The 68,705-nt window shown below is 52.3% G+C and overlaps 5 protein-coding genes across 10 annotated transcripts in view; 2 read left to right on the forward strand and 3 right to left on the reverse strand.

Moving 5' to 3' along the window:
- Window positions 1-16,898: 16,898 nt before the first annotated feature.
- On the reverse strand, window positions 16,899-28,762 carry LOC135405330 (zinc finger protein 239-like). Its single transcript, XM_064640004.1, has 4 exons — window positions 28,668-28,762; window positions 26,976-27,054; window positions 24,153-26,781; window positions 16,899-18,245 (listed from the first exon to the last, which is right to left on the reverse strand). The coding sequence occupies exons 2-3, from the start codon at window positions 27,025-27,027 to the stop codon at window positions 25,691-25,693; spliced, it is 1,143 nt and encodes a 380-aa protein (XP_064496074.1). The 5' UTR covers window positions 27,028-27,054; window positions 28,668-28,762; the 3' UTR covers window positions 16,899-18,245; window positions 24,153-25,690.
- Window positions 28,763-33,549: 4,787 nt separating this feature from the next.
- Window positions 33,550-37,434, reverse strand: LOC135405582 (zinc finger protein 48-like). Its single transcript, XM_064640288.1, has 3 exons — window positions 36,959-37,434; window positions 35,957-36,040; window positions 33,550-35,768 (listed from the first exon to the last, which is right to left on the reverse strand). Exons 2-3 carry the CDS (start codon window positions 36,006-36,008, stop codon window positions 35,419-35,421), a joined length of 402 nt encoding a protein of 133 aa, XP_064496358.1. The 5' UTR covers window positions 36,009-36,040; window positions 36,959-37,434; the 3' UTR covers window positions 33,550-35,418.
- On the forward strand, window positions 37,067-44,534 carry LOC135405496 (oocyte zinc finger protein XlCOF19-like). Of its 3 annotated transcripts, XM_064640196.1 has the most exons (3): window positions 37,077-37,106; window positions 39,449-39,560; window positions 42,029-44,534. In XM_064640196.1, the coding sequence occupies exon 3, from the start codon at window positions 42,238-42,240 to the stop codon at window positions 43,141-43,143; it is 906 nt and encodes a 301-aa protein (XP_064496266.1). In that variant the 5' UTR covers window positions 37,077-37,106; window positions 39,449-39,560; window positions 42,029-42,237; the 3' UTR covers window positions 43,144-44,534. The 3 variants fall into 3 exon arrangements, with proteins under 3 accessions (XP_064496265.1, XP_064496266.1, XP_064496264.1); XM_064640195.1 differs by lacking the exon at window positions 39,449-39,560 and having other exon boundaries at window positions 37,067-37,106; XM_064640194.1 differs by lacking the exon at window positions 37,077-37,106 and having other exon boundaries at window positions 39,084-39,560.
- Window positions 44,535-47,450: 2,916 nt separating this feature from the next.
- Window positions 47,451-54,001, forward strand: LOC135405305 (class I histocompatibility antigen, F10 alpha chain-like). Of its 4 annotated transcripts, XM_064639976.1 has the most exons (8): window positions 47,451-47,906; window positions 49,404-49,667; window positions 49,876-50,151; window positions 50,356-50,628; window positions 51,448-51,606; window positions 51,701-51,736; window positions 51,850-51,903; window positions 52,313-54,001. In XM_064639976.1, the coding sequence occupies exons 1-8, from the start codon at window positions 47,831-47,833 to the stop codon at window positions 52,357-52,359; spliced, it is 1,185 nt and encodes a 394-aa protein (XP_064496046.1). In that variant the 5' UTR covers window positions 47,451-47,830; the 3' UTR covers window positions 52,360-54,001. The 4 variants fall into 4 exon arrangements, with proteins under 4 accessions (XP_064496046.1, XP_064496044.1, XP_064496047.1 ...); XM_064639974.1 differs by having other exon boundaries at window positions 51,850-54,001; XM_064639975.1 differs by having other exon boundaries at window positions 47,784-47,906; window positions 51,490-51,606; window positions 51,850-54,001.
- A 14,168-nt stretch (window positions 54,002-68,169) lies between these two features.
- LOC135405500 (zinc finger protein 572-like) overlaps window positions 68,170-68,705 on the reverse strand; it is a 3,953-nt gene continuing 3,417 nt past the window's right edge. The window contains exon 3 of the mRNA XM_064640202.1: window positions 68,170-68,705. This exon is cut by the window's right edge and continues 502 nt beyond it. Within this exon, the coding sequence (XP_064496272.1) occupies window positions 68,369-68,705 (337 nt within the window). The 3' untranslated portion in view covers window positions 68,170-68,368.

The raw sequence follows: 68,705 nt of genomic DNA on the forward strand, positions 1-68,705 counted from the left end.
CTGCTCTGCTTCTCTTTCTTGTTTTTACTATTTCTTGATGCAAATCCTGATTAAGTCCTCCCGCTGCCAGCCCTTCCAGACAGCACCGGCAGCCCTGTCCCCCCTTCCCCTGCTCCTCCCGCGCATATTCCATCCCGGCTGTCGGAGCCCTGGAGCTCCCGGGGGTGATGTGGGCCTGCCCCAGAAGCTGAGCCCTGAGTCAGGGCCCCTTCCCAGTGCTCCCAGTCTGCCCAGCCACCCTCGAGCACCTCAGGGAGGTTTTCAGATGGGGATGGCACACAAGTGCTGCTGCAGGGGTCTCGCCTCAGTTGGGTTTGGTTTGTGCTTCCCAAGATGGGCAAAACCGTTTGCTGGAGTTTTCTGTCAGAAATCTGTCCCCTCCTGTGCTTGGCCAAAGGGATTTGGGGCCTTTTTCCCTTTTGGGGGCAAATAAAACCAATGTGTTGAGTCCTGGCAGGACACAGCAGCCCTGCAGCCTGCAGAGCCCATGCTGGCCTGTGCCTGGCAGAGGAACAAAGCAGCTCAGGGACTAATGAATCAGTGGTTAATTAGCCTAAGAACTTGCTTCTAAGTAGGGGTTGAGGGGGGGGCTTCATGTTGGGCTTTGTTGTCCTGGTGCTGGGGCTTGGCTTCTACCAAGGTGAGGGGGGTCCCCAGAGCGTCTGTGCCCCCCCTGCACCCCCTTTTCTCCCCACAGAGCTCCTGAGCCACTGGCAGCCACAGCCCCTCCCTGTGGGCTTGGGCCCGGCCAGGACCCCCCCAGCAGTCCCCGTGCTGAATTTGAGGGTGTCACGGGTCCCCCCCATCCCTGCTTTTATTCCAACATCACCCGTCTGCTCCCAGCGATCCCAATAAAGCTTCCCAGTTCTCCATCTTCCTCCAAAAACAGTCCCAGTTAGTGGGGGGCAGTGGGGGCATCTTGGGGGGCAGAACTGGCCCCAGGATGGATCAGGAATGGGGAGCCCCCTGTGTCCCCCCCATGTCAACCTGCTCTAGGGGGATTCTGGGTGGCACCTGCACCCCAACACAGCACCCAGCTCACCCAGGACCCCCTCAAACCCTTATTTGGGGGGACCTTTAGGGGCACTGGTGGTGCTGGGACCCCTGACTGTGGGTGAGAAGCTCTCAGCTCGGGGGGGGGCAAGAAGAGGGGGGGAAGGGGGGAAAGGGGATAAAAGGGGTAGTGGGACCCCCACACTGAGTGGGAGGGGAGTGGGACCCCCCAAAAATGGAGTGGGAGAGGGGACCACAAGGATTGAAGGACAATGGGAAATGAGTGGGAGAGGTCAGAAGAGTGGGGAAAAGGGGAGGGTGGGACCCCCCAGAAGTGATCAGGAGGTGGCTGGGGACTGGGGGGCTGATGTGTAAGGGATGGGAGAGGAGGTACAGTGAGGACTGTGACCCCCAAAACTGATTGGCAGGGGGCTGGGGACTCAGGGGATGATGGGAAAGGGGGGGAATAGGCAGAAGAGGGGAAAAGCAGGGGTTGGCTGGTAGGATGGACAGTCCCATGGGGGTCTTTGGGCACAGGGAGGTTGGGAAAGGGGAGTCTGGGGTGGCTCTTTGAGCTCCCAGCCTCCTCTGGGGTGTTGCGGGCTGCTGGGGTTGGGGGGGGCACCTGTGGTGGAGGGGAGTGGAAGGCTTAAAGTTCATTAAAGAAGTCCTGCCCTTGAGTCCCGAGGTGCAGAAAGGACTCCCTGGCTTTCTAAACTCCTGCTCAGAGAGGAGCCTGGGGGCGGCTGGATCCAATCTCAGCCCTGGATTATGCCAAGGGTTGGAATTTAAGAAATTACAGAGCTGTGATTGAACCACTTTTATCCTGCAGGTTTTAATGATGGAAAATCAGATATATTGATATAAAATGAACTATTCATTATCACAGACAATCAGACAAAAGATTTTAATCAGAATAATTTACTACACAATACAAATACTAAAACTACCAGTAGTATAGCATAAGATAGGACAGTGCACTACACTAAAGCAATTGTTGAAGCAATTATACTAAAGCTGGCAAAAAAGCAATAGTTATTAATTAGAGATGGATGTGACTCACCCAGACCAACGCTTGTGGGGAGATCTCTGCTCTCACTCTCAAGGAGTGACCTTGGGGGGGTCCTCAACCAAGGGAGGAATCTCCAAACATACACCCCAAGAAGGGTTATGTTGGAAGAACCTGCCCCTGGGAAAGGGGACTGGAACTTTATTCTATAAAGTGATGGACTGACAGTCCTTGGACTCCAGGGGTTGCCTCACCATCAGGATGTTAATTCCGGGTTGAGCCCAGACTGGTTCCCAGCAGGAGCCCCTCTTAGCCCAGCACTGATACATTTGCAAATAGGGCATTGTTTGCTGTGGAGGAACAAGAATCGGGATGGCAACGCTTCCAGGCATGGAGGGACCTGTGTGGTGCTTGAAGAGATGACAGCCTACGGACTTTCACTATCCCCGTTCTGAACCCCATTTAATGTATTTCCCCATATATCTCTGTATTAATCCCCTTGAAATGTATTACCCAGAACTTGCCTGGACTTGCCCACAGTTTTTCCTGCCAAGAGTTGTTTACTCCCTTGCTCTCCCCTGCTTTCCCACTCATCCCACGCTGACTGGCTGAGAAGTGCCGCAGTGCGGAGTGAGCTCCCATTGGTTACTGAACTTCCCTCAGCCGAACCCTAGATAAGTCCCAGTCCTCCCTTAATAAAGTGGCCATTGCACCCCAACCTTCTATCTTGTCGGACCCTTCTGTGCAGTGTCATGTTCCTATCTCCATCCCCACCGGGCCGTGGCAGATGGCGCCCAGGACGTGAGGCAAGGTAGAAGGTCCTTTACATTAAAGGAACTCCCTTGTGCTCACCAAGGCTCAGGTGACCACCCCGCCGGTCCTCCTCGGATGGACAGCAGACTGCGGACCGTCGGGTCGCGCGGGTCTTCACACCGGACAGGTGAGCAGCCAGGGACACCCCTACTCCTACCCCCAACTCCAACGCCTAAAAGGGAAGAATCGCTATGGTGAGGACAGTTTTCCAGAAGTCGAGTTAACATCATCATGGGACTCCGGCTATCAACTTCCCAGAAATTTGTATACAGAAGGCTCAAGGTTTTTATCTTTGAGCACGGTCACCCCCTGGACAAAAAATCGGCTAAAGCACTCGGCATTGGTTAGATCATAAAGGTCGTGTGCTCTTGGAAGACACATCTGTAGATGACTGGCAAACGATTGGTTATGAAATTTGGTGAGCAAATGAAAGGGGGGACCGAAATGCAAAGGAAGCCTTAATTGCCTGAAGGCTTGTTCTGATGGTGCTACAGCACTAGATGATGAACACGAATGACAACCTCCATGAAAATACCACTAAATCTAGAAAGACCAATGCCAAACAACTATCTGCTAAGTCCTGAACCTCTGCAAAAGATGGACCCCGAAAGTCCCAAAATGGCGGGAGGGACAGAGAGGGCACAACGTCTCGTCAACCTTCACAAAATGGCATCGGGGATGAGGGAGGAAAAGCACGCAAAGGGTGAAGGCGGGAAAGAGCAGAGCGGGAAAAGAGTAGGCAGGTCCCTTCAGCACCACCTCCTAGGCCGCCCCCACCTCCACCTGCATACGTCACAGACTTCCCCTCTGACACGCCTTCACTCACACCCTCTCCCTCCAGCTCTGCCTCCTCACCAGACCCATCCGCCTTCCGGGGTAGAAGGGGAGAAAGGGGCAGGGTCAGGCCTAGTTCTGGGGCAAACTTCCGGCAACATGGCCACGCCCATGAGGCCTATTCCACCCAGGCTTATGACACTCATTACACTCAGGACATAGACACACACTACTCACATCATTCACTGCAAAGACACACTAAACATCTGAACATTTGGAAAGCCTTCAGGGATGAAGCGGCCCAAGCCAATGATGTGGAATTCCTGAAGGCTTTCCCCATTAACTTAGAGGAAGTCCGTGCCCCTGAATGGAGGCCCATATCCTATCCAATGTTAAAGGATATAAAAAAGGCCATCATACAGTGCGGCCTTGGAGCCCCATTCACCGTGGGACTCCCGGAGTCTTTTTTCCTGGCATAGCGATTAATCCCCTATGACATCAGGGCAGTAATCAATGGCTTGCTATCCACGGTGCAGTCCTCAGTTTTTGAAACTGAGTGGAAAAAACTAATTACTACATACATAAATGAAAAGATGGAGAGAAGAGGGATTCCAGTTAGACAGGCAATAGATATGTTATACGGAGAAGGAAACTATGTGAGCAGGGACGATCAATAGAGAATAGACTTAAAGTATCTAGATGTTACCGAAGAGCTGGCAGTTGAGGCCCTAAAGAGGGTGGTGGACGCTTATGTCCAAACACCACCGTTCACCCTCATCAATCAGGGTCCAAAAGAACCTTCTGTTGATTTTATAACAAGGCTAAAAGAGGCGATAACTCATCAAGTTCAAAAAAAGAGAGCCAGGATATCCTATTTAATAAATTAGTGTACAAGAAAGCTAATGAAGACTGCCAGAAGGCTCTAAAAATGTTAAAAAAACCTACCCTACTTGAAATGATAGAAGCATGCAAGAATGTAGGGTCAGGGTCACACAAGGCCCGCTTGCTTGCTGCCACCTTGACTGGGTCCCAATCTTGATTCAACTGCGGACAAAAAGGACACATGAAAAAACATTGCCCTAAGCTAACAACAGCATCCGATGCCCCAAGACACTTTGTAGGAGATGTGGGAAGGGCCGCCATTGGTCCTCTCATTGTAGATCCCTTACAAACGTTAACGGCGAACTCCTTCTCCAAGAAAATCACCCCATCTAAAGAGGAAGATTGAGGAGGAACAGCAAAGAGACTGGGAGAGATTCAAGGCCTGGAGGGACTTGTACGGAGCCTGAACGACTTAATAATTCATGGACTTTCACATTATTCCCCAGTTTATTACTATGTTCAATGCACCCCTACAGCTATTCCTATGTTAATCCCCTTGGTTTATATTGTTCAGGGCTTGTCTGGACTTGCCCTCACGTTTTCCCACCAAAAGTTGTTTACTCCCTTACTCTCCCCTAGTTTTCCCGCTCATCTCTCACTGATTGGCTGGCGGGTGCCGCAGTGCAGATTGAGCTCTCATTGGTCCCCTTTCCTAGATACTCCTAAGTTCTACCCATCTCTTCCATGTTCTCCAATCCTGTTCTACCCTGAGGTGTCAATCCCATGCTCCACCCCCATTATCAGACCTCCCCTTACCTAAACCTTCTATAAGTCCCTGTTCTCCTTAATAATTTGGCCATTGCACCCTGATCTTCTACTGTGTCAGAACCCTTTTGTGCAGTGTCACGTCCCTATTCCCTTTTCCCTCGGGCCATGGCAGATGGCCCCCAACTGCAAGGCACAGTAGAAGGTCTCTCACATTGAGAGAACTCCTGTGTGCTTGCTGGGGCTCAGGTGACACCAGGAGCGGTGTCCACCCTGCCAGTCCTCTTCAGCTGGACGGACAACTGTGGACCATTGGGTCGCACAAGTCAACGCACCGGAGAAGGTGAGCAGCTGGGGACATTCCACTTCCCACCCCGACACCCAAACCCATAAAAGGGAGGATTAATAACATCACAGACAATTGTTGAAGTCGTTCTAGTCACCATGGGACTCTCGTTGTCCACCTCCCAAAAGTTCGTCTACCGACAACTCAAAGACTTTATCATTGAACACGGTCACCCCCTGGATAAAAAATACGCTAAAGTGCTTGCCAAGTGGCTGGATCACAAGGGTCACATACTTGCAGAAAACACCTCTGTGGACCAGTGGCAGTTGATAGGCTATGATCTGTGGCGAGCTAATGATAGGGGGGACCGGACTGCAAAAGAAGCACTGATTACCTGGAGACTAGTTCTGATGGTGCTACAGCACCAGATGATGAACCTGGACGGTGGTCTCCACGAAACCCAAGAAATCACATACGAAACTGCTATCTGACAAAACAACAACTACCTTGGCACACAAACTTCACCGGTCACAAGACAGTGGGGGGGAGAGAGAAACTGCATCACGGCACAAACAAAATGGCATTGGGAAGGAGGGAGGCGAGACGCACAAGGAGCGAAGGAGGGAAAAGCTGCCACGGGAAACGCCAGTATGGGAAAGAAGGGGGCAGGTTCCCTCAGCACCACATCCTAGACCACCTCCGCCTGCATACATCAGGGACTCCTCCCCCAACACGCCCACACGTATGCCCAGTTCCGCCTCCTCCCTGGAAAGAACCCCCTCCAGGGACAGACGGGGAGTTAGGGGTGGGGCCAGGCCAAAGGTCAGGTCAAGTTTCTGAAAACATGGTCACACCCATAGGGCCCATTCCACTGAGCCCTACCCCACCTACCAGTCACAAGACACTGACTCAGACTATTCGCAGCACTCCCCTGAGAGGCAGGCAAATCATCCGAACATCTGGAAGTCTTTCAGGGAAGAGGCTGCTCAAGCCAGCAACGTGGACTTCCTTAAGGCCTTTCCAATTTATTTAGAGGAGGACAAGGCCCCGGAGTGGAGGCCTATCTCTTACCCAATGCTGAAGGACATTAAAAAAGCTATCATTCAGTAGGGGCTAGGAGCACCCTTCACAGTTAGCCTTTTGGAATCACTCTTTTCAGCATATAGACTAGTCCCATACGATATTTGTGCAGTTGTAAATGGACTATTTTCCACTGTACAATCATCCATCTTTGAGATGGAGAGGAAGAAATTAATCACTACTTATGTCAATGAAAAGATGGAGTGGAGGGGAATAGCGGTGAGACAGGCTATAGACATGCTTTATGGTGAAGGGCATTACTCAAGTAGGGACGATTAGTCCAGAATTGATTTGAAATATTTGGATGTATCAAAAGAATTGGCTATGGAAGCAGTTAAAAGGGTAGCAGATGCATATGTTCAGACTCCCTCATTTACGCCAATTAACAAAGGTCCAAAAGAACCTTTTGCGGACTTCATTACTAGATTAAAAGAGGCTATTAGCTGACAAGTCCAACAAAAGGAAAGTCAAGACATCCTCTTTAACAAATTGGTAATTGAAAAAACAAATGAGGATTGTCAAAAAGCTCTCAAAATGTTGAAAAACCCCTCACTACTTGAGATGATAGAGGCCTGTAAGAACATTGGTTCTGGGTCCCATAAAACATGCCTATTAGACGCCTCTCTCACCGGATCCCAGTCCTGTTTTAACTGTAGTCAAAAAGGTCATTTCAAAAAACATTGCCCGGAGTCGATGACAGAACCTAATGCCCCAAAGACACTTTGCAGGAGGTGTGGGAAGGGCCGCCATTGGTCCACCAGTTGTAGGTCCCTAACCAATACTAATGGCGAGCCTCTTCCCCCAAGGAAATCCCCAGGACTTAAAAGGAAAGTGACTTTTAGTTCACTACCAGACCTTCGTCCGTGCTCTTGTGAGCTCTTGGGAAACGGGGGGCAGAGCACTCAGGGGGGTGCGAAGACACAAGCATCCCCTCAGCTGCACTCCACCTGCGCCCGACACTGTGTCCAGCTACCCCGTAGTGTGGGAGCCCGCACCGGTTCTGGTCCCAGTTAGGCAGCAATACACCCTGTTGGAGTGGATTACTCTACCTGTCATTCACCCCTCAACCCATCTCAGTTCATACGAACAGTTGGCCAGAGTTAGGTCATCTGCAAACGTATACCCAGAACAAACGTACTTATTAGTCTCTCACTTCTTGGCAATGGAAAGGGGCGTGATGGTAGTTCCAACCCTCCTAACAGGTCTTGCCAATGACAATATTGTTGTGCTCCCACCCATGCAGCTAGAAGATCGGTTCCCTGTCACCAAGATGATCTCTACAGATGCCCTGACTTGTGTGATGTCTAAGGATGAGGAAGAGAGGAGTGAGGCACTGAAGGAGGCCAACTGGGCAACCTCCAACCTCTCTTGACGTCTTATTTATTTTTCAGCACTGAGACATCGGCAGAAAATTAAGGTGGAAGGGCTATTGGACACGTGACTATTCTGGCAGCGCGGGACTGGCCATCCGGCTGGCTGGCCCAGTCCACTGACACTTGTGTGAGTGGTGTAGGAGGTTTGCAGCATCCAGTCAGAAGCCTAGAAACACTGACATTAAGTGGGCCAGAGGGCAGGCCTGCATCCCTTCAACTGTATGTCCTTAATATTCCAATAACATTGTGGGGACAGGACGCCATGGAACAATGGCAGTTGAGCTTGAGGACAAAGGCAAATTTTTAGGAGGGGTCACTGAGCAGGTGCAGCTGCCCAGACTTAACTGGAAAACTGAAACCCCTGTTTGGGTGGATCAGTGGCCCCTACCCAAAATGAAGCTGCAAATTTTAAATGGACTAGTTAATCAAGAATTGGCTAAAGGACACTTGGAGCCTTCCACCAGTCCCTGGAACACTCCAGTGTTTATAATACAAAAATCCTCAGGTTCCTGGAGATTTCTCCAGGACCTGCGCAAAGGGAATGAAGTCCTAGAACCAATGGGAGCCCTCCAGCAGGGAATGCCTTCTCCATCCATGCTCCCTGCTGAATGGCCCCTAGTGGTAATTGATATAAAGGACTGTTTCTTTCATATCTACCTCAATCTGGCTGATTCGATCAAATTTGCATTCTCAGTCCCAGCCATCAACGCTTGTGAACCCCATTGCAGGTTCCAATGGAGAGTGCTTCCCTAGGGGATGAAAAATTCCCCGACACTATGCCAGATGTTTGTGGCAAAAGTGTTAGAACCCATTAGACAAAAATTTCCACAGTCAATCATCTTCCATTATAAGGATGAGGTACTGATCTGTGCCAAAACAGAATCGGCAGTCGAAAAGACTCTAAATTTGATGATTTTGGCTCTAAATTCCCGAGGATTGGAAGTATCCCCTGAAAAAGTGCAGAGGGAAGCACCCTGGAGTTACCTCGGACTCCAAATCACCTCTAAATCTATCAAACCTCAATTGGTTATGATTGATAAGGAAGTCTGAAATTTAAATGACCTCCAAAAACTATTGGGAGCGATCAATTGGATCCGACCAGTATTGGGGATCACAACTGGTGATTTGTACCCCCTATTCAAATTGCTAAAAGGAGATGCAGACTTGTCCTCCCCCAGAACTTTAACTCCTGACACAGAAAAAGCCCTTTCCACAGTCAAGAAGAAAATATCAGAGAGACAAATAGGCAGAAAGATGGAGGGACTGCCATCCTCTTTAATTATTATCAGAGAGCACAAACAGCCACTGGCCATATTAGGCCAATTCTCAATGGACACTAAAGACTTCTGTTTGTGGGAGTGGATATTCCTCCCACACCAATTCCCAAAAACAATTGTTACCCTAGCGGAAATGATTGGAAAATTGGTTTTCAAGGGATGCACCAGGTGTTTGGAACTCAGTGGAGAGGAGCCAAGTTGCATAGACCTCCCACTGACTTCTGAGCAGCTGGAACAACTGCTGCGGAATTCCATCGATTTCCAGATTGCCATCGGAGGCTACCCGGGAGAAATTAAATTTCACCTCCCAGCGTGCCAATTTTACAGAGGTTAATTCTGATCCCGGTGAAACTGAAAATTATGCAATCAGAAATGGCAATAAAAGGTGCCAAAATGTTGTTTACCGATGGGTCTGGGAGAACCAGGAACGCTGTAATCGTGTTGCAAGAAAACAGTAATTGGCAACAAGATATTTATAAAGCCCAAGGTTCTCCCCAGATTGTGGAGTTGTCAGCAGTTGTTCGCGCCTTCGAAATCTTCAAAGATGAAGCGATCAATATTGTATCAGATTCAGCTTATGTTGTGGGCGTTGTGAAAAGAATTGAAAACTCGTATTTGAAAGAAGTTTCAAATGAAAAGCTATTTGGTCTGCTAAAAAACTTGTTGTTTCTAATTCATGACAGAAATTTTGAATATTACATTGTCCACACAAGATCTCACACTACTCTATCAGGCCCTGTGGAGGAGGGAAACCAGACTGCTGATCATCTGGCAGGTATGGTTGTTACCCTAATTTGTACCAACGGGCTAAAATTTCCCACGAATTTTTTCACCAAAATGCACGGTCACTGCAAAAACAATTTGGCCTGAAATTAGCACAGGCAAAAGAGATTCTAAAAGTGTGCCCTGACTGTCAAATGGTTGCCCCGTTAGTTCCAGAGGGAACTAATCCTAGAGGATTGACGTTGTTAGAGATTTGGCAGTCGGATGTCACGCACATACCTGAATTCGGAAAATTGAAATATGTACATGTGTCCATTGACACATTTTTGAAGATGATTGTGGCCACTGCACATTCTGGTGAAAAAAGCAGAGACGTGAAGAGACATTTTTTATCAGCATTTGCCAGAATGGGAGTCCCGAAACAAATTAAAACGGACAACGGGCCTTCCTATGTTTCTGCAGATACAAAAAAGTTTTTTGAGGAATGGGGTGTACACCATACCACTGGGGTCCCACATAACCCCACAGGACAAGGTATAGTAGAAAGAGCCCACCAAAATATAAAAAATTTACTAAAGAAACAGAAAAGGGGGAGTACAGGTATGACCCCCCAAGAAAGATTGGAAAAAGTAATGTATGTTTTAAACTTTTTAAATTTGTTGGAGGAATCAGAAACTCACACAAACAGAAGTCCAACTGATAAGCACTTTAACTCAGGTACAACACAGGATGTAAAAAAAGCGAAGGTGATGTATAAAGATCCATTAACAGAGAATTGGACAGGCCCCTTTCCCCTTATCACATGGGGGAAAGGGTACACTTGTATTTCAGGAGACACAGGACCTAAGTGGGTCCCGGCAAGAAGAGCGCCAATCTTCAGGAACACAGATACAGCATGTGGACCGTCCGCACCTGCGCAGTCACCGCCATCATCATAAAAATGATTACCACCACTGCTACTTCATCACCGATCAGAGACTGGAAGAAACAGCCCGCTGAAAATCTGTGGGTAACGTTGGCCAAAGCCATGGGCACAGACACCTTGTGCCTAGCCTTGTCCAGTGCTGGAAATCCCTTCCAAACCTGCCTAGTAGGTATCCCTGTCACCCCAGGCAAGGTCTGGAACATGTTTGTACTTCAAAGCCGGATCTCAGGCTACCTCCCACTGAACTCAGCTACACTGCCACAAGCCATCCGGCACCAGGTGTTCACTCCCGATCCACCTCAGGAGACTGATCTCCTCGGCTCCCTCCCCACCAGTTACTGTGTTGTTTTCCATAGATACACGGAACCAAAATTATTTACACCCCATAATGTATCCGCCAGCAAGCCCATTTACCAGGGAACTTCCTTGCTGTGGTGCAACAAATCAATTGCCACTACTGTGGCTACAGAACACGTGCCAAGAAACATGAAGCTCCCTAAAGGGTTTTTCCTTCTGTGTGGGGATGGAGGTTGGCAGGGCATCCCTGCTTATCCAGAAGGAGGTCCCTGCACAGTAGGGAAGTTGGCACTTTTTAACCCGGCCAAATTTAGATTGTTGGATCAATTGTTTACCCCCAAAAGCCATGCTAAAAGATCCTTATCCTTTGCCATGGGCGCACCGCTCAGACTCCCCAAGCCAAAAAACCCCAGAACACCTGCCCCCAAACCAAAGACCACAAACCCTCCAAGCAAATATCCTTACCACACCACAGACAGATATTGCCACACCACCACCACCTCTGTTGTTCCCTACGGACTGTGATTCCAAAATTCATATCTGGTCCAGAATGAAAAACTTCTGGGTATTATTCCCGATTCCGGGTATAGGAACAGCCATGCAGAGTGAGTTCTCATTGGTCCCCTTGCCTAGATACTCCTAAATTCCACCCATCTTTTCTGTGTTCCCCAATCCTGTTCTACCCTGAGGTGTCAATCCCATGCTCCACCTCCGTTATCAGACCTCCCCCTACCCAAACCTTCTATAAGTCCCTGTTCTCCTTAATAAATTGGCCAATGCACCCTGACCTTTTACTGTGTCAGAACCCTTTTGTGCAGTGTCGCTTCCCTATTCCCTTTCCCTTCGGGGCGTGGCAGAGGGTGACTTTCAGCTCCCTGCCAGACCTTCGTCCATGTGCATGTGAGCATTTGGGAAATGGGGAGCGAAGTGCTCGGGGGGGCGACGATACAAGCATCCCCTCAGCTGCGCTCCATCCTGCGCGACCCATCTCGCCCATCTACCCCGTAGTTCAGGAGCATCCACCCATTCAGATCAAAGAACAGTGTGTACCCTTGGACTGGATTATACTAACAGTCACCTCTCCCTTGCTTCAACTCAGATCTTCTGAACAGCTTGCTAGAGTTCGCCCGGCCACCAAAGTATATACAGAACAAATATACTTAATTGTTTCACACTATGTGGTGATGGAAAAAGGAGTGGAAGTAATTCCCACCTTACTAACCAGGCTCACCTGTGATAACATAGCTGTTTGTTTGTCTGTTGCCTTTCTGCCTGTGCAGCTCGAGGATCGCTTCCCAGTAGGAATGATGATATCTACGGATGCTCTGATCAGGATCATGTCGGAAGATGAGGAAGCAAGAAGTGAGAGCTTGGCACAGGCAAACTGGGCAACTGCCGTGAAATCTTCCAGACCTTTTCTAACATGTCTCATTTACTTTTCAGAGCCGTGAAATCCCCAAAAGGTTAAGGTGGTGGGCTTGCTGGACACGGGGGCAGATGTAACAATCATCGCCTCCCAGGACTGGCCGTCCAACTGGCCAGCTCACTCCACGGACACGCGAGTCAGTGGAGTGGGTGGCTCCCAGCAGCCAGTCCGAAGTCAGGAAGTTGTCAATATATACGGACCGGAGGGCAGACCTGCATCTCTCTGACTTTATGTTCTTAATATACCAGTAACACTGTGGGGGCGGGATGCCATGGAACAATGGCATTTGGGTCTTGAGACAATTTTTTGGGGGGCCACTGAACAGATGCAGCTGCCCAGACTCACCTGGAAAATGGAAATTCCAGTTTGGGTAAATCAGTGGCCCTTGCCCAAACAAAAGCTGCAAATTTTAAATCAATTAGTAGATCAGGAATTGGCTAAAGGACGGCTGGAGCCTTCCACCAGTTCCTGGAACACTCCAGTGTTTGTCATACAAAAATCCTCAAGTTTCTGGAGATTTCTCCAGGACCTGCGCAAAGTTAACGAAGTCCTAGAACCTATGGGAACCCTCCAGCAGGGAATGCCATCTCCATCCATGCTCCCTGCTGAATAGCCCCTGGTGGTGACAGATATTAAGGACTGCTTCTTTCATATTTTTCTTAATCTGGTTGATTCAGCCAAATTTGCATTTTCGGTCCCGGCAATCAATGCTTGTGAACCCCATCGCAGGTTCCAGTGGAAGGTACTCCCTCAGGGGATGAGAAATTCACCAACACTGTCAGATGTTTGTTGCAAAAATTCTAGCTCCAATCAGGTGAAAATTTTCGCAATCAATCATCTTCCATTATATAGATGACGTTTTGATCTGTGCAAAAACAGAACTGGCAGTCGAAAAAACCTTAAATTCCACACTTTCGGCTCTGAATTTACACGGATTAGAAATATCCCCTGAGAAGGTGCAAAGAGAGGCACCCTGGAGATACCCTGGACTCCAAATTAATGCAAAATCTATCAGACCACAATCAGTTGCAATTGACAAAAAAATTCAAAACCTAAATGATCTCCAGAAACTGTTGGGAGCAATTCACTGGATGCGTCCTGTGCTGGGAGTCACAACCAGTGATTTACACCCCCTGTTTGAGTTATTAAAAGGAGATGCAGATCTGTCCTCCCCTAGATCCTTGACTTCGGAAGCAGAAGAAGCCCTTTCCATAGCTGAGGAAAAAATATCTAGACACCAAGCAAACAGGAAGATGGAAGGACTTCTTCTTTAGTAATCATCAGAGAGACCCAGCAGCCGCTGGCCATCTTCTTGGCTAATGACAGGGACTTCTACTTATGGGAATGGATATTCCTCCCACACTAGTTTCAAAAGACTATTGTGACTGTAGCAGAGATGATTGGCAAGCAAGATGATTTTCAAAGGGCGCATGAGAAGCTTAGAGCTCAATGGAAGTGAACCAGATCGTGTCTACCTCCCATTGACCTCTGAGCAGCTCGAACAACTGCTGCAAACCTCCATAGATTTCCAAATTGCCATCAGTGGATACCCAGGAGAGATAAAATTTCACCTCCCGGTGTGTCAATTTATCCAAAGATTAATACAAATCCCATTGAAATTAAAGATTGTTCAATCAGACGTTCCCATAAGGGGACTTTTCACCAATGGGTCCAGAAATAGGGTCATTGTTTGGCTGGGGAATGACCATTCGCAGCAAGACATCCACAAGGTACAAGGTTCACCACAAATTGTGGAGCTTTCAGCAGTTGTGCGTGCTTTTAAAATCTTCCAAAATGAAGCAATCAACATTGTGTCTGATCCGGCCTATGTTGTCGGCATTGTGAAAAGAACTGAAAACTCTTACCTGAAAGAAGTTTCAAACAGACGTTTGTTTGAATTACTAAATGAATTATTATCCTTGATCCACAGTAGAAGATTCGAATACTACATTGCACATACCCGCTCTCACACTGGACTACCAGGCCCTGTGGTGGAGGAGAATCAAATTGCTGATCAACTGGCAGGTATGGCTGCAATACCAAATTTGTATCAACAGGCAAAAATCTCTCATGAATTTTTTCACCAGAATGAGCGATCGCTACAGAAACAATTCGGTTTAAAGTTAAATCAAGCGAAAGAAATCTTAAAGGCATGCTCTGACTGTCAAACGGTTGCTCCCCTCACCTCAGAAGGAACCAATCCCAGAGGGCTGGAGCTGCGGGAAATTTGGCAATTGGATGTTACACATGTGCTAGAACTCGGGAGACTAAAATATGTACACGTGTCCATTGACACATTTTCAAAAATGATCGTGGCCACCGCACATTCCGGTGAAAAGAGTAAAGATGTTAAGAAACATTTCCTATCCGCATCTGTGAGAATGGGGGTCCCAAAGCAAATAAAGACGGATAATGGCCCTTCCTATACGTCTACAGAAACCAAAAAGTTTTTTAGTGATTGCGGTATTCACCATACCACAGGGATTCCTCAAAACTCCACAGGGCAAGGTATTGTAGAGCGTGCCCACCAAAATATAAAAAATTTATTAAGAAAACAAAAAAAGGGGAGTATGGGTATGGCTCCTCAGGAAAGATTGGAGAAAATTATGTACGTCCTAAATTTTTTAAACATTTTGGAGGAATCTGACATGCCCATAAGCAGAAGTCCTGTAGAAAGACATTTTAATACAGAGAATGCACAAGGTCCAAAAAAAGCAAAAATAATAAAGATCCTTTGACTGACAAGTGGACAAGCCCCTTTCCCCTGATTACCTGGGGGAAAGGGTATGCCTGCATTTCCGCAGATACTGGACCCAGGTGGGTCCCAGCAAGACAAGTGAAAATCTTAACATGTGGACCACATACGTCATCTCCCTTGGTATCGGAATAATCCTCACAGCACCGGAACCCACACCAGCCGTTCCAGTTTGGGCATACCAGCGACCCGAGAACACCTGGGTGAAACTGGCATGGAAAACCAATAATGGGTGTTATATGTCTCTCTGTTAACAACGTCAATAACTTGTTCCAAACGTGTTTGGTTGGTCTTCCCCTCAACGATAATTTTAAAAATTATTTTGAGTCTCCCTCATATACTGAAGAAGAGCCTGTCGAATTTGAGACCCTAGGATCAGTAATTACAAATCAATGCTTCAAATTTGTGTCCCGGTCCACTTCCCGAATCGAGAAAAATGATGTTACCCCTTTTAAAGAATTATACAAAGATACTTCCCTGTGGTGCAACAACACTATACCAGAGATAATCACTACAGAATCAGTGGGCTCTAAGCCTAGGGAAAGTTCTTAATATGTGGAGAAACAGCGTGGATCGGAGTCTCTTCATACCCCATTGGAGGGCCCTGCACCACAGGTCAAATTACTTTGTTCCATCCTCTCAAATTTAAATTAATTAATGAAAAACCCGCTACCCTGATTCGGCAGAAATGGGACTTTGAATTGATAAAAATGCAGAACCCTATTCTCAAAGATATTCTGAAAGCGAAATACCCTGCAGTAGGGCTGGAGGTGAAGCCTCTCACCCCCCGACCACCAAGTCTATATACCACTCCTAAGAAACCAGTTGTTACCACTAAAAAACTTACCACAACTCGGTCCCCTCTGAAAAGTGATTGGAGACTAGCCCGTGGCCAGGCCATTGAGACCTACGGGAAAGACTCTCTCAATTATCCTACCCCCCAGTCTCCCCTGAAATGGGCAAAAGAAGGTTCTTCAACCTCATCAAAAATCTCTCTAATTCCCCCTGGAGCCTCGTACCCTCCAGCAGGAGTCCTCCCTATCCCAAAAATTCCTGAAGATTGCGACCCCAATATCGACCTTTGGTCTACTACTGGCAATTATTTTAGTTCCTTTATAATCGCAGGAATAGGTACTTCACATGCCCTCAGTACCTTGATACACATGGGATGTTGGCTCTCAAAAGAGGCCAACATGACCAGCATCACCCTAGAAGGCTTAGTTAGAGACACACAAAAATTAAAAGAGGTGTCCCTTCAAAACAGGGCCACAACAGATTTCCTATTATTAATGCATGGTCATGGATGTCAAGACTTTGAGGGAATGTGTTGTTTGAATTTTTCTGATCATTCTGAATCGGTATTCCAAAGTATTAACACATTGCATGCTCTGATTAATGACATTAAATTTTCCCCTAAAGTATTTACCGACGATTTATTCGACAAACTAGGCTCACCCAATTTACCCAACTGGGTTAAACAGATTCTATTAATACGTTTTGGAGTTTTGTTTACTCTCTTTGTGTTATTTGCAACAGTTCGTTTGGATACATGTCCGGAATAAAGACAAGTGCCAGAAATATTCAAACACACAAAATATCTTTTATTACAGTGAGAATAATAATAATAGTAATAAACTTAGCAAGAGGAATTAAAAACTAAAAAAGGATACAAAATAACTACCTTATCGGGTGGCATTAAAACAAATACTATGAACAGCATTTAATACAGTATTAACTAGTGAAAAAGGGGATACCAAAAAAGGATCTTAACACAGTATTATGGATAACACGATATTGGTTAGTAAAAAGGGAAATTAAAAGGAAAAAATACTATAAACATAAAAGGGGAATTAAGGGAACACTAAAAAGGTATTAAAAAGTTTGTTCTCTCAGTTGCTTCCTATCAATAACCTGTGCTTACCCACACAGACAGGCCAGGGCTGTCAGGATCTGCAGCAGCTGGTCGGTGCCCGTGCTTAGCGGGCGTCCCCGCGGAGCAACACAGTCTCGGTGGTAGGATGAGGATCGCTCGACTCAGCAGTCCCGACACCCCATTTTTATCAGTTCCACATTACACCACGTAGGGCCAGTACCCAGTATAAGGTGATGCCTGAATGGCAGCCAAACACCGCCTGATCATCACCTCATGGCAACAGTCTGCGCATGCCCTACTTGTAGGGCAAGGGGCCAGCGAGCCCTGCCCACATCATCTTCCTCCCATCATCATCTTTCTCACCCCTATGTATGACCTCTACCATTGTGTTTCAAGGGTAGATGTATCTATCTTGCAATATGTAGCAAAACCAAGGAAGAACTCAGCTCTGATAATAGGGGATATCAAGCTGACTTGCTAAAAAGCACAATGGACCTTACAATTAGCTTGTGCCATGAAGTTACATTGTACCATACTCTAGCTGGTTTCACATCCTAATATGGTTCCTTTCTCACGCCTCTATGCTCCATTGATCATCTAATTCAAAAGTACCCCCCTTACATGCCACCGCGTGATCAATGGTAGCAAGAGGGTGATAATGAACTACCCAAGATTGCAACGCGTTTAGCCTGGTGTTTATCATTTGACGTACACATGTTAGTACACAGGGAATTATACACAATATGCACATTATTATACATTCAACTACTGACAAGCTTATCAGCGCTTTTTCGTAACCAGGGCCATCCCCATTTCTAATCGCCAAAGAGGTGGTTGAGTTCCCGGATAAGTGCAGTTTACTAACACGGTCTCATTATATAGAGTTCCCCACCAGTAGTTATCAATGGGTACTCCAACCAGACAGGTGCGAAAAGGACTCGTGGGAGTTACCATGGACACACATATCACGTCCGTCTTCGTCACGTTGGCCAGGGTGGTCCACACATTGACATCTAAAACAGAAGTCAGCAAAGAAGCAAAGTATAGCTGATATCTTTCTGGAAGGTACAGTTGGGTCTGGAAGAGGCCCTGCTGCTCTGCACCCTCAGGGGACAAACCAGCTCCTGGGGGCTGTTGGATTCCATCCCACCGCGTGGTCCATGGTTGGACCATGACACTGGTGAATGACTCAAACAGCGCATTGATGAAGTGTCATTTCTAAAAATGTAAACAACATAACAACTGAGTAACAGCGAAAATATAGACAATAATATAATCATGTCCATCCCCAGTGAGGAGATCTAAGTGGATTACAGTGTCATTTACTTGGAGTCAACAGTACTTGAGATAATCTTTTCCCGTTTGGCAGACCTAGTTCCCAAGTTTGGACAGGTGAACAGATGTGTCCAATCGTATGGGCTCGGACAACGCAATGAATCCCAGGAATTTCTGCAAAATATAAAGTCTAGTACAACAGAACTTCTCATTTCAGAATTTTATGGTCTGGATTCATCTTTTATAGTATGAAGTGGTTGACTGCCAGTCACACATTTATAGGCCTGTTAGGAGCCATCACAGGCAATGTATATCTGGAGTGTGATGCAACACCAGACAACATCCTGGTCTCACCAACCGCTCTCACAGAAAGCTTGCACTCTCTGTACAGATTCCAGGCCTCATCGGGAGCAAACCATCCTGCCCCAGTTTACCCCTGACTGCAGTCAATCCCCCTTCACTTCATGGAGTGATAGTACAGGTTATCTCTTGCATCCATGCTATAAAAGAATTTTATCCACTTTCACATTAACTATACCATTGAGTGTGAAATCATTTCTGCACTTAACTAGAATATTACCAGTTCATCATAAGAAAATTGTAAACATGATGCGAGCCAGAGCCCATAGGGAGGTCCACAAACATCAGTCCTTCATTCGCAGTCTTGCCAACCAGCTTTTCAGCATAAGCTTTTCTTCTGTGAGGCCCAGCACCTCACACATGGTCATTTCACAATCACATATATTCTTGTACAGACTCGTAAGCCAGAAGGTTTCTGTCATTTGTTGATTCCAAATAATTCTGGTCACCTGCTGTAACACTACTGGGATGAAACACATACAAATATGAGCACTGCAAAACAACCAGTGTCTGATTTAGAATTCCCAAACTACACCGTTCTGCCTGATCTTCACAAACATCACTGGCGTTGCAGAGCAATTTAAATTTAGTAGTAGAATGGCTAAGGTTTAGTAAAAGAGTAGGCCTAGAAAGCAACACTCCAAAGTAGTAAGTTAGCAACTTTGTTTGTGTGCTGAAGAAGTGGAAACAATAATCAAAGGATTTAGTCAAGCATGTATATAACGATTTGTTACCTTGGATGTGGCAAGGGTCTGTTAAACAGTTTCTAGGGGTAAGACAACTTAAGCAGATTTATTATTAGAGTAGATGATTATTAATTGTTATCAGTATGAAGTATAAGCTTGTTTGTAACTGCACCTGGTTTGCTGTGGAAACTGTAACTGTTTTGCTGTGGAAACTGCACGTAAACTTGTTTGTGTATAAAAGCTGAACTGAGAATGAGGGTCTTTGGAATCCTGACTTGGGACATGAGTCTGCAGGTTCCCGGGCCCTGAATAAAGCACCGCATAAACCGGCACTCTGTTGGTTTGTGTTTTTTTGGTTACGGGCAACATTGGTGTGACACGAATAGCACAGAAACGGATCGTTCTATACAGTGATGACCATTAGGCTTCAGGATGTTACAAGTTTTATAGTTTTCCATTGTCTTCTTTCCCCCCTTAGTGGCATGTCTGCCCCATCCCAGGAGACAAAACCAAGCACAATTACAGTCCCTCTGCACACAGCATCACATATGTCCTTCACTTCTTGAAGCCAGGGCTTAGTTTTAGCCTTTACCTTTAACACTGCTGCCAGAACAACTTGGCAGCACACAGTTCAGGAATAATATTCCAATTCTGATTGTTGTTTACCAGTAATACCAAACAAAGCATACAGATTGTTGGTGCAACTCATCTAAGAAATATAGACCTTCTTATCTCTGGAGCAGTAGATCCAGGGATCCATTAGGACACAAGACCTGCTATGCAGAAAAGAATAACCAATCCATCTTGTTATTCAAGATACGTGACCTGCACCGAGTAGGTTAATGCAAGAGTAGTCATGGCTATGGTAGCTATATCCTCCCAGCCCCTGGCCAGGACATTGTTCATTACATCACAACATCAGATGTGGACGAGACACATGAGAGACAGGTACACGATAACTGAGTCATTACACCAGTTAGCAAAAGTTAGTAGACACAATTAATTATATTTAGGATATGTTTTTCTTCCATGTGATATTCGGGCTGGTCTTGTGCTGCTCGGCATTCACTGATCTCTGTCCAGAATTCTTGCTGCTCATGAAAAGGTTTCATCAAACATGCTGGAAGCCAGCAGGGTCCTGTGGGAGACAAAACACAAACAACTCCCCCCTTCCAAATACTAACAACTTAATATTTACTTGAGGTGTCATATTACCCCTCCTCGTTACAACAGTATAATTGTATCAAGTTAAGGTTTTGTTCTGTGGGTGGGAGGCCTGGAAGGTCACCAAGTTGCTGCAACCTCTCTATGATCTCTTCTATGGGTGCCCCCGAGTTAGACACTAGCAGTGGAATAATGTATGGTTTCCAGGGTACAGGACAGCCTTCTAACAGTTTGTTTCGCATTACTGGAATTAAAGGTTGTTGCATGTAAAGTTCAGGGCTCTGCAACTCAATAGCTACTTTCATCCCTTCCCCCTTTAATATTTTGATTGCTTGATGAAAAGTTACCCAGGATGAACTTCCATCCTGCCATGATCCATCATTAGTAAAACGGTCACTAAGACCTTCAGCAATAACTGAAACCAAAGTTCTATCAACTCCCGGTGTTCGTCTTAAACGCTGAAGGGCATTTTGCACATATACATCATTAGTTAACCCTAAAAACCTCGTGGCATCAACTTTGTCTATTGTCACAGAGTCAGCCCCTTGCTCTGTGTGCCAACTCATCTGATCATAGAATCATAGAATCATAGAATCGATTGGGTTGGAAAAGACCTCCGAGATCATCGAGTCCAACCCTTGGTCCAAATCCAGTCCATTTACTAGATCATGGCACTCAGTGCCACGTCCAATCTGCGTTTAAAAATCTCCAGGGATGGTGAATCCACCACCTCTCTGGGCAGCCCATTCCAATGCCTGATTACTCTCTCTGTAAAGAATTTTCTCCTGATATCCAACTTAAATTTCCCCTGGCGGAGCTTAAGCCCGTGCCCCCTTGTCCTATTGCTGAGTGCCTGAGAGAAGAGACCAACCCCCACCTGGCTGGAACTTCCCTTCAGGTAGTTATAGACGGTGATGAGGTCACCTCTGAGCCTCCTCCAGGCTAAACAACCCCAGTTCCCTCAGCCTCTCCCCATAGGACTTATGTTCCAGTCCCTTCACCAGCCTCGTTGCTCTTCTCTGGACCCGCTCCAGCACCTCAATATCCTTCCTGAACTGAGGGGCCCAGAACTGAACACAATACTCAAGGTGTGGCCTCACCAACACAGAGTACAGGGGAAGGATCACTTCCCTGCTCCTGCTGGCCACGCTATTTTTGATACAGGACAAGATCCCATTGGCCTTCTTGGCCACCTGGGCACACTGTTGGCTCATGTTGAGCTTCCTGTCAGTTAGTACCCCCAGGTCCCTTTCTGCCTGGCTGCTCTCCAGCCACTCTGTCCCAGCCTGTAGCGCTGCATGGGGTTGTTGTGGTCAAAGTGCAGGACCCGGCACTTGGCTTTATTGAACTTCATTCCATTGGAGTCAGCCCATCTCTCAGGTCTATCCAGATCCCTCTGCAGAGCCCTCCTGCCTTCCAGCAGGTCGACACTCCCTCCCAATTTGGTGTCATCAGCAAATTTGCTGATGATGGACTCAATCCCCTCATCTAAATCATCGATAAAGATGTTAAACAGGACTGGACCCAACACAGACCCCTGGGGAACACCACTGGTGACCGGCCGCCAGCTGGATGCAGCTCCATTCACCAGCACTCTCTGGGCCCGACCCTCCAGCCAGCTCCTAATCCAGGAGAGGATACACTTGTCCAAGCCATGGGCTACCAGCTTTTCCAGTTTTTGATAACTCCTCTGAATTTTCTATAAAATCGTCCCATCAGAATCATCACTACTACTCTATATGTTACTATCCCACTTCTCTGGACCCAATCAGGGGAAGTGACTATAGCTCGCACCATGGCCCCTGATCACTTTAGTTTATTTTCCTTTGTCTGCACCGAACAGTTCTCACAGCATATTTCTCAGCTAAAGTAACACATTTATCTTCTACCCTGTTCTTTTCAGCCTGAAGGTCAAGTAAAGCCTGCCGTTGTACCAACTGCGTGGCTCTTACAGCATTCAGCTGCTCCTGCAGTTTTGTGCATTTTTCCACAGTTAACTTGTATGCAGTAAGCAGTGCACCCCCCATTCGTCCAGCCTGTTCCAGACGACTGCTTGATTTAGTCGTAGGGGTAAACTGCTCCCAGTATCGCAATACCTCCATCGGGGTCTGCTGCCCCCAGTACTCAAGAGGAATCTTTGTACATGCTTCCCACTTATTCTACAAAGTAATCTATGGCTCCTGCCCCAGTTCTATTAATTCACGGGGAGGAGCTTTCTTGGGTTCATTGCCATTTGCGGTCGACCCTCCTAACCACTTCTTCATCTTAATCTACTAGTGTTCTCACTAACAAAACAATGACAAAAGATTCTCAATTTTCAAGCTAAACACAATGAGACACACCAATCCACAAACTATGGCTCTTACATCACAAACAAGCCTAACTACACATACACATCAAATCTAAAATCTCTATATACCAACCACAAAATACACACTCTACAGTAACTCTGAATGAATCCTCAGAAAGACATACCTATGAGTGAAACAACAATAAAACCCAATCCACTGAGTATCTTTAAGCTCTGATCCGCTCCACACCGAATACAATAAAAATTTAAAGTCCGATCTAGCCTTATCTCCTGGCTGCCTCTAGGTCCCAAGATATATTTATTACAATTAATACAACAAAGTTGTACATATAAACAACAGTTGCAAAAAGGACAAATCTTAATTCTAGGTCTCAAGAAGTGTGGTATACTCACAATTAATTACTCAGAACTACCTCCCATATGCAAAAAACAAACAAAGCATATAAAACACAAGCACTGCCACCCATATAGTAACTTAATCAACAAGAAAACAAAAACCAGTTCAAAACAAAGTAAAACAAGCAGAAGATATGAACCCAGACACTACACAGAGTTCACCACTCACACAGGGACGTGGTTTCCCAGGCTATGCTCTCCACCTGAGAATCTCCCTTTTACACAACACACACGGGGACGCGGTTCTCCAGGCTGTGCACTCCACCTGAAGATCTCCCCACCAATACACAGGGACACGTTGGTTGAGCACTCCACCAACAAATTTCCCTGGACAGCACTGTTTATTCCTCCATGTATCGTGCCGACTACGCCAATTTATGTAACAGTTCGTTTGGATACATGTCCGGAATAAAGACAAGTGCCAGAAATATTCAAACACACAAAATATCTTTTATTACAGTGAGAATAATAATAATAGTAATAAACTTAGCAAGAGGAATTAAAAACTAAAAAAGGATACAAAATAACTACCTTATCGGGTGGCATTAAAACAAATACTATGAACAGCATTTAATACAGTATTAACTACTGAAAAGGGATACCAAAAAAGGATCTTAACACAATATTATGGATAACACGATATTGGTTAGTAAAAAGGGAAACTAAAAGGAAAAAATACTATAAACATAAAAGGGGAAATAAAGGAACACTAAAAGAATATTAAAAAGTTTGTTCTCTCAGTTGCTTCCTATCAAAAAACTGTGCTTACCCACACAGACAGGCCAGGGCTGTCAGGATCTGCAGCAGCTGGTCGGTGCCCGTGCTTAGCGGGCGTCCCCGCGGAGCAACACAGTCTCGGTGGCAGGATGAGGATCGCTCGACTCAGCAGTCCCGACACCCCATTTTATCAGTTCCACATTACACCACGTAGGGCCAGTACCCAGTATAAGGTGATGCCTGAGTGGCAGCCAAACACCGCCTGATCATCACCTCATGGCAACAGTCTGCGCATGCCCTACTTGTAGGGCAAGGGGCCAGCGAGCCCTGCCCACATCATCTTCCTCCCATCATCATCTTTCTCACCCCTATGTATGACCTCTACCATTGTGTTTCAAGGGTAGATGTATCTATCTTGCAATATGTAGCAAAACCAAGGAAGAACTCAGCTCTGATAATAGGGGATATCAAGCTGACTTGCTAAAAAGCACAATGGACCTTACAATTAGCTTGTGCCATGAAGTTACATTGTACCATACTCTAGCTGGTTTCACATCCTTTCTCACGCCTTGATTCCTTTCTCACGCCTCTATGCTCCATTGATCATCTAATTCAAAAGTACCCCCCTTACATTATTATTAACTATTTGCTGTGTTATAGCTACATGTAAAAGACTTATACCAAAGACCGTATTTCTGTCAATCCCTCAAGAAAACAAAAATGGGGGAGATGTGGAGGAAAAAGAATCGGGATGGCAACGCTTCCAGGCATGGAGGGACCTGTATGGTGCTTGAAGAGATGACAGCCTATGGACTTTCACGTTTATATCCCCGTTCTGAACCCCATTTAATGTATTTCCCCATATATCTCTGTATTAATCCCCTTGAAATGTATTACCCAGAACTTGCCTGGACTTGCCCACAGTTTTTCCTGCCAAAAGTTGTTTACTCCCTTGCTCTCCCCTGCTTTCCCACTCATCCCACACTGACTGGCTGAGAAGTGCCGCAGTGCGGAGTGAGCTCCCGTTGGTCCTTGACTCCCAACTCCTCCCAAGTTCCTCCCTCCTTTCCCTTTGTTCTCCTATCCTGTTATACCCTGAGCTGTCCGTCTCATGCTCTGCCCCGGTTACCGAACTTCCCTCAGCCGAACCCTAGATAAGTTCCAGTCCTCCCTTAATAAAGTGGCCATTGCACCCCAACCTTCTATCTTGTCGGACCCTTCTATGCAGTGTTACGTCCCTATTCCTTACGCCACCGGGCCGTGGCATAGTTTGCTTGGACATTCCAGGGGAGATGTCCTGCCACAGGTCCAAAGTCAAAAAATTTGCTCTTCCCAATGAATTTCCAATCTTATTCTGTGTTCTGATGAATGTTCCTCCCCCTGCCTTCATCCAGATGCCTACAGGGAACCAGGAGGATGGAGACCACCTGCCAGATGTCTTCCCAATGTGTATCATCTGAAATGTGAGTCACCAGGTCTGTGCCCAGTGTGGGTCACTGTGGATCATCCAATGTGGGTCCTCCAATGGGTGATGGAGTTGGAGCAGCAGACAAAGCTCTTTCCGCAGTCAAGGCGCTCACAGGGCTTCTCTTACTGGTGGGTCCGTTGGTGTGTGGTCAAGTTAGAGCTCTGATTGAAGCTCTTCCCACACTTGTCACACTTGTAGGGCCTCTCCCCGCTGTGGATGCGCCTGTGCCTGACAAGGTGGGAGCTGCTGATGAAACTCTTCCCACACTCCTCACACTGGTAGGGCCTCTCCCCGCTGTGGATGCGTTGGTGGGTGATGAGCATGGAGTTGTCCTTGAAGCTCTTCCTACAGTCAGTGCAGCAGAAGGGCCTCTCCTCCCTGTGCATTTGCTGATGCCTGAGGAGATGTGAGCTGGTCAGAAACCTCTTCCCACATTCCAAGCACTTGTAGGGCCGTTCCCCAGTGTGAGTCTTCTGGTGCAAGCTCAAGTGGGAGATGCAGCTGAAGCTCTTCCCACATTCCAAGCACTTGTAGGGCCGTTCCCCAGTGTGGATGCGCTGGTGGTTGTGGAGGGTGGAGCTGTCGCTGAAGCTCTTCCCACATTCCAAGCACTTGTGGGGCCGTTCCCCCGTGTGGCTGCGCTGGTGGCCGATCAGGTGAGAGCTCCGCCTGAAGCTCTTCCCACATTCCAAGCACTTGTGGGGCCGTTCCCCGGTGTGGATGATCTGGTGTCCGATCAGGTGGGATCTCCGGCTGAAGATCTGCCCACATTCCAAGCATGTGTAGAGATGCTCGTGGGTGTGGATGTTCCGGTGGCGGATCAGGCTGGACCTATGACTGAAGCTCTTCCCACATTCCCCACATGTGTATGGCTGTTCTCCCGTGTGGGTGTGCTGGTGGGTGAGGAGCATGGAGCTCCGGCTGTAGGTCTTCCCACATTCCAAGCATTTGTAGGGCTTCTCCCTGGTGGAAGGTTGCTCAAGGACCTCCTGGTCGCAGCTCTGCCTCAAGCTCCGGCCACCTTCCCGGCGCAGGGTGGGTCTTTCCTCCTCAGAGCACCCTGGGCTGGCTTTGGAGACCCTCCTCCTGGGGTACCTTCGTGGCTTTCCCTCCCCGCTGCCTTCCTGCGCCGTGGAGCCCTTCAAAACAGCCTCTCCCACCAGGCTCTGCCGGGGGGATTTGTCCTCCGGGCTCTCCGTCCTCAGCTCGGGGCCTGGGGCAGGAGGGAAGAAGGACAGGGAGGGGATTTGCCTCCGGCCCAGAGGGAAGGCCAAGGACATCCCCCCAGCTCTGGCCCCAGCAGGACGGCGACGGCGGCGGCAGCGGGGTTGTCCTGCAGCCGGGGGCGATGCTCAGCTGGGAAATACAGGACAAGACAGGGCAAAGGGGCACTGACTTCCTCCTCACCTGCCTGGGGGTCCTGGGGCATCTTCCTCTTCCTCGCAGCCTCCTCCTCCATTCGGCCAAGCTTTGGGAAGGAGAAATCCTGTTTTGGAGGGAAAAACAAAGTGTGAGTGCATTGGCTTGGGGGTTCCTCCTGCCCAAGTCCATCTCTAGAAGTCACTAGGAGTTCTGTGTCCATAATACGAGTGACCCAACTGCAAACCATGTTGGGCACAGATCTGGTGACCCACATTCCAGGTGATCCATGCTGGTAGTGCCTTGGGTTTGCCAGGTTTTGGTAGTAGGGGGGCTCCAGGGCTGGGTTCTGTGAGCAGCTGCCAGAAACTTCCCCCATGTCCAGCAGAGCCAATTCCAGTTGGCTCCAGGACAGACCCACCGCTGGCCAAGACTGAGCCCATCAGAGATGGCAGAGACACCTTGGGGAAAACGTATTGAAGGAGGAAAAAGTCCTTGTGCAGATGGAATTGGGTGCAGAGAAGAGCAGAGTGAGAACAGGGGAGAGGAACAGCTCTGCAGACCCCCAGGGCAGTGCAGAAGGAGGGGCAGGAGGTGCTCCAGGCACCAGGGCTGAGATTCCCCTGCAGCCCAAGGAGGAGCCCACAGAGCAGGGGGAGGCCCAAAAAGAAGGATGTGAGCCCACAGGAAGCCCGTGCTGGAGCAGAGTCCCTGCAGCTGCTGCGGCCCCAGAGACCTCAAAGGGTCTCACTCAGCAGCGCTGGTTATGGGGCCCCCACAGGAATTGTCCATCCTGGCCCCAAGTCAGGTCTGTGACTTTCTCTGAAAGTTGGAAAACAAAAATAGGATTCCACTTGGTTGTTCTTCAGGCAAGAAAAATAAGAAGTTTCCCAGGCTGTTGGTTAAACTGCAGGAGCTGGTTAGACAGCACCAGTTCCTGGCAGCAGAGAGTGTTTCTGAGCAGCTCAAGAGCAGCTCAGCCCAGGGCTGTTCATCAAGGCTGAGGCCTAAGGAGCATTTCTCAGATCACAGGGAGGCCTGGGGGGTGGGGATGCACCACCACACCTGGAAAGGTGTCGTCCCAAGGACTTGCACAGCCGGGAGGTGTTTTCAGTCCCAGGCCCCCCCGGTCACCCCCCAAGGTGCTGGACGGCCCTTCAGACCCACCTGAGGCCACCCCCCGTCTCTCCAAGAACCTGCAGGAGGGAAAGCAGCTGAGTCTAAACCAGCAAGTGTTCTCTCCAGCTCTAATGTCTCGTAGCTGCTTGCAAGCTTGTTTTGCTTTGTTTGCTAACATGTGGAAATCGTAAAAAGCTTTGCGAGTTGTGCTCGACTTGTGAAACAGCCCCGGGCAGCCAACTCTGAAACAATAACGACTCAATGTGTCTCTCGAGTGTGTCATTATCGGCTTGTCGCAGCCCCGGGAACGAATGCGATGTTTGCGGCCAAGGTCGAGGCACAAACCCGTTCCGAGCCCGCCGAGGCTCAGCGGGAAGGAGGAGCCCGCGGGCAGCCGCTCCCTCAGCGGCCCCTGGGGAGGGGACACGGGGGGACACGGCGGGCCGAGCCCGCCAGACCCCGCTCCCCAGGGCCGCCGACACCGCCCCGCCCGGGGCAGGCCGAGCCCGCCAGACCCCGCTTCCCGCGGCGCCTCCCGCCCCCTCCGCCCGCAGCGAGCCCCGAGCCCCGAGCCCCGAGCCCCGAGCCCCGAGCCCCGGCAGGACCGAGCGCGGGTCCCACCTGCGCCGGGGCCACCTCCGAGCTCCGCCGCCGCCTCAGCACCGTCCGGGCGCTGCCGCCGCTGCCCCGGCCCGGCAGAGGGAGGGGGCGGGGAGTGCCCGCCCGATCCGACCAATCAGCGCGCGAGGGTTAGGAATGACGGGAGAAGCAGCCAATCATGACGGGACTCGAGCTCTGCCGCCGCCATTTTGTGGCGCGGCCCGGGCCGGGGGGCAGGAACAGGGCATTGCTCGATCGCCGGTACAAAGACCCGACTGGGGGACATTGATGGGATTGGGAACGGCTCAGATCCGAGGAGGAGGATGAGAAGTCAAACGAATCCTAATAAAACACCTCCCCCCACCCCTCCCTCCTTCACGGACTTCACTTTATCCCCTATTCCCTCCCTCCGCTCCGGGGCACAGGGGGATGGGGGTCCCACCGCTGCTTCCAGCTCAGGGAGAGGAGTCCGTGTCTGCTCCGTCCAGCGTGGGGTAGAGTGGAGTCCGTGTCTGCTCCGTCCAGCGTGGGGTACTTGGCACGGGAGACAGTCCCTCGGGGCAGGAGAGGGGCTGTGTGGGCAGTTTTGGGCACCAAAGGCAGCTCAGGTCGGGTCCCCGCTGCCCTGAAACTGCTGCTTGTGAGGCTCCTCCTGCGCTGGTTCGCGTGGTTCCTGTGACAGCGATTCCTGTCGCACACAGCTCAAATCATGGCTCACAGCAATGTGAGGCACATCCGTTCCAATCTCCAGCCTTTGTCCTTTTGGGCACAACTACGAGCTCTCGATCCCATTCCCCGTGAAGTGGAGAGGGGAGTGTGGCGCAGAGCATGTGCTGGAAGTGGGGGAGGGCAGTTGGAAAGGAGGGGAGAGGGGAAAAAAGCAGGGGTGGGACCCCCCAAAGTGAGTGGGAGAGCAGACTGGGACCCCCGAAACCAAGCGCGGAGGGTGCTGAAGATTGGGGGGCAATGAGAAAGGAGAAGGAGGCGGGGAGGGGGTAAAAGGGAAGTGGGACCCCCAAGCTGAATGTGGGGGGAGCTGAGGATTGGGGGACAATGGGAAAAATGGTGGGAGTGGGGGAAATAGGGGCAGCTGGGACCCCCAAACAAAACAGGAGAGTTTGTGGGAGAATCTGGGACCTGCAAATCAGGCGTAGGCTGGGCCGGGGGGATGATGGAAAAGGGATGGGGGGCGGGAAAGGGGTGATGGGATTCCTAAACTGAGCGGGAACGGGGCTGAAACCCTGCAACTGAGCAGAGCAGGAGGAGGGGAAATACCCCTAAACCAAGGTGGGGGGAAGCTGGGGATTAAGGGGATGATGGGAAAGGGTGAGGAGAGAGGAAAAAAGGTGAGTTGGAAACACCTGGAATTGGGATAAACATAAAGAAATTGAATAAAGGCATGTAAACCCCCACCACTTTACAGGGATTTGGGGTTTGGGGGAATATTCAGGAGGATTTTGTGGTTCTGAGAGGGTTTGGGGGAGTTTTCTCCATCCTTTTGCTCCCAGAAGTTGAGAGGGATCGATCTGTTGCCACAAAATGACTCAATGCCACTGAAATTGCCTCAATCCCACCTCAGAATATCTTGACCCCCACCTCAAAATGACTGAATCCCACCCTAAAAGTACTTGGTCCCACAGCTGCCTCTAAACCCCTGGGAGGGTGGGATGGCAACTGGGAGGTGTGAGATGGGGATTGGGAAAGCTGGGATGGGGTCTGGTAGGAGACAGGTAAAGGTTGGGGATGAAGAGGCCGGGGGGGGACCCCGTTCCTGAGGGGGTTTCAGGGTATCCCTCTGAAGTTCTGAGGCCTGAACAACAGGCCCTGAGCCAGAGCTGATCTCTAGATGAACCTTCCGACCTACTGTTATATATAGTCATGTATCTGCTTATTAGCCAAAATTCTGTGTAATCCTTAGTAAAATACGTAATACTAAACATGACAGTAAGATATATTGGTATCTACTTAATTAGTGAAGATTTGTATTTTTTATTAATGTATCTATCTTTCTGTATTTAGAGACTGGTCAAGGCCATGGAAGTAGATAACTGGCCTTATTGGACAGTAGCTGGTCCAAACTGACTCCCTTGATTTTCCTCTGAGTCCTGGTCAGGCTTTGGGTGAAAACTAACGAGAGAAGAAAGCCAGACATTTTCCACACTAAGCCATGATGTAAGCTTGTTTGTTTGACAATATAAAAGCTGGACCCTCTCACAGCGAGGACAAAGGCATCCACCTGGGAGTGGATGCACTGCGTAGGATTTCCCAGTTCCCAGGCTGGTTCTCTGGCCTTCACTGTGACCGGGGCTCCCCAGCTGATGGTAATGCATTACATGGGGTAACTGCTGATGTATCTTTCTTAATCACTATAGACACTCTTTGTAGCAATGATTAGGTACATTGCTAAGCTTATCCTTTTATAATTCTTGGCTTCTTTTGTAATTCTTTGCTGTTTTGCACTATAGTACATTTATAGACTTATTCTTTAAAGTTGGTGTCTGTGTTTCTTGTGCTGATCCTCGTGCCCCGTGGCAAAACGAGCTGAATGTTGGGGATGATGAGGCCAGGAGGGACCTCTTTCCTGAAGGGATTTTGGGGTATCACTCCTTCCTGAGGAAGTTTTGGGATACCCTCTAGTACTGAGGGAGTTTTTGGGGTGCCCCCAATCCTGAGAGGAGTACTGGGAGATTTGAGTGGGAACACATGGCTCCAGCACTTGGAGTTGGGCACCATAAGGAGGGACACAAGAAGCCTGTTATGGAGATGATCCTGCTGCTTGCCGCCGATTTTGGGGGCTAGAAACGTCTTTTGGGGTTCCCCCTCCTCATTCTCAGGGGCTGAGGTGAACCTATGCCCACATAGTGGGTGTAGGGAACTGAGATTATGACCCTGGGAGAAACTTAGAAGGGGAACTTGGCAGGATAAACGCGGACACGGTGAGATGTGTCCCTGTGTGTGGGTGTAGCAGTTTTAGTATAGAATCATGGAATCATAGAATCAGCTGGGTTGGAAGGGACCTCTGAGATCATCAAGTCCAACCCTTGATCCAACCCTGCCATGGTTCCCAGACCATGGCACTGATGCCACATCCAGTCATCTTAAACACCTCCAGGGACGGAGAATCCACCACTTCCCTGGGCAGCCCATTCCAAGGGCTGATCACCCTCTCTGGAAAGAATTTCTTCCTAATATCCAACCTAAACCTCCCCTGGCACAGGTAAGACCATGCCCTCTTATCTTACTAATAGCTGCCTGGGAGAAGAGACCAACCCCCACCTGGCTCCCCCCCCCTGTCAGGGAGTTGCAGAGAGTGAGGAGGTCTCCCTCGAGCCTCCTCTTCTCCAGGCTGAGCCCCCCCAGCTCCCTCAGCCTCTCCTCACAGCACTTGTGCTCCAGTCCCTTCCCTAGCCTCGTTGCTCTTCTCTGCACCTGCTCCAGCCCCTCCATGGCCTTCCTGAGCTGAGGGCCCAGAACTGGACACAGCACTCCAGGGGTGGCCTCACCAGCGCTCAGTCCAGCCCAACAATCCAGGCCAGCGCTCAGTCCAGGCCCTGCTCCTGCTGCCACACTCTTCCTGAGCCAGGCCAGGATCCATTGGCCCTCTTGGCCACCTGGGCACACTCTGGCTCATGTTCAACTGCTGTCAATCCACACTCCCAGCTCCCTTTCTGCCTGGCTGCTCTCCAGCCACTCTGTCCCCAGCCCGTGGGGCTGCCGGGGGTTGTTGTGGCCAAAGGACAAGACCCGGCACTTGGCCTGGTTGAACCTCATCCCCTTGGAATCAGCCCAACTCTCCAGCTTGTCCAGGTCCCTCTGCAGAGCCCTCCTGCCTTCCAGCACATCAACACACCCCCAGCTTGGTGTCATCTGCAAATTTGCTGATGGTGGACTCAATCCCTTCATCTAAATCATCAATAAAGATATTAAATAGAACTGGGCCCAGCGCTGATCCCCGGGGACACCACTGGTGACCGGATCCCAACTGGATGCAGCTCCATCTCCACCACTCCCTGGGCCCTTAACCCAGCAGAGTGCCCCTGGCCAAGCCTTGGGCTGCAGCTTTTCCAGGAGTGTGCCATGGGAAACAGTGTCCAAGGCTGTGCTGCAGTCCACGTAGACACATCCACAGTCTTCCCCTCATCCACCAAGTGGGTCACTTCGTCATAAAAGGAGATCAGGTTGATCAGACAGGACCTGCCCCTCCTAAACCTGTGCTGACTGGGTCTGATCCCTTCCTGGCAACCAGCTCGAAACCAGGGAAGTGCCCTGTGTTCCCAGAATTCCATTCTATTCCTTACGTAAGCAGAGGTATTAATACAAGGGGGAGTAAATTGGCTGGCCAGATGTCTTCTGGCCGGGTTGGAGAGAAGGGGCAGCTTCGCTGAGCTCCTGTGAGGGGCTGTGGGGCCTCGCAGGCCTCAGGAGGTGGTTGGTTCGTCCCGACTCGTAGGGGAAGTCTGTTGGCACAGTTCTGCTTTCTCAAGGGAAGTATTAAGATTCTTTTTGCTTGCTGGCTCTCTATTAGCCATGTATATTTGGGTATATCTGTTTTTCATTTTTTTGGGGGTTCTCTTTTCTTCTATGTGTATAGGTTTTTGTAACTGCAATTCAGTGTAAATATATAAATATTGCTTTAGTTCAGTTTATTTTGGGTCCTTTGGGGTTTTTTTCCCTTTTCCCTTCTGTCTCCTTTACCCATTGTGGGGGGGGGGAAGAAGTTTGCTGTAGTTCGGGGACATTGGCTGGGAAACTTCGGGTTATCTCGGTTTGTTTTGGTACAGTGTCTGGGAATGTTTGGGAACATTACCGGGAAAGCTGCCAAGAACACTTTGTTTATATAAACATGGCCCTTAGTTTTGGATAGATTAGGATGTTGGTTAGCAAAACAGACAAATGCTGCTAGTCAGGCTATTGCAGATTTATTGACCAATGCTCAGTCAGTGGGACATGTTACTTTGAAAAATAGAGCTGCTATTGACTTTTTGCTTTTAGCACAGGGACATGGATGGGAAGGATTTGATGGAATGTGTTGCATGAACTTGAGTGACAAATCAACCTCCATTCACAAAAGCTTTACAACAGTTACAGGACCTAACAAAGAAACTGACGGTGAACAACAGATGGAACCCCTTTGAAGGATGGGATTGGACTTTGGGATTGGGGCCATGGGTGAAAAAGATTTCAAGCCTTGGTGGTACAAGTCCATACAGCTTTAACTTAAGTGCCTTAGAAAATAAAGAAGAGGGAGATGTAGGGAACCAAGATTACAGGACCCTGGGAGAAACTTAAGGGGAACTTGGCAAGATAAAAGTGGATGTGGTGAGATGTGTCTTTGTGTGGAGAAAAGTGCTTGGGAGTATTTTTCTCATGGGCAGTGAATGCTTAACTAAAAAGTAGATCTAGAGAAGAGTTACTAACAGGAATTTACTGCTGCTGTAACGGGGTATATAAACTGTGAAAGAACTGTAATAAAGGATTCCATTACACCTCATGGCATCTCTGCCCGAGATGTCACGGACGCCCGCCTGGCTACACCCTCCTGTCAGGGAGTTGCAGAGTGTGAGGAGGTCTCCCCTGAGCATCCTCTTCTCCAGCTCCCTCAGCCTCTCCTCACACCACTTGTGCTCCAGTTCCTTCCCCAGCCTCGCTGCTCTTCTCTGCACCTGCTCCAGCCCCTCCATGTCCTTCCTGAGCTGAGGGCCCAGAGCTGGACACAGCACTCCAGGGGTGGCCTCACCAGCGCTGAGTCCAGGGGAAGAATCACTTCCCTGCTCCTGCTGCCACACTCTTCCTGAGCCAGGCCAGGATCCATTGGTCTTCTTGGCCACCTGGGCACACTCTGGCACCTGTTCAGCTTCCTGTCAATCCACACTCCCAGCTCCCTTTCTGCCTGGCTGCTCTCCAGCCATTCTGTCCCAGCCTGGAGCTGCTGGGGCTTCTTGTGTCCAAAGGGCAGGTCCTGGCATTTGGCCTTGTTGAACCTCATCCCGTTGCAATCAGCCCAACTCTCCAGCATGTCCAGGTCCCTCTGCAGAGCCCTCCTGCCTTCCAGCAGACCAACATTCCCCCCTCAACTTAGTGTCATCTGCAAATTTGCTGATGGTGGACTCAATTCCCTCATCTAAATTATCGATAAAGATATTAAATAGAACTGGGCCCAACACTGATCCCTAGGGGACATCACTGGTGACCAGATCCCAACGGGATCAGCACTGTTCCCCTGCGTGCCCTTGCTCATGCAGGAAAAGACATGAACTGCTCCAAAACCTCTTCCCACACTCGGGACACTTGCAGGGCCGTTCCCCCGTGTGCATCTGCTGATGGACGAGGAGATGGGAGCTGGTCTGGAACCTCTTCCCACACTTGGGACACTTGTAGGGCCGTTCTCCGGTGTGGATCTTCTGGTGGCAGATCAGGTTGGACCTGACGCTGAAGCTCTTCCCACACTCCAGGCACTTATAGGGTCGGTGCTGGTGGGTGATGAGGTAGAAGCAGTCACTGAAGCTCTTCCCACATTCCCCACACGTGTAGGGCTGTTCCCCCATGTGGATCATCTGGTGGTGGATCAGGTGCGAGCCCAAGCTGAAGCTCTCCCCACATTTCTGACACTTGTAGGGCTTCTTCCCCGTGTGCAGATGCTGGTGGGTGATGAGGCAGGAGTTCCAACTGAAGCTCTTCCACATTCCAAGCACTTGTAGGGCTGTTCCTCAGTGTGCAAGGATTGGTGGGCGCAAAGCTTGGAGCTCTGCTTGAAGCTCTTCCACAATTTCAATCACACTGGTCCCTCCTCAGTGTGTACCTGTTGGTGGTAGAAGAGGTGAGAGATCTGGGCGAAGCTCTTCCGACACTCCAAGCACCTGTAAGGCTTCTCTCTGGGGTGAAACTGAATGTGGACCATCAGGTCAGGGCTCTGGATGAAGGTCCGTCCGCCTTCCCGGCGCAGGGTGGGTCTTTCCTCCTCAGAGCACCCTGGGCTGGCTTTGGAGACCCTCCTCCTGGGAGATCTCCGTGGCTTTCCCTCCCCGCTGCCTTCCTGCGCCGTGGAGCCCTTCAAAACGGCCTCTCCCACCAGGCTCTGCCGGGGGGATTTGTCCTCCGGGCTCTCTGTCCTCAGCTCGGGGCCTGGGGCAGGAGAGAAGAAGGACAGGGAGGGGATTTGTCTCCGGCCCAGAAGGAAGGCCAAGGACATCCCCCCAACTCCGGCCCCGGCAGGACGGCGGCGGCAGCGGGGTTGTCCTGCAGCCGGGGGCGATGCTCAGCTGGGAGATACAGGACAAGACAGGGCAAAGGGGCACTGACTTCCTCCTCACCTGCCTGGGGGTCCCGGGGCATCTTCCTCTTCCTCGTAGCCTTCTCCTCCATCCAGCCAAAGTTTGGGAAGGAGAAATGCTGGTCTAGGGGGGAAAACAAGGTGTGAGTGCGTTGGGTTGGGGGTTCCTCCTACCAAAGTCCATCTCTAGAAGCACCGAGCATCTTGTGTCTGTAAAAACCTCCAAAAGACCAAGATTCATCCCATAAAAACAGAAACCCATGAAGACTCTGCCTTAAAAAACCCTCCCAGGAGTTTCCCTTCTCCAGTGTCTCAACTTTGGCGTTCTGGGGTTCCCCCCTGTCCAGGCTCCTGGTGGTCTTGTGCACATTGAGGGTACCCCCTGTCCAGAGTCACCACCCTCTCCGGGCTTCTGGGGGTCCCAGGAATCCCAGGATTGCCCCCTCTCCAGTCTCCTCACTTTGGGTCCCTGGGTTTTTCCCCCTCTCCACGGTGCTGCTCAGGGATACAGGGAAGTTTGGAGGTCCCAGGGGTCCCTTCTCCCCTCTCTCTCTGCTTGGAGGTACCGGGTTCCCAAGGTCCCCCCTCTCCTGGGTCCCACCTTCCTTGGGCTCCACTTTCAGGCTCCCGGGGTCCCCCCCACGTGCTCCCCCTCCAGGCTGCCGTGGGTCCCCCAGCTCCGCTCTCGCCCCGCTCCGCTCTCCCCACTCCAGGGGTTCCTCCCCCCCACCCCCGGCTCTCCCGAGGGGTCCCCAAACCCGCTGGGTCGTGTCCGTCCGTCCCCCCCGGCCCAGCCCCCCCCGCCGGTACCGGGGGACAGCGGAGGCGGCGGGGCCTGACCCGGGATCACCGACCCCCACCGCGGGGGGGACCCGCATCCCCCCGCCCAGCGCCGGGAACCCACACCGGGACCCCCAAAAACACCTCCCGGGGATCCTCGATATCCCCCCAAGGGGCATTTGGGGCTCAGCTTTGGGGTCCTGCAAGATCCAAACATTCACCCCCCTGCCCGCCATGAACAAAAAACAACGAACCAACCAACCAAGATTTTTGGGACGAGCTCCTTCTTCCCAGGAACGTGCGGGACGGGGCGGGGCGATCCTCTCTCGTTTCCTTTTCCTCCTTTATCCCCTCCCGTTCCTCCCGCTCCGCCTTTTCCTGTTCCGTCCCTGCGGCCGCGGAGCTCTCGGGTGAGCGGGGGGGACACGGTGGGAAAGGGGGGAAGAGAGGGGGAAAAGAGGGGATGGGACCCCCAAACTGAGCGCGAGGGGCGGTGGGTCACTCCCAAAGGGAGCTGGGAAGGAGCCGGGGTTTGGGGGGACGGTGGGAAAGGGGTGGGAGAGGGGGAATAAGGGGAGGTGGGACGGCGGGAAAGGGCTTCCCTTGGGGTCCCTTCGTGGCCCAGCAGAGCCCCCCAATCCCCGCCGTGCCCCCCAAAGCTCGGTGCGGGGGTGGGATAGAACAGGAGAGCCGGGCTGGGCCCGGGAAAGGCCGGGAAGGGAAGCAGGAATGGCCCCGGGGCTTGGATGCCGCGTTGGTGCTGCCGCGGGGCTGGGCCGAAGCTGGGAAACGGGGCCGGGCAAGAGAGGAGAGAGAAAGTGCTGCGGGACTCCAGAGCCGAGCCCCGAATGTCTGGGGGGGCTCTGGGTTTGTGGGGTTTTGAGGGAGAGGATGTTTGGGTGTTGCAGGACCCCAAAGCTGAGCCGCAAATGCGCCTTGGGGGGCTATCGGGGGTCCCCGGGAGGTGTTTTTGGGGGTCCCGGTGTGGGTTCCCGGCGGTAGGTGGGGGGATGCGGGTCCCCCCCGCGGTGGGGTCGGTGTTGCTGGGTCAGGCCCTTGGTTGCCAGCCCGGAGCACGGAGAGGGGGGAGCCCTGGTAGCCCGAGAGGGGGATCCGGGAGAGGGGGGACCCTCGGGCCCCCAAAGTGGAGAGAGCAGAGAGGGGGAAGTGCTGGGAGGGTTATTTTGGGCTGAGTCTTGGGGGTGCAGGGGGGACACAGTGCTGGGGAAGGGGGTTCCCGGGGGTCCCAGGGCCACGGAAAGGGGGGTGCAGTGATTGGAGAGGTGGGATGGGATGTCAGTGGAGGTCCAGGGGTCCTCGGTGTCAGGGAAAGGGGGAGTCACAGGGTAGGGGGACACAGAATGACAGGAAAAGGGGTTCAGGGGGTTCCTCAGTGTTCAAAACACAGGGGTCTGGGGTTTCAGAAAGGCAGGAACGGGAGTCCAGGGGGTCCCAGGATCAAGGAAAAGGGAGACCTGGGGGCTGGGAGAGGCGAGATGGCAGGGAAAGGGGGTACAGGGGGTTATTGGTGCAGGATAAGTGGGTTAAGGGGGGTTCCTGAGCCCAGGAATGGGGGCTCAAGGGGGGTCCCAGAATCAAGGAGAAAGTGAGAATGTAGGGACTGGCACTAGAGTGGGTCTAGAGGGTCCCTGTGCCCAGGAAAGGGGGGTCCAGGGGCCTCCAGTGTCAAGGAAGGGTGGTTCATTGGGTGGGGAGACCTGGGATGTGCAGGAAGGGGGTTCAGGGAGTACTGGGATTTGAGGAAAGGAGGGGTTGGGGACTGGGAGAGGCAGGAATGGGGGTTCATGGCGTTTCAGGGTCAAGGAAAAGGGAGTATGGAGTCTGGGAGAGGTGGGATGGCCAGGAAATTGGGGTGCAGGGGGGTCCTGATTCACGGCAGTGGGGGTCCAGAGAGTCACAGGGTCAAGGAAAAGGGAGTGTGGAGTCTGGGAGAGGTGAGGTGGCCGGGAAGTGGGTGCAGGGGGTCCCGGTCCCAGATAAGGGGCTGCACGGGGGGTCTCAGTGCACAGAAATGGGGGGTTCAGGGACCCCCTGGGACTCCCCAGGACCCCCCTGCAGGAAGCACTGGGAGTGGGGAACTGGGGAGACACAGAGATTTGGGTGTTGGGGTTATCCCAAGGTCAAGGAAAGGGGGGAACTGGGAGAGCTGGCAAGGGGCTGCTGGGGTGAAGGAAAGGGGGGCTGGGGGTGAGGTGACCTGGGGTGGCCGGGAATGGGGGCTAAGGAAAAGGGGGATCCAAGGGCTAGGAGAGGCAGGATGACCAGGAAAGAGGGGCAGGGGGGTCCCAGAATCAAAGAAAGGGAGGTCTGGGGGCTGGAAAACTGGGAATGGCTGGGCAGGGCGTCCCAGTGCCCAGGAAAAGGGGGTGCAGGGGGATCCTGGTAATAATAGGGAAGAGAAGGAGGGAACAATGGGATGAGGCTCCTAAGTGCTGATTTCCAGGGGCAGGAAGGCGGGGAGAGGGCAGGGAAGTGTCCCCAGGGAAAGGGATCCCTGAGTGGATCTGCTGGTCAGGGCCAGAGTGGGAACTGGGAACAAGGATTTTGGGAATGCAGAGCAGCAGGAAGGGGTTTGCCCTCTCCCTCCTGCGCTTTCCAGAGCCCAGTCACTCCCAGTATGAGCCCAGTTGCTCCCGCTATATCCCACTTGCCCACAACATGGTCCCAATTGGCCCCAGCATAGTGCCAGTCACTCCAGGTATGATCCCAGTGTGAGCCCAGTTTCTCCCAGTATGATTCCAGCTGCCCCAGCTGTGGTTCCAGTCCCCCCAGCATGGTTCCAGTATCTTCCAGTTGATCCCACTTGCTGCCAGCATGGACCAAGAAGCTCCCAGTAACCCCCAGTAAGGTTCCATTCACACCCACTGTAATCCCAGTTGCTCCCAGTATGGTCCCAGTCACCTCCAGTATGATCCCAGTCGCTTCCTGCCACTGCCAGTATGAACCCAGTATCATGGGTTCCTTCCAGTCATTCCCAGTATGATCCCAGTTCCCTCCAGCAAGCTTCCATTTGCTCCCCTTGTGAAACCAGTCACTTCCAGTATGATGCCATTTACATGGTCCCAGTTGCTCCCACTCAACCCCAGTATGATGCCAGTCACCCCCAGATACTGCTGGTATTATTCCAGGCACTGGTTCCTGTCACCCCCAGTATATCCCAGTCACTCCCAGTTCCTCCCAGTTACTTCCAGCACGATCCCAGCCATGCTCACAGCCACTCCCAGTCACCCTCAGTGTGGTCCCAGTCACTCCCAGTTTGACCCAGTCACCTTGAGCATTGTTTCAGTTGCTCCCAGTATATTCCAGTTGCCCCCACCAAGGTCCCAATTGCCCCCAGCATGCTCTTTGTCCCTGCCAGTATGATCACAGTCACTCTCAGTATGATCCCAGTTGCCACCATCATGGTCCCATTTGCTCCCTGTTCGTCCCAGTGTGGTCCTAGTTGACCCTAGCATAGTCCCAGTCACTGCCAGTATCATCCCAGTCTGTCCCAGCAGGTTCCCAGTCACCCCCAGTATAGACCCAGTCACTGCCTCTTGCTCCCAGTTGTCCCCAGCATGGTCCCAGTCATCCCCAGTATGGTTACAGACAGCCCCAAGATATCCCAGTTGCCTGCAGCACGCACCCAGTCCTTCCCAGTGACTCCCAGTTGCTTCCAGCATGATCCCAGTTTCTGTCAGTTGCTCCCAGTAGCACAAAGTGTGGTCCCTGTTGCCCCAGTTGTGGTTCCAGTCCCCCCAGCATGGTTCCAACATGGTCCCAGTTGCCCCCAGCATGCTCCTTGTCACTCACTCCCAGTATGATCCCAGCCCCACTCACTGTGATCCCAGTCTCCCCAGGACGGGCCCAGCTGCTCGCAGTGTGATCCCAGTATGATCCCAGCTGCTCCCAGCATGGTTCCAGTGTCTCCCTGTTCCTCCCACTGTGATCCCAGTTGCACCCAGGTGCTCCTAGTATAATCCCAGTCACTCCCAGTATGACCCCAGTGTCTCCCAGCATAGTCCTAGTTGCCCCCAGGGTGGTCCCAGTCACCCTCAGTGTGGTTACAGACACTCCCTGTATGATCCCAGTGTAGCCCAGTCTCTCCCAGTATGATCTCAGGATGATCCCAGTGTAGCCCAGTCTCTCCCAATATGATCTCAGGATGATCCCAGTGTAGCCCAGTCACTCTCAGGATGATCCCAGCATAGCCCAGTCTCTCCCAGTACCATATCAGGATGATCCCAGTGTAGCCCAGTCACTCCCAGGATGATCTCAGGATGATCCCAGTGTAGCCCAGTCTCTCCCAGTACGATCTCAGGATGATCCCAGTGTAGCCCAGTTGCTCCTAGGATGAGCCCAAAGCTCCTGGAACACCTGGAGGACCCACCCAGAGGAGGGTCCCTCCAGGTTCTGTGGCTGCAGAAGAGCCCCCAGGAGCCAAGGTCCCCCCAGACAGGAGAAGGTGGTGACAACTCTCCAGCCCGGGGTCCCGGGAGCACCGGGGGGTCTCCAGCCTGACCCCCCAGCAAGGGGCTCCCACAACCCCTCACGCTGCCCCCAAAATCCCTCGGGATTCCCCATCATCCATCTCTGCATTCCCCCTCCAAGATCTGCAGGCTCCTGAGATGAACCCAAAGGGCTGGAAGTGCCACAAGCCCTGAATTTTTATCTCCAGCCATGCCTTTTCCCTCTTTTGCTGTTCTTTTGCCCTTCCTGTGATCCCCCCAGGGGGTGGGAGCAGACAAGAGCCCAGTGCTGCCCCATCCCGACCTGCCCCAGCTCCATCCCTGCTCCTCCCGCGGGATGTGATGGGTTTGGGGGGAATGGGGGCCAAGGGTGGGTGCTGGTCCTGGGGGGAGGAGAAGGGATGGAGGAGGAGGAGGGGAAGGAAGAGGACCTTCAGAGTGGGGAGAGCAAAGAGAAGTGATGCTAGAACTGGGGGATGCCTAAACCCTGAAACAGGGGCCTGGAGAGGGGCTACCCTTGGGACCCCTGAAACACTGAAGTGGGAGCCCAGAAAGGGGGGAGCCCTTGGACCCCCAGCAGTGCAGACAGGGGGGACCCTGGAGAAAGGGGAGCCTGGAGAAGGGGGAGTCTTGAGAGGGGGTACTCCCAGTACATGTGGGACGCCCAGCAGCCTTGACCAGGGAATCCCCAGAACCCCAAAGTACAGAGACCAGAGAGGGGGGACTACTGGGAGGGCTTTTTGGGCTGAATCTTGGTGTTTTGGAGGCTTTCTTGGACAGAAGCCATCCAGTAACATCTAGAGATGGACTTGGGCAGGAGGAACCCCCAGCCCAACACACTCACCTCTTGTTTTCCCCCCCAGACCAGCATTTCTCCTTCCCAAAGCTTGGCCAGATGGAGGAGGAGGCTGCGAGGAAGAGGAAGATGCCCCAGGACCCCCAGGCAGGTGAGGAGGAAGTCAGTGCCCCTTTGCCCCTGTCTTGTCCTGTATCTCCCAGCTGAGCATCGCCCCCGGCTGCAGGACAACCCCGCTGCCGCCGCCGCCGTCCTGCCGGGGCCGGAGTTGGGGGGATGTCCTTGGCCTTCCCTCTGGGCCGGAGGCAAATCCCCTCCCTGTCCTTCTTCCCTCCTGCCCCAGGCCCCGAGCTGAGGACGGAGAGCCCGGAGGACAAATCCCCCCGGCAGAGCCTGGTGGGAGAGGCCGTTTTGAAGGGCTCCATGGCGCAGGAAGGCAGCGGGGAGGGAAAGCCACGGAGATCTCCCAGGAGGAGGGTCTCCAAAGCCAGCCCAGGGTGCTCTGAGGAGGAAAGACCCACCCTGTGCCGGGAAGGCGACGAGAGCTTGAGCGAGAGCTCTGACATGGAGGTCCATGAGCAGCTCCATGCTGGGAAAAGGCCGTTCAAGTGCTTGGAATGTGGGAAGAGGTTTAGCAAGAGATACCACCTGAACCGCCACCAGCGCATCCACACCGGGGAAAGGCCCTACAAGTGCTCGGAGTGTGGGAGCAGCTTCAGCCGGCGCTTCTGCCTGATCCGCCACCAGATCGTTCACACCGGAGAACAACCCTACCAGTGTGGGGAATGTGGGAAGAGCTTCAATGACCGCTCCAACCTCATCACCCACCAGCGCCTGCACTCCAGGAAACGGCCCTACAAGTGCTTAGAATGTGGGAAGAGCTTCTGCCTGAGCTCCGACCTGGTCCGCCACCAGAAGATCCACAGTGGAGAACGGCCCTACAAGTGTCCTGAGTGTGGGAAGAGGTTTAAGACCAGCTCACACCTCCTCCTGCATCAGCGGACGCACACAGATGAGAGGCCCTTCCTCTGCACCGACTGCGGGAAGAGCTTCAACCGCAACTCCCACCTTGTCCTGCACAGGCGCATCCACACTGGAGAGAGGCCCTACAAGTGTGACGAGTGTGGGAAGAGCTTCAGCCAGAGCTCTGCCTTGACCTCACACCAACGGACCCACGAGTAAGCGAAGCCCTGTGAGCACCTCAACTGTGGGAAGAGCTTCGTCTGCTGCTCCAACTCCATCACCCATCGGAGGACACATTGGTTCCACAGTGACCCACATTGGGCACAGATCTGTTGACTCATGTTCCAGATGATCCATGCTGGGCAGTGTATTGGGTTTGCCAGGTTTTGGTAGCAGGGGGACTCCAGGGCTGGGTTTAGTGAGCAGCTGCCAGAAACTTCCCCCATGTCCAGCAGAGCCAATTCCAGCTGGCTCCAGGACGGACCCGCCGCTGGCCAAGGCCGAGCCCATCAGAGATGACAGTGACGCCTTGGGGAGAATGTATTTGTCTTAGTTTTAGCTGCTCCCCCCAGGGCTAGGAGCTGGGGTGGTTGGTCCCAGGAGAGTTTCCCGCTGAGGGACCAATTGCAGCTGTTCTTTTTTGCTCTTTTGAAATTAGATATTCACAACAGCCGGAAATCGTTGGCAGTTTTAGTTGTGTGTGAGAGCGTGTGTGTGAGAGAGAGAAGCCGGAGGGGTGGATGGGGGCCCCCCATAACCCAGGGGGGGCCCCTGTGCCCCCACGGCCCTGGCTCAGCCAGGGCTGGAGGCAGTGTGTAGGAGTATGTGTGTGTTGTGAGGGAGACTCACTCTTCCCCCCCCAGCTAGACTGCAGGGCTTGGGACAGTGTGAACTGGACTGAGTACCCTTTGGCCAAGGCGAGGGAGCTTTCTTTTTCTTCCCCCCCCGCCTGGGAAGGCGGTGGTGTGGATTCAAGGCATGCTCGGCATTGGAGCTAGAGGGGTCCAGAGCCTGGAGAAGTGGCTGGAATATATGGAAAAGCTGGAAGAACTCCAGGCTGAAGGAATTGGAGACGGGCCAGAGGGCCTCGGAGGTGCCATACGTTGGGTTTGGACCTGGGCTACTGAAATTGAAAACTGCAGCAGCTAAGGAAGAGTGAGAGAGCCAAACCAGCAGGTTTTTCTGGGTAAGGACTTTTTGATGAAAACTATTTGGGGTAAAAAAGGACTGAGCAGAGACCCAGAGCCTGCAACCTGGAGAGTGAGAAATGGAACATCTTAGTCCCTAGGAGGAAACCTTCACGAAACCAAGGAGGAAGGACTCAGAGCTGACTCCCTGGACCTTTTTGTGATGAAGACCTGGTGAAGTGAGTGTTTCCCTGGCAGCCCAGGATGAGACCTCAGCAGGAGCTGAGGGCTGGTGGGGGTGCAAGAGAACCCCTTTCCCTGATACCCCAATGAGAGAGAGACTTTTTCACTATCACCCTGAAGACGACTTCTGAACTGATGTGGGAGGGTTCAAGGGGAGCTGTGTTAATATTATATATAATTGCTTTTTAGTTTGTATAGTATTTATTGGGTAGTAATAAATTGTATGTAATTACCTTCCCACATACTGTGTGCCTGTCTGAAAATTTCGGTGTTGAGGCAAATTGTGAGGGGAGCTTGAAGATTGGATTTATGTGGAGGTCGAACCCCCACAGTACTGAAGGAGGAAAAAGTCCTTGTGCAGATGGAATTGGGTGCAGAGAAGAGCAGAGTGAGAACAGGGGAGAGGAACAGCTCTGCAGACCCCCAGGGCAGTGCAGAAGGAGGGGCAGGAGGTGCTCCAGGCACCAGAGCTGAGATTCCCCTGCAGCCCAAGGAGGAGCCCACAGAGCAGGGGGAGGCCCAAAAAGAAGGATGTGAGCCCGTGGGAAGCCCGTGCTGGAGCAGAGTCCCTGCAGCTGCTGCGGCCCCAGAGACCTCAAAGGGTCTCACTCAGCAGCGCTGGTTATGGGGCCCCCACAGGAATTGTCCATCCTGGCCCCAAGTCAGGTCTGTGACTTTCTCTGAAAGTTGGAAAACAAAAATAGGATTCCACTTGGTTGTTCTTCAGGCAAGAAAAATAAGAAGTTTCCCAGGCTGTTGGTTAAACTGCAGGAGCTGGTTAGACAGCACCAGTTCCTGGCAGCAGAGAGTGTTTCTGAGCAGCTCAAGAGCAGCTCAGCCCAGGGCTGTTCATCAAGGCTGAGGCCTAAGGAGCATTTCTCAGATCACAGGGAGGCCTGGGGGGTGGGGATGCACCACCACACCTGGAAAGGTGTCGTCCCAAGGACTTGCACAGCTGGGAGGTGTTTTCAGTCCCAGGCCCCCCTGGTCACCCCCCAAGGTGCTGGACGGCCCTTCAGACCCACCTGAGGCCACCCCCCGTCTCTCCAAGAACCTGCAGGAGGGAAAGCAGCTGAGTCTAAACCAGCAAGTGTTCTCTCCAGCTCTAATGTCTCGTAGCTGCTTGCAAGCTTGTTTTGCTTTGTTTGCTAACATGTGGAAATCGTAAAAAGCTTTGCGAGTTGTGCTCGACTTGTGAAACAGCCCCGGGCAGCCAACTCTGAAACAATAACGACTCAATGTGTCTCTCGAGTGTGTCATTATCGGCTTGTCGCAGCCCGGGGAACGAATGCGATGTTTGCGGCCAAGGCCGAGGCACAAACCCGTTCCGAGCCCGCCGAGGCTCAGCGGGAAGGAGGAGCCCGCGGGCAGCCGCTCCCTCAGCGGCCCCTGGGGAGGGGACACGGGGGGACACGGCGGGCCGAGCCCGCCAGACCCCGCTCCCCAGGGCCGCCGACACCGCCCCGCCCGGGGCAGGCCGAGCCCGCCAGACCCCGCTTCCCGCGGCACCTCCCGCCCCCTCCGCCCGGTCCCGGGTCCGAGCCCAGCGCGCTCCGGGTCCCGCCGCGGGTCCCGCTCGACCAATCAGCGCGCGACGACGAGGAGTGACGTAGGAAAGAGCCAATTGGAGCGAGGCGTTGGTTTTTTGCACCCGGCACATAATGGCCTCTCCCAATGACGTCATGGCGATGTCTGGCCTGCTGGGGCAGAGCTGCCCAGTTCCGCCCAGTGCGGGCCCGTGTCACTCCCAGCTGGGTCCAGGGGCTCCCAGTGACCCCCAGTATGGGCCCAGTCACTCCCTGTCTGATATCAGTCACTTTCAGTCACGCCCAGTATGATTCCAGTCACTTCCAGGAAGATACCAGTAAGATACCAGCATGGTCCCAGTTGCTTCCATGCACTCCCAGTATGGTTCCACCCACTCGTAGTATGGTTTTAGTCACCCCCAATATCATCCCAGTAAGAACCCAATGACCGCCAGCATGGTCCCAGTTACTCCCAGTCACCCCTAGTATGGCTTCAGTCGCTTCCAGTCCCTCCCAGAATGATTCCAGTATGATGCCAAGTGCTCCATATATGGTCCCAGTCACTTCCAGTATGAATCCTGTCACTCCCAGTTTCTCCCAGTATATCCCAGGCATCCCCAGAATGCTACCAGTATATCCCAGTATGATCCCAGTCACTCCCGGTCTCTCCCGGTTGCTCCCAGCAGCTTTCAGCATGATCCCAGTTGCTCACAGCCACCCCCCATCACCTCCAGAGTGGTCCTAGTTGCTCCCAGTCACCTCTGGCATGATCCCACTCGCTCCCAGTATATCCCAGTTGCCCCAGCATGATCCCAATTACCTGCAGCATGCTCCTAGGCACTGCCAGTATGATCCCAGTAGAAGCCCAGTCAGCCTCAGTCTAGTCCCAGTTGCTCCCAGTATGATCCCCGTTGCCTCAGTTCTGGTCCTGCTGGGTCCTAGTCCTGGTCCCAGTGTATCCCGGTCCACCCCAGTCCATCCCATCCTGTCCCAATCCATCCTGATCCCTTCCCAGCAGCCGCCGCTGTTTCCCGGATCCTGCCCCCCCCCCCCCCCCCGACCCAGAGCTGCCGCCGGACACCGCCCCCCATCCTGGTGTCACCCTCTTTTCTCTCCCCACAGAACTCCTGACCCAGCTCCTGCTCCTCCCAGGGAGGGCTTTTGGGAGCCCCCCCATTTCCTGACCCCTGGGACCCCCTTGAATCCCCATTCCTGGGCACTGAGACGCCCCTGCAGCTCCTTCCCCAGATCCAGGACCCCCCTGCACCCCCTTATCTGGCTCTGGGACCTCCTGCAACCCCTTTTCCAGCCATCTCACCTCTCCCAGCCCCCAGCCTCCCCGTCCCTTGACCCTGGGACCCCTCTGAACCCCCATTCCTGGACACTGGGATACCCCTGCACCCACTTCCCTGGGAAACCCGTGACTGGGAAAGGGGTTCTCCAGCCCCTCTGGCATTTAGGATCACACCGAGGAAAGGGAGATAAGAACTTCCCTTGGAAGCTCTAGAAGGCAGTATCCAGGAGGGATGAGGAGGGTCTGCGGGAGGCAGTGGGGGCTGCGCGGGGAGGGCACTGGCACAGGGAGACACCCCACCCCACCCCACCCCCCCCCGCGGGATCCGCAGATCCCGGCGCTTCCCCCGCTTTGGCCCCAGACCAGCGGGGTTAAGGCCGCGTTTAACCGCAGGGCCCGGGAGTTCAGCTCAGCCCGGCCCGGGGGTCCCGCAATACGTGGCCGAGGAGGGTCGCAGGGAGGCCCAGGGGGTGCCCAGAGGGGTCCCAAAGGGGATCCAGGTGAATTCCCAGGAATTCCCCCGTCCCCGCCCCCCCCGCGCTCCCTCGGTCACTTCCGCCTCACAACCTCCGCCACCGGGATCTGCTTGGCGACCGGTGACGTCCCGAGCAGATCTAGCTGCCATTGGCGATCAGGAGATAGCGGCGCCAATCGCGGGGCCGAAAGCGGCTCTGTGGGCGGGCCCGGGTTGTGGGCGGGGCCAGCGGAGCAGCGCCATGGCTCCGGCGCTGGGGCTGGGGGCGCTCCTGGGGGTCCTGGGGCTCCTGAGGTCCCCGGCGGGGGCGACGGAGGGTAAGTGGGGCCCTCGGAACCGGGAGCTCCTGGACCGCCACTTCCGGGCACGGGACCCCCCTGAACTCCTATTCCTGGCCACTGGGTCCCCCTTGAATCCCCTTATCCAGCACCGGGACCACCTGAAACCCCCGTTCCTGTACACAGGGACCCCCCTGTACCCCCTCATCCGGCACCGGAACCCCCCTGCACCCCTTTTCCCGGCCATCCCACCTGTGCCAGGTACCCCTTTTCGCTGACCTTGAGACCCCCTGGATCCTCATTCCCTCCTTTCCCAGCCCCCAGCCCTTCTTTTCTGCAACACCGAGGACCTCTGGGACCCCCATTCCTGGCCATTCTGGGTCTCCCCCCCCCTTTCCTTGGCAGAGGGACCCCCTGGACCACCCATCCCACCTCTCTGAGCCCCTGCCCCCTCTTTCTTAACTCTGAGATCCCTTGAAATCCCCCTTCCCCCGCACCAGCGCCCCTTATCCTGCACCAATATCCCCCTGCACCCCTCTTTCCAACCATCCCACCTCTCCCATACCCCCCTTTTCCTTGACCCTAAGACCCCCTGACGCCATTCCTGCCTTCCCCAGCCCCCAAACCCCCATTTCTTCTACACTGAGGAGCCCTGGGATCCCCATTCTCGGCCATCCTGGGTCTCCCCATTCCATGACCCCCCTTTCCTCAATACTGGGACCCCCTGGACCCCTCATTCCTGCCTTTCCCCACTTTCCTCAACACTGGGGACCACTGTACCCCCCTTTCCTGGGCACAGGACCCCTGAACCTCCATCCTGCCTCTTCTGGTGCCCTCACCCCCTTTCCTTGACACTGGGACCCTCCAAACCTCCATTCCTGGGCATGGGGACTCTCCTGCACCTCATTATTCAGCACCCAGATCCCCCTGAACCCCCTTAATTGGGACTGGGACCCTCTCCATGCCCTTATTGGGCACTGGGACCCCCCCTACACCCCCTTCCCCAGGCGCAGGGACCCCCCTACACCCCCTTTCCTGGGTGCAGGGACCCTCCTACACCCCCTTGTGTGGCAGCAAGACCCCCCTGAACCTCTATTCCTGTGCACTGGGACCCCCCTACTCCCCCTTATCCTTTACCAGTACCCCCCTGCATCCACTTCCTGGCCATCCAGCCTCTCCCAGACTCCAAACACCTCCTTTTCCTTGACCCTGGGACCCCCTGGAGCCCCATTCCTGCCTTTTACAGCCCCAGGCCCCTCTTTTCCAGAACAAAGGGGACCCCTGTGACCCCCCATTCTTGGCCATCCCATGGGGTCATTCCCCACCCCATGACCCCTTTTTTCCCAGCACTTGGGGCCCCTTGGACCCTCCTTTCCTGGGTACAGGGACCCCCTGGAACTCCCTATCCCACCTCTCCCCATCCCTGCATCCCTCTTTCCTTGACCCTGGGACCCCCAAGCCCCCTTTCTGGCTCTCCCGGCTCTCCCAGTTCCCCGTCAGCCCCCCCAGCCCCCCCAGCTCTCTGTGTCCCCCCAGTTGTGCACTCCCTGCGTTACCTGCGCGTGGCGGTGTCAGAACCGGGCCCGGGGCTGCCCCGGTACGTGGCCGTGGCGTCCGTGGACGGGACCCCCTTCGTGCGCTACGACAGTGAGCGGGGCCGGCTGGAGCCGCAGACTCTGTGGATGGCGGCCGGAGCCGAGCCGGGATATTGGGACACCGAGACCCAGATCAATGGGAGGTACCGGCAAAAGGACCCCGACCACCTGAGGATGCTGCAGGGCCGGTACAACCAGAGCGGGGGTGAGTGGGGGGAGCCGGGGAAGGCCGGATCTGTGGGGCTGGGATGTGGATCTGTGGGGCTGGAGGGGATCTGTGAGACTCCAAGGGACTGGGACGGGATGTGTGGATCTTCCATCAGACTACGGGAGTCCATAGGGCTGGAATGGGGCCCTGTGGGGCTGGGAGACACTTCCATGGGTCTCTGTGGATCCGATTCCTCCCCCTCCAGGTCTCCACACGCTGCAGCGGGATTGCGGCTGTGAGCTCCTGTCCGACGGGAGCGTCCGTGGATCCTTTCGGGAAGGCTATGACGGGCGGGATTTCCTTTCCTTCGAGTTGGGATCCGGGAGCTTCGTGGCAGCCGACAGCGCTGCCCAGATCATCAAGAGGCACTGGGACTCTGATGGGATCACAGTGGACAGGTTGACAAATTTCCTGGAGCACACCTGCCTGGAAGTGCTCCAGAAACATGTCCAGTATGGGCAGGAGGTGCTGGAGAAAAAAGGTGGGGGCAGAATTCTCGTGGGAATGGGAACTGGGGAATATGGGATTTGGGAAGGAGGATTTGAGAATGCAGGAATTCCCACGGGAATTCTGTTTACACATCTCGCCCTCATCCTCTTCCCGTGGGAATTCTGTGGATGGATCTTACTGCTGTCCCATTTCCTTGGGAATTCCATGGATAGATCTCACCATTATCCCATTGCAGAGCCTCCTGATGTCCACGTGTCTGGAAAAGTGGAACACGGGATCCTGACATTGTCCTGCCGCGCGTACGGATTCTACCCCGGGGTCATCGAGATCAACTGGCTGAAGGGGGATGAAATCTGGGATCAGGAGACGGAGTGGGGCGGGATCGTTCCCAACAGCGACGGCACCTTCCACAGCTGGGCCAGGATCGAGGCGCTGCCGGGGGAGTGGGAGCAGTACCGGTGCCGGGTGGAGCACGCCGGAATGCCGGAGCCCGGGATCTTTGCCTGGGGTGAGGCTGGGAACGGGGAATCTGGGAATTGGGAATTTGGGAATGAGGAGTTTGGGAATGTGGAGCAGTGGAATGGGGGGTTCCCCTCCTGTTACGACCCGCCCCAGAAAAAGGGAGGAGGGTAACCCAGGTTTTTATCAATAATTCCCTTGGGGTGGATTAGAGTGAAACGACACTGAATAATCGGTGTCTGAAAACATACACTGGCGAGGTTTATTTTAACAATTCTGTATCAACAAGCATGCTAGCAGTTTGGGTGTTGTCATAAAACAATGCAACATTGAGATAACTTTTGGGGGGAGGAGAAACTGTTTAGGAGAGAGGAGAACCAGGATGAGAGTAAGGGAAAAGAGAAGCTGAGAGTATAAAAGAAATGGACATAGTCACCCCCACTGGATCCAGCGATGCTTGAGAGTGAGGATCTCCAGTGATGCTTGAGAGCGATGGTCTTGATTCGCCGGCGGTGGGGGAGAAGGAGAACCCAAATTCTCAAAGTCACCAGTCAGTTTATATACCCTCAGCATGCTTTTGCACCTCCCTGGCATGAGGGGTTGTTTACCTTTTAGGGCTTAGCGCTGGAGGGAGGGATGTGTCCAATTGGCCACCTGAGGTGTCTTCTTGCCTTTTAGGGCTTTAGCCCCTCTGAGGCAACTCCTTGCCTTTTTAGGGCTTAGCCCACCTGAGGCATCTCCTTGCCTTTTTAGGGCTTAGCACTGAGGGGATGGGCTCAACTGTCCATCGGGGGTATCTCCTTGCGTTTTTAGGGCAAAAGTCAAAACCTGCAAACTCCTGGAATGCATAAATCATTAACTATTTCAGTCTCTGACACCCTCCCCCTTCTCACCATCCCACGCCTTCCAGAGCCGGAATCCAGCTGGAATCTCATCCTGTTGGTGGTCACGGTGTCCGTCATTGCTGCCATCATCATCATCATCAGCCTCATCCACATGAGATTTGGCATCCGGAAGCTCCAATCCGGTAACTCATGGGATAGGGATTGGGAAGAGGCACAGATCCATCCGGTGGCTGGGGATCTTGTGCCACAGGTGCTGATCCCACTTTATTTCCATAGGGAAGAGGGAGAGGAAGAGATATGTTGTGGCCAATGGTGAGTACCAGCAGCGTATCCAGAACCTCTCCATGTGGATCCCGTGATGGATCCTGGAATGGGTCCAGGTGTGTGATCCAGGCCAGAATCTTGTCAATCTTCTCTTTCCACAGGAACAGACATGGGAACTGACTGCTCTCTCACAGGAATGGAGCAGGATCCATGTGGTATTCCAGAGGGAAATTGGGGCAGGATAGATGGAGCAGGATTGAGACAGGATTCCAGATCAGGGCAGGATTCCACAGTGGGATCAAGTGGAATTCTGGGGTGGGATCAGGGCTGAATTCTGAAGCAGGATCAGCTGGGATGGATGGAGTGGGATTGGGGTGGGATTTCAGAGCAGAATTGGGGTGGGATGGATGGAGTGGAGTCAGATGGGATGGGTGGAGCAGGATGGGGTAGGATTCTGGTGCAGTTCCTCCTCTGCATGGGCTCCACAGCTGGATCCAGTCCTGTGGGATGGGCACAGGGATATGGTGACTCTGTCCCCCACTCTTGTCCCAGCAGACAACAGGAACAGCTGTTCCTGTTGTCACTCTGGTTCTCCAGGGGTATTTCTCTTTCATCCCCCCCAAGGGATCCCTCAGGAAAAGAACCTGTTGCAGTGGCTCCACGTGTCGTGACATGGACTCCGACAGAACCGTGTGCAGGAAGTGCCGGGAGTGGACTTTTATTGAAGAAAAAGAGAAATTTAATTTAATGGAAATATATATACACATGTAAAGAAACCTTTGTAAATATTTTCCCCTTCCCCCAACACTAAATAGTTGTGTTTTGTCTGAAAACTCTCCACATGAGGTGAGAAAGATATCAAGTCCATGCTGTTGCCCGTAATCCAAAAAAAAACACAAACCAACAGAGTGCCGGTTTATGCGGTGCTTTATTCGGGGCCCCGGGAACCTGCGGGCTAACGCCCCAAGTCAGGATTCCAAAGACCCTCATTCTCAGTTCAGCTTTTATACTCAAACAAGTTTACATGCAGTTTCCACGGCAAAACGGTTACAGTTTCCACAGCAAACCAGGTGCAGTTACAGTTTCCACAGCAAACCAGGTGCAGTTACAAACAAGCTCATACTTCATACTGATAACAATTAATAATCATCTACTCTAATCATAAATCTGCTTAAGCTGTCTTATCCCTAGAAACTGTTTAACAGACCTTTACCACATCCTAGGTAACAAATCGTTATATACATGCTTGACTGGATCCTTTGATTATAGTTTCCACTTCACACAAACAAAGTTGCTACTTTAGAGTGTTGCTTTCTAGGCCTACTCTTTTACTAAGCCTTAGCCATTCTACTACTAATTTAATTCGCTTTGTAACAATGCCATCACTAAACCCTCTCACAGGAGCAAATTGTGGTAGGGGGGCTTGAACTTAGAAATTGGATTCTTGGGAGTTTCAAACCACCGCAGGGGGGGACACAGAGGCTGGGGAGTCTGGCAGGACACTCTTCCTGGATAGAGCCTAAAATCTGGTCAGAGAATGCAAACAACTCAAGCTGGCTGTGCTGAGCTCCCACTGGTGCCAAGGGGCTGCTTTTAGTGTTGGGTTGTGCTAAAACCAGCCTGGTTTGCCCACTGCAAACACATACCCTGCTTTTGGAAGCAGCATTTGACTGATAAGCTGCTGGCTGGCCTGGAGAAATGGGACTGGCAGTCAAACTCTTTATTACTGTAAAAGCCCAGTCCAACTTTCATGTGGCAGATTCTTCCAGACTTTCCTGGAGTGTGTAGAGCTTGTCCCGTGGAGCAGGGAGGCCTCTTCATGTTTACTGAGGGGTTGAGTTGTGGAGGATCACAAATCTGATTGGGAACGGTTCAAGGCCTGGAGGGACATGTATGGGGCCTGAAGACTATTAATTCACGGACTGACTTGTTATCCCCCAGTTTATTACCAGTTTTATACCAAGTTCAATGTGCTCCCATGTTAATTCCCCTTGATTTATACTGTTCAGGGCTTGCCTGGACTTGCCCTCACGTTTTTCCCGCCAAAAGTTGTTTACTGCCTTGTTCTCCCCTGGTTTTCCCGCTCATCTCTCACTGATTGGCTGATGGATGCTGCAGTGCAGAGTGAGCTCCCATTGGTCCTTTCCCCTGGATACTCCAGAGTTCCACCCATCTTTCTGCTATTCCCCAATGCCATTCTGCCCTGAGTTGTCAATCCCATGCTCCGCCCCAGTTGTGGAACCTCCCCTTACCCATACGCTATATAAGTCTCTGTTTCCCCCAATAAAGTGGCATTGCGCCCCTGACCTTCAACTGAGTCCGAACCCTTTTGTGCAGTGTCGCATCCCTATTCCTTTTACCCTGGGGCCGTGGCATTGAGTTGCACGGAGTTATATCAGTCTCCACTAATGATTGTTTCTTTTTGCCAGCTTTGATACAATTTGATGCAATTGCTGTACTGGAATTGCTTTGATACAGGGCACTATTTTGTGCTATATTATATGCTACTGGTAAGTTTTTAGTGTTTATACTGTGTAGTAAATTATTCTGGTTAAGATCTTTCTTCTGTTCACTTTGTTCATTTGTCATAATAAATAACTTTATACATATAAATATATCTGATTTGCTGTCATTAAAAGCTGATTCAATCACATGTCTGTCTTTCCTTAAATCCTTTGTTAACGTAATCCAAGGCTGAGATTAGATCCAGCTGACCCCAGGCTCCTGTCTGAGCAGGAGTTTAGAAAGCCAGGGAGTCCTTTCTGCACCTCGGGACTCAACAGTAGGAACTTCTCTAATAAACTTTGTTGCAAAGCCTTCCACTCCCACCCACAACAATTTGGTGTAGTCAGCAGGATGGCAAATGATTTTGAGAAAAACAAAAGGCTTAACAGAATATTTATGGAGGCACAGTCACACATTAACACAGATGATCGTTGGAGTGGGAAAATATGCAAGGAAAATGTTTTTAGTGGGGTGATGAAATGAAATCAAAAGAGATGTAATGCATAATGAAACTCTGCGAGATCCACAGGCCCTGAGGAGACTGGTCCCTATGTGGGCAGAACTCTTGCATGACGTGGTAAACCATGGGAAGGTTTCCCAAGGGCTGGGAAAATCATGCTGTGGAACACACCAAGAGGAGCCAGAAAACAACTGTGAAAACCTCCTGAAAGGCAGGTGAGGACTGTAAAGCATAACTCACCCAAGAGAAAAGAAAAATCAAACCCCTCTGTTCACTCAGAAGAACAACGAAACGAACTGCAGAAAAGAAATTAGAAAGACAAAAGCACAGTTTGAACTCCATCTGGCCACTTCTGTAAAGGATAATAAATCATCATCATGGCTGGGCTTCGCGAACGAAGATTAGGAAAGGATAATAAAAGTGTTTTTATAAATACATCAATAGCAAAAGGAGGGACAAAGAAAACCTCCATTCTTTGTTGGACACGAGGTTTGGGGGAACATCATTACCAAAGATGAAGAAAAGGCTGAGGTACTTAACACCTTCTTGGCCTCAGTTTTCAACAATAAGGCAGGTTGTCCTCAGGATAAGGGGCCTCTGGAGCTGGCAGACAGGGACAGGAGGCTGAACAGCCCCCCTGTAATCCAGGAGGAGGCAGTTAGTGACCTGCTGAGCCACTTAGATCCTCACAAGTCTATGGGACCAGAGGGGATCCACCCTGGGGTGATGAGGGAGCTGGTGGAAGAGCTCACCAAGCCGCTCTCCGTCATTTCCCAACAGTCCTGGCTCACTGGGGAGGTCCCAGATGATTGGAAGTTGGCCAGTGTGACCCCCATCCTTAAGAAGGGCCAGAAGGAGGATCCAGGGAACTCCAGGCCTGTCAGCCTGACCTTGGTACCCAGCAAGGTTCTGGAGCAGATCATCCTAAGTGCAAACCCACAGCACCTACAGGATGGACAAGGGATCAGATCCAGCCAGCACAGGTTTAGGAGGGGCAGGTCCTGTCTGACCAACCTGATCTCCTTTTATGACCAGGTGACCTGCCTGGTGGATGAGGGGAAGGCTGTGGATGTGTCTGTCTGGAATTCAGCACAGCCTTGGACACTGTCTCCCATGGCACACTCCTGGAAAAGCTGCAGCCCAAGGCTTGGACAAGGGCACTCTGTGCTGGGTTAAGGGCCCAGGGAGTGGTGGGAAACGGTGCTGCATCCAGTTGGGATCTGGTCACTGGTGATGTCCCCAGGGATCAGTGCTGGGCCCAGTCCTGTTTAACATCTTTACTGATGATCTGGATGAAGGGATTGAGTGTACTGATGCCTTAAGCCCCTAATAGTTTTTATTTTTCTAATATTTGTAAGCCTTATAAGTTTTATAAGTAGTGGAAGTAGACTCTAAAAGCAGCAACCCTCACTCCCTTGTCCCTTTCCCTGTAGCACCCTTAGTTTACACATTCCTTAACCCTCTTACCCCATTCTATGCTCCCTATATCACTCCTACCCCCAAATCCAGTGTCAATATTTAGTCTTTTGTCAAGGCAAGGCCTAGATTGTTTGCAGAACAGCATATCAGGGCCTGAACAACAAAATGAAGTCAAGAACTGGGTGACTATGTACCCTTTGTGCTCTGAAGATGGTGAAGATGATGAAGTAGAGGGTCCCAAAATACACCCCAGACCCATTTCTCGGGGGTGGACCCAGGACGGTCCAGAGTAAAGGCCACAGGGTGGACACATTTGGGATTGGATAGATGGTATTATAAAATGTAACATCTGGGGCACAGCGAGTGCGCGCATCGTAACATCTTTGCCTCCGCATAATAAACCCTTTCTTATCTCACCCCTAATTAACTGCTCCAGAGATTTTTTTGAAGCACCTACATCCCACAGCATCAGTACCATCAGCAAATGTGCAGATGACACCAAGTGGGGGGAGAGTGTCAATCTGCTGGAGAGTTAGGCTCTGCAGAGGCATCTGGACAGGCTGGAGAGATGAGCCAAGTCCAAGGGGATGAGGTTCAACCAGGCTAAGTGCCAGGTCCTGCACTTTGGCCACAACAACCTCCTGCAGCACCACAGGCTGGGGACAGAATGGCTGGAGAGCAGCCAGGCAGAAAGGGACCTGGGGGTACTCACTAACAGAGGCTGAACAGGAGCCAGAGCGTGCCCAAGTGGCCAAGAAGGCCAATGGATCCTGGCCTGGATCAGGAGCAGTGTGGCAGCAGGAGCAGGGAAGTGATTCTTCCCCTGGACTTATCACTGGAGAGGCCACCCCTGGAGTACTGTGTCCAGCTCTGGGCCACACAGTTCAGGAAGGATGTTGAGGTGCTGGAGCAGGTCCAGAGAAAGGCAATGAGGCTGGTGAAGGGACTGGAGCACAAGTGCTGTGAGGAGAGGCTGAGGGAGCTGGGCTTGTTGAGCCTGGAGAGAAGGAGGCTCAGGGGAGACCTCATCACTCTCTACAACTCCCTGACAGGAGGTTGGAGTGAGATGGGGGTTGGTCTCTTCTCCCAGACAACCAGCAATAGGACAAGAGGACACAATCTTAAGCTGCACCAGGGGACGTTTAGGTTGGACATTCAGAAGACTAGGTGCTTGGGCATTGGAATGGGCTGCCCAGAGAGGTGGTGGAGTCACCATCCCTGGAGGTGTTTAAGAAAAGACTGGATGTGGCACTTAGAGCCATGGTCTGGTTGACAAGGTCGTGTTGGGTCATAGGTTGGACTCGATGATCTCATAGGTCTTTTCCAACCTAGTTGATTCTGTGATTCCTTCACAGCCCCTTGATTCCATGAGGTTTTGCAGTGGTAAAATGGCCCTTTTATTCCATGAGATTCCGCACGTCACAATGGCCCCTTGGTTCCATGACTTTCCCTGAGCGTTCCAGGGTCCTTTTGGTTCCATGAGGCTTCTCAGTGCCACAATATCCCCTTGACTCCATGACGTTCTGCAGTGTCACAACAGCCCCTTGGTTCCATGAGGTTCTGCAGTGTCTGAGGGTTCCTTTGGTTCCATGAGGTCCCACAATGTCACAATTGCCCCTTGACTCCATGATGTTCCACAGTGTCCCAGGGTTCCTTTGACTCCATAGGGCTGACACTGGGTTTGGAGACATAACAGATCTAATAATGGTTGCAGCAGAATGTGCCATAGAAAATTTCTGCGTAACCAAGCTGCCATGCAAAGAAACCAGCCAAGAAAAGAGACAATAAAGGCAGGAACTTGTGGTTAACAGAAGCAGCAAAACAGGCAAAGGTGGGGTGTTACAAAGAATCACAGAATATGTTGAGTTGGAAGGAACCCATGAGGATCACAGAGTCCAACTCTTAGCCCTGCACAGGCCCATCCCCAAGAGTCACACCTTGTGCCTGAGAGCATTGTCCAAATGCCCCCTGAGCTCTGTCAGCCTTGGTGCTGTGCCCATTGCCCTGGGAAGCCTGTTCAGCGCCCAACCACCTTCTGGGGGAACAACTTCTTTCTAAGATCCAACCTAAACCTCCCCTGACACAACTTCAGGCCATTCCCTCAGTCCTATCCCTGGTCCCCACAGAGCAGAGCTCAGGGCCTGCCCCTCCTCTGCCCCTCCCCAGAAAGTTGTACCTGCACTGAGGTCTCCCCTCAGTCTCCTCCAGCTGAACACACCAAATGCCCTCAGTGTCCTCACATGGCTTCCCCCCAAGGCCCTTCCCCATTCTCATTGCCTCCTTTGGACACTCTCTAATGGCTCAATCTCTCCCTTCCATTGTGTCCCCCCAAACTGCCCCAATGGTGCAGGTGAGGCCACCCCAGGGCAGAGCAGAGCGGGACAATCCCCTCCCTGGCCCGGCCGGCCGTGCTGGGCCTGATGCCCCCAGGACAGGCTTGGCCCTCCTGGCTGCCAGGGCACTGCTGACTCAGGGCCAACTGGCCACCCACCAGCACCCCCAGGGCCCTTTCCTGGCACTGCTTTCCAGCCTCTCCTTCCCACTCTGTCTGTACATCCAGGGTTGTCCTATCCCAGGAGCAGAATCCCTTCCAGTCCTGTGTCCATGTAATTTATGAAGATGTTGAAGAGCACAGGAACTAAGATAGAACAACTGGAATCATACTGGGAGTGACTGGGAATATAGTGGAAGTGACTGGGATCATACTGGATGTGTCTGGAACCATACTGGGAGTGGCTAGAATCATACTGGGAGAGACTGGGATTACAGGGCTGTGAATGGAACCTTACTGGGGGTGACTGGGACCTACTGAGCCCATGCTGGGAGCCAACTGGGGACACACTGGGAGCAAGTTGTGGGCAAGAGGGATATAGTGGGAACAACTGGACTCATACTGGGAGTGATTGGGCTCTGGGAAAGGCAGGATAGGGAGGAGGGTGAGAGCAACCCCCCTCCCACTGCTCTGCATTCCCCAAATCCTTGTTCCCAGTTCCCACGCTGGCCCTGACCGGCAGATTGGCTCCAAGATCCCTTTCCCTGGGGACACTTCCCTGCCCTCTTCCCATCTTCCTGCCCCTGGAAATCGGCACTTTGGAGCCTCATCCCATTGTTTCCTCCTTCTCTTCCCTATTATTATCAGGATCCCCCTGTACCCTTGTGGGAAGGTGGCTGGGGGTAACCATTCGAGGAATCTGAGAAGTTCTGTTCTCATGCCAACAGAAGTTCTAATGGCACAGAAATTCCAAGGTGAAAATTGAGCTGCTGCTCCTGGATGGGACATGGGGGCAGCTCCAGGATGATTCCACGCACAACCGTCAGCACCTGCTCAGGGGTGGAAGGGAAGGAGGGCAGGCTCTGTGGGAATCCCTGCAGGGAGGGGAACTCGGGGGCACTTTGCAGCTGATAAACTACACAGCTCCTGCCAGCCCAGGGAGAGAGGAGGAGGTGTCCTGCTGCTGAGCCAACAACTGTGGGGAAATCTCTCTCCTGGGGTGAACTTGTTTCATTAAAACCTAATTGTAATATTAACACACACCTCCTCCCTCTGGGCAGGAGCTCTAGATTTTATTGACTGTATCTTTAAAAGTGAAGTGAGAGGATTTTACACCAATCAGTAACAAAGATATTTATGACTAAAGTCACTCAAGCTCCACCTAAACATAAAGAAATAGTATAAAACTAAGTCAAGAATAGGGGAACAATGAGGCAAGACTCCACGGTAACTGCTGGATTCTGTGGATGGGTTGGACCTGTCTCTGCCCTACAGGGGCCTCTTGGGTCAGAGCCACACTCTGGGCACTCGGAGCACTGTCCTTGGGACTAGAGCTTGTCTGGGCGTTGCTTTGGATATGTTTGTGCAGTCGGACACTGTCACCAGCAACCCTGGAATCTGAGCCTGTCCAATTGTACATGAATAAAGGTTGTATTCCGCTCCCTGTCCATGTGAGTCCTGCCCGGGTGCTTGATCCATCGGGAAGGGCCATGGGGTGGGTGGGAGCAGTGGGATGAGCTCTGCCGGCAGGTCCTGGCTTTCCCCAGGGGGAGAGAAGTGGCCAGATCCAGCTCCAGCTCCGTGGCTTGCTCAGGTGGTGATTTCAGCCGGGTTGGAGAGCCACCGTGTCCCTGTACCCATCCCGCGGGATGGATTCCGGCCTGTGCAGGTTTTAATTTTTCTTAGCGGGTTTTTTTGGGGACACGAGTGACCCCGGCGGGAAAACGGGGGGAGCAGGGGCGAGGGGGTCTCCAAAGGGCCGCCGGGGACGGCGGGAGCTCCGCGGGCTGGGCCGGGCCGGGCCGGGCCGGGCCCCGCAGCGCCCCGGGGCCGCCGCCTGGTCGGGCCGAAGCGCCGGCCCAGCCCGGCTCTGGGGCGCGGGGAAGTCGCGTCGCAGCCGCTCCGGCACCGCCGGGTCGTGCCGGGCGGGAGCGGCAGGAGGGAGGCGGGCGGCGGCGGGCGGGGAATCCCGTCGGCAAGGGCGAGGAGAAGGGGCCGGGGCCGCCGGCGGTGTCCGATCCCGGCAGGAAGCGGGGAGGGCCCCGGGGAGCGGCGACGGCGGGCGGGGCCCTGGGGGAGCCGCCCCGAGGGGTCCCCGTGTCACTGAAGGAGCTGCACGGCGAGACGGGCGAGATGTGAATAGAATTAAATATAAAAAATAAAATAAATGGAATAAAAAGCCACACACAGGGGGCCTCCGCCACCCCGCGACTAAAAAGGCGGCACCGAGAGACCGGCGGGGATGCACCGGGGGCTGTGAGGGGGCGATGACCGGCACGGAGGGGTCCCGGCCACCCCCTGTCACTGAAGGAGCTGCATGGCGGGACTGCGAGGTGTGAACAGAATAAAATATAGGGAATATAATAAAAGTGAATAAAATAAATAAAGAGCTACGCTGAGGGGTTCCCGCCGCCCCACGTCACTAAAAGCTGCACTGCAGGCGAGACGTGGTTAACGGAGCCACACCGGGGGTCACTGTCGCCTCGTGTCACTGAAGGAGCTGCACTGCGGGAGCCGCGATGTCGGAGCCGGAGCGGCTGCGACGCGACTTCCCCGCGCCCCAGGGCCGGGCTGGGCCGGCGGCTTCGGCCCGACCGGGCGGCGGCCCCAGGGCGCTGCGGGGCCCGGCCCGGCCCGGCCCACGGAGCTCCCGCCGCCCCTGCCCCGAGCCGGGGCCCCTTCCCGGTGCTCCCAGTCTGCCCAGCCACCCCCAAGCGCCCCAGGAAGGGCTTCAGCTGGGGATGCCACACAAGTGCTGCTGGGGGGGCTCACCTCAGTTCGGTTTGGTTTGTTCTTCCCAAGCTGGGGAATCTGACTTCTGGAGTTTTCTGTCAGAAATCTGTCCCCTCCTCGGCTCTGCCAAAGGGATTGGGGGCTTTATCCCTTTTTGGGGCAAATAAAACCAATGTGTTGAGTCCTGGCAGGACACAGCAGCCCTGCAGCCCGCGGAGCCCGGCCTGGCCTGTGCCCGGCAGAGGAACAAAGCAGCTCAGGGACTTATGAATCAGCGATTAATTAGCCAAGAAATTGCTCCTAAATAGGGGGCAGGAGAAGTGAAGGAAGCCAGGGCTTCCACTGAACCAGTGCTGTGCCACACACACGTCTGGGAAAGCCAGGCCATGAGCTCCACAAAACTGTATTTGTATCTATTTATAGATAGATCTGGCATTTCATTGATTGATTCTCGAAATTTTATACCTCTTTTAATCAATTCTTTTGCCACCTCCCCCCAAGTCCAAATTTTATGTTCTCTGCGGTTGTGGTTGGGGGTTATTTTCTCCTCTAAGGTGGCTTCCCCATATGTGAGGCTTGCTATTTGTCCCTCTAGCTGGATGCCCATGAGTTTCAGGGATTCAGGAAACCTCTAATGAGGGGAGTCATTCTTTCAGGGTCCACAGGCATCATCATAGGGGACTCATGTCATGGCGTGGCTTTAATTCTTTATCATACATCATCTGTAAGCAAGCAGCTTTCTGCACACTTTCCACAGTCTCATCAACATTCCCCACTATTGCCAGGGGATCTCCCCTTTCCAGGGGATTAAGTCCACCTGTCCCCCTGTATGAGGGACCAGGGAGCTTGGTTGTCTCCTGTCAGGAAGACCCCTGGTCCCCAGTACCCCTCTGCCTCTTTCTCTGATAATAAGATTTGGTCACCCCCAGTAAGGGAGATTCTCCAGACATGTTCAGTTTCAGATTCTTTGGAGGTTTGGCTGTATTCTTTTTTCAATTTGGCCAGTTCAGTAGCTGTATATGGGATTTCTTTTGTGGTTATTTGAGATGTCTCGTCTTCCGAACCCTCATCTGTGTATTCTGTTTTAATCAGGGGGTGTAGCGAGACTTCCAACTTTTCAAGTTGATGCAAGAACTGTAAGTCAGAGGTGGGGTAGGAAGTAGTTTCTTTAGGTGGCCCCGATTCTAATTCATTTTCCCCTTCTCTCATCAGTCTCTCATTTAGCTCCTGCAGGAGCATACAGGCAGCAACCCTCTCATTTTTCAATTCCTCCTGGAGGATATGGGCGGTAGCCCTCTCCTCCTCCAGCTGCAGCTCCAAGGTTTTGACTAGCTCTTGCAGTGATGCAATGGTCTCTATATCTGTTTTACATTGTTGTTCTCTGTTCTTAATTGCAGTTATTACTACAGCACCCAAAACTGCACAAACTATAGGTTTTCCCTTACCTTTTTTTCACTTTAGCTCCAGCCCGTAGGGCAGTAATTCTATCAACTATTGCTTGAATATTCCACCAGTTGCTCTGAGCCCATTCCATTCCTGGAATTTGCTTAGCACCAAATTCATTCAACAAATCAACAAGAACTTGCGCGTTATGTTCCATATTATTACAGAAGCAGAGTGGTCATTCCTGGGGAGTACCTTGCATAAGTTACACCTAATTTCCAAATTCCACTCCTCTCCCCAGAAAGGTACCTTGCATAAGCTATGTGCCCCAAAAGTGGACTGGTCATTTCTGGGGGGGTACCCCGTGTAAGTAACAGTTAATTGCCAGAAAGGTGTCTTGAGTAAGTTATGTCTATTTTACAACAAACACACAGGAGTTGTCTTCCCGAGAGGCGCCTTGTTTAAGTTACTTTCCAATGTTCCACTTCTTGCACCTCAGGAGGTACCTTGTTTTACACACTTGACAACAGTAATACACCTCATCTTGAGGGGAACCTTGCTTTAGTCACATCAGCAAAGCAGTCATACAGGTTAAAGAATGTAGTAGACTCTTAATCTTTTGTAACTAAAATAGAGCTAACCTGTAACCTTTTGAAAATAAAGCATATTTCAGGAATTATTTTTGGGACCAGCAATACTCACGAGATGTACCCAATGTCAAAGTGATGGATGCAATATGATGCTTCAAACACCAGATAAAGGAATGGAACTGGTACAAACTGGACTAGTGGTCTGGCTATTAACCAAGATGGCAGAGAGCCTGCACAACAAGGAAAGTTCAAAAGTTTCACCAAGAGGAAGACCTTGAGCCTTCATCTGAAGACCCTCCAAGAAGACCCTCTGCATGATAACGTGCACGTGCAAGGAGGTAAGAAACCATGTAAACGAGTTCCGAGAAATAATTAGCTTAAACCTGCCCATTCCAAGAAAAGTAATTAATATGAATACTGTAAGTATTAATATGAATACTGTAACAGGCATACACTGTTCCAACAGGCGCACATGTTAGGAGGAGATATCCCCCGTGCTGCTCGGCCCTGTAATAAAGAGAATACCTGCTTAATGACACTTTGTGGCCATTGAGTTTCTTTGCTTTACAAGTAACTTCTATATCACAAAATAATCAATTATTACAGTACACAATTATCACCTTGGAACCAACACTCTCGCTTCTAGGGAATCCTGCCAACTATGCCAAAAATATGTTCCAATCTGCTTCGATGCAGAGGGGAACCAGGTTCTAAAACACTCCCATAAGCCAGGTTAAGGCACAAACGAGGCCAGATGCTGGATCCCAAAATGATAATTCAACTTTGTTTTGGAACACAAAAGAGCAGAGAGAAAGAAGGGAGATAGGACAGTGGGACAAGCTAAGGGGAACTGTTAAAAGCACAGGACAGGAGTTAGCAGCACCAGGAAGTGCCGCTGCCTTGCAAGCTGGTAGATCTCTGCTGGGCTTCTGCCCTGGTCGCCTTGTAGCCTCCGAGGAACAAACCCAACCCGCAGGGGAAGGGGGTGGCAGCAGCTCCCGCAGCAGTCCTGCAACAGCTCCCCACAGTCCCCGGGCACGGCCTTAAATCCCCTCGCCGTGGGACCCCTGGATGCCCCCTGGCCCGTTCACCAGGATCCAAGCAAAGGTCTCCTGGCACCGAGATGGGCTCCGAGTGTCCCTTGGCTGGTTCCCCGGTCTCCAAGCGAGATCCACCTGGCACACCTTATTTGGGACAGTAAGTCCTTCCCATGTTTTTTGATTGTAACAACTTTTTCTCTTTTTTGCTCCTCTGCCTGCCTCTGCTGGCTTGCTGGGTGCCTCCTGGAGCTTTTGCAAGGAGCTCAGCTCCTGCAGCAGCCTGGCTGTGGCACCAAGGCTTTTGAACTCCATGCTCAAGACAATGGGGAAGCAGACTCCATCTTGTCATCAGACTCCATCTTCTAATCACTCCATTACAAGGGATCCTGGTGCTCCTTCCCACCCCATCCCTGGTGTCCCTGACTGGGCTCGGCATCCCCCTCTCCCAGTGTCCTGGTGAGTGGTAGAGAGGGCACAGCCCACTGCTCTCAGCACCTCCAGGGAGCTGCAGAGGATCCTGTGCCCCCTGCCAGGTCACCCAACCCCCCGGGTCCCCTCAAGGCAGGGACAGGGTTTGACAGCCCAGAGCTGAGCTCAGGGTCATACAGAGCCCAGATAAAATAGGACCAGGACAGATGCTCAGGGGGTACGTGGGAGGCGGGAAAGGGGTCGTGGGAACTGGGGAAGGGGATGTGGGAGCTGACAGGGGGATGTGGAAGCTGGGGAAGGGGATGTGGGAGCCAGGGAAGGGGATGTGGGAGCTGACAGGGGGATGTGGAAGCTGGGGAAGGGGATGTGGGAGCCAGGGAAGGGGATGTGGGAGCCTGTGCCACTGTTGCTATGCCACAACCCTATGCACAAATGAACCGGGGCTGTTCCCTGGCTCTGCTCTTTGGGGTGTTCAAGCTCGTTATGAACAGAGAGCAAAAAGCCCTTGCCGGGGGTGCCATGAGGTTTCTTCACCCACCACCCACATTGGAGTTGTCCCACAGATGATTCTGGGGCTCCTGCAGCAGCACCTTTGGGGGGGTCAGGATTAGGGGGGCCCTGAGACCTCTCGATGCAGCCCCAGGTGAGCAAAGCCCCCTGAGCAGACATGGGTGTGTCCCCCCTGCTGCAGGGGAGAGACCCCCCGGCCCCAGCACCACCTCTGCCCTGCCCAGCTTTGCCCCCTCCTGCCCCTTCCTCTGCTCTTGGGAAAGGGGACTTGAAAAACTTGCATCACCTTCCTGCTTCCCAGCCCAGAAACAGTTTGGGAGCTTCAGCTGCTGCTCAATACCCACAGCTAGGGCTGGTTTGGGCATGGTTTTATATAAATTCTTGTTCTGGGAGAGATGGAGCCTTTCCCTGGAGCAGAGGCCCTGCCCAGGGGTAGGAAATGGTTCTGTGTGGGGAAGGCTGGTGGAATCCATTCCCCCTGACCCACCCGTGGCACTCACAGACTGTGGGTGAAGGGGATGGAGGGGCCCTTGGGAGGAGGTTTTTGAGCTGCTGTCTCTCCACTCAGAGGGATTTCCTGAAGCAGCTGCTTTGATTCAAAACAGGCCTGTGAAAGCGTGGGAGTCAAGACACCTAAGAGAGAAAAAGGAGGGAAAAGCTCTGAGGGAGATTTCTGTGCCTCCACCTCCTTTTCCCATTTCTTCTTCCCCCACCTGTTTCTCACCCCAAAACACCCCAAGCTGCAGCCTGGAGCAGGAGGAATTTTGGGATTGGGGGCAGTAACAAAATGCTGCATTAAACCTTATTAAAAATTCAAGCATTTGGATAGGAAAAAACATCCTTTTGGGACTTGCCTTTGCAAATACAGGCAGGGGGTTCTCACCTGGAAAATATTTACCTGGGGAAGTACCAGGTGCTGGGGCTGCTAATAACTTTATTTACACTGGTGATGACAAGAATACCTGCTAGGCATTGATGTAGAAGGTTTAGACAGTAAGTACAGAAACACTTTGCAGTTGCCAGTGACTCGGCAGCAGAGTCCACAGGTACTCCTAGTTTGTGTCAGTCAATCCTTGTTCTGTTTTTTTGATTTTTTCCTAATAAATGTTCCACAAATTGCTCCTATGGGATCAGTTTTGCTTTGCTGAGGAGATATGTGACTTCTGGGGGCCTTGAGCGGATTATCAGCTTTGTGTGCTTTTATTTGAGGAGCACAGGAGCATCCTGATAAAGCCCATGACGGAGCAGGACCTGTGCAGGCCCTGGGAGCTCGGGGTGTTGTCCCAGATCAGCTTGTGGCAGGAGGAGCTGAGGGTGCCCCTGTCCCCTCTGTGGCCCCGGGGGTGGCAGAAGCCCCTTGTGAGGCAGGTCCAGAGGCACCATCTCCTGTCCTGGAGGCTCCATGAGCTGCCCTGCAAAGGGTGTGGAGACAGGGGTGGCCTCAGGTGGGTCTGAAGGGCCGTCCAGCACCTTGGGGGGTGACCAGGGGGGCCTGGGACTGAAAACACCTCCCAGCTGTGCAAGTCCTTGGGATGACACCTTTCCAGGTGTGGTGGTGCATCCCCACCCCCCAGGCCTCCCTGTGATCTGAGAAATGCTCCTTAGGCCTCAGCCTTGATGAACAGCCCTGGGCTGAGCTGCTCTTGAGCTGCTCAGAAACACTCTCTGCTGCCAGGAACTGGTGCTGTCTAACCAGCTCCTGCAGTTTAACCAACAGCCTGGGAAACTTCTTATTTTTCTTGCCTGAAGAACAATCCAAGTGGAATCCTATTTTTGTTTTCCAACTTTCAGAGAAAGTCACAGACCTGACTTGGGGCCAGGATGGACAATTCCTGTGGGGGCCCCATAACCAGCGGTGCTGAGTGAGACCCTTTGAGGTCTCTGAGGCCGCAGCAGCTGCAGGGACTCTGCTCCAGCACGGGCTTCCCACGGGCTCACATCCTTCTTTTTGGGCCTCCCCCTGCTCTGTGGGCTCCTCCTTGGGCTGCAGGGGAATCTCAGCCCTGGTGCCTGGAGCACCTCCTGCCCCTCCTTCTGCACTGCCCTGGGGGTCTGCAGAGCTGTTCCTCTCCCCTGTTCTCACTCTGCTCTTCTTTGCACCCAATTCCATCTGCACAAGGACTTTTTCCTCCTTCAATACGTTCTCCCTGAGGTGTCACTGCCATCTCTGTTGGGCTCGGCCTTGGCCAGCAACGGGTCCGTCCTGGAGCCAGCTGGAATTGGCTCTGCCAGACATGGGGGACGTTTCTGGCAGCTGCTCACAGAACCCAGCCCTGGAGCCGCCCTACTACCAAAACCTGGCCACACAAACCCAATACACTGACCAGCATGCATCACCTGTAATGTGGGTCACTGTGTGTCCTAGTTAGGACAGCTGAGACCAGTTCATCACTGGATGGGTGTAACCCAAAACTGTGTATTCTATAGCCTTCCATGCCATTTCCCAGAAACTGTTTTCAATAGACTATTTATACCCTCTGCCCAGAGCAGCCTGACTCCTCAGGCTACCAAGTAGGTGTTAAGAGGCCTGCCTTATAGAAGGGTGCCTCCCTGTTCTCACACCCTTTGTGAAACTCCCCGCCCTGAGGAAAGTACTGAGCATTCCTGCCTGAACTGGAGAATATATAATCTTGGAGTCTTGGGACTTTTTTAACCACTCGTGGGATCCAGAGGAAGACTGCAGATCACCGCTCTCAACCAGACTGCACACCACCAGTCTCGACTGGACTGCAAGCACCACCCTCGACCGGACTGCAACCACCACTCTGGACCAGATTGCAACAGCACCCTCACCAACAGGTTTTTCCCCCTCTCCCTTTACTTTGGACTCAGGGGGCCCAACAAACACCACTGTGTTCATGCTCCAGGGTGCTGGGTTATAGATTTGGGTTTTGTGGGTTAAAACCAATTGTTTGTCTGTATAATCGTACTTATTGTATTGTTTTATTAAATTGTTATTCTGACTTATAATCTCTCTTTTGGGTTGAGTTCATTTTCCCCTGCTGGTTTACCTCTAAACCAGCACACTGTGGATCATCAAATGTGGGTCCTCTGATGGCTGATGGAGTTGGAACAGCAGATGAAGCTCTTCCCACAGTTGAGGTGCTCACAGGGCTTCGCTTACTGGTGGGTCCGTTGGTGTGTGATCAAGGTAGAGCTCTGGGTAAAGCTCTTCCCACACTCATCACACTTGTAGGGCCTCTCCCCGCTGTGGATGCGCCGGTGCATGACAAGGTGGGAGCTGTGGGTGAAGTTCTTCCCGCAGTCAGTGCAGCAGAAGGGCCTCTCCCCTGTGTGTGTCTGCTCATGTAGGAGGAGATGTGAGCTGGTCTTAAACCTCTTCCCACACTCAGGACACTTGTAGGGCAATTCCCCACTGTGGATCTTCTGGTGGCGGACCAGGTCGGAGCTCAGGCTGAAGCTCTTCCCACATTCCAAGCACTTGTAGGGCTGTTTC

Source organism: Pseudopipra pipra, chromosome W (assembly GCF_036250125.1).
Source record: "Pseudopipra pipra isolate bDixPip1 chromosome W, bDixPip1.hap1, whole genome shotgun sequence".
Lineage (NCBI taxonomy): Eukaryota > Metazoa > Chordata > Aves > Passeriformes > Pipridae > Pseudopipra > Pseudopipra pipra.

Coding starts and splice junctions, on each gene's coding strand:
- LOC135405330 (XM_064640004.1), bottom strand. CDS start 27,027: ATGGAGGAGGAGGCTGCGAGGAAGAGGAAGATGCCCCAGGACCCCCAG. Junction 26,782..26,975: donor GCCCCAGGACCCCCAGGCAG/GTGAGGAGGAAG, acceptor CTCCTGCCCCAG/GCCCCGAGCTGAGGACGGAG.
- LOC135405582 (XM_064640288.1), bottom strand. CDS start 36,008: ATGGAGGAGAAGGCTACGAGGAAGAGGAAGATGCCCCGGGACCCCCAG. Junction 35,769..35,956: donor GCCCCGGGACCCCCAGGCAG/GTGAGGAGGAAG, acceptor CTCCTGCCCCAG/GCCCCGAGCTGAGGACAGAG.
- LOC135405496 (XM_064640195.1), top strand. CDS start 42,238: ATGTCCTTGGCCTTCCCTCTGGGCCGGAGGCAAATCCCCTCCCTGTCC.
- LOC135405305 (XM_064639974.1), top strand. CDS start 47,831: ATGGCTCCGGCGCTGGGGCTGGGGGCGCTCCTGGGGGTCCTGGGGCTC. Junction 47,907..49,403: donor CCCGGCGGGGGCGACGGAGG/GTAAGTGGGGCC, acceptor GTGTCCCCCCAG/TTGTGCACTCCCTGCGTTAC. Junction 51,737..51,849: donor GAGATATGTTGTGGCCAATG/GTGAGTACCAGC, acceptor CTCTTTCCACAG/GAACAGACATGGGAACTGAC.